Source organism: Sinohyriopsis cumingii, unplaced genomic scaffold (genome assembly GCF_028554795.1).
Source record: "Sinohyriopsis cumingii isolate HCF-2022 unplaced genomic scaffold, ASM2855479v2 utg002078l, whole genome shotgun sequence".
Taxonomy (NCBI): Eukaryota; Metazoa; Mollusca; class Bivalvia; order Unionida; family Unionidae; genus Sinohyriopsis; species Sinohyriopsis cumingii.
The window spans coordinates 395,083-467,171 of NW_028316125.1; the positions used below are offsets into that span (position 1 = coordinate 395,083).

At 36.9% G+C, this 72,089-nt stretch overlaps 1 protein-coding gene and 1 pseudogene across 2 annotated transcripts in view; both read right to left on the bottom strand.

The window, feature by feature from the left end:
* Window positions 1-15,054: 15,054 nt before the first annotated feature.
* Window positions 15,055-33,404, bottom strand: LOC149771176 (uncharacterized). Its single transcript, XM_089948773.1, has 4 exons — window positions 33,148-33,404; window positions 30,766-32,387; window positions 28,211-28,243; window positions 15,055-19,899 (listed from the first exon to the last, which is right to left on the bottom strand). Exons 2-4 carry the CDS (start codon window positions 31,121-31,123, stop codon window positions 16,871-16,873), a joined length of 3,420 nt encoding a protein of 1,139 aa, XP_089804899.1. The 5' UTR covers window positions 31,124-32,387; window positions 33,148-33,404; the 3' UTR covers window positions 15,055-16,870.
* Window positions 33,405-67,017: 33,613 nt separating this feature from the next.
* The window catches only part of LOC149771177 (uncharacterized), a 24,019-nt pseudogene continuing 18,947 nt past the window's right edge, over window positions 67,018-72,089 (bottom strand). The window contains exons 5-6 of the transcript XR_016418400.1: window positions 69,389-72,089; window positions 67,018-68,049 (exon numbers count right to left, since the gene is read on the bottom strand). The exon at window positions 69,389-72,089 is cut by the window's right edge and continues 1,362 nt beyond it. The product of XR_016418400.1 is annotated as an uncharacterized LOC149771177 (transcript). The remainder of the gene's footprint in view (window positions 68,050-69,388) is intronic.

Sequence of the window (72,089 nt, forward strand, 5' to 3'; positions counted from 1 at the left end):
ACCCTTTGCTAGCTAAGCAGGTGGGGTGTGCATGGCCACAGGCCTTGCTGTGCCCACACTTGCCCACACCTTGCAAAATCAAAAAACTTGAAAGATAAAATTTCTCACAAAACAATCCAGAACCAAAAATGGGTAGACAATATCCCCCCCCCCCCCCCCCCGCAGAACAATGAAAGGGATATACAGTTTAAGGAAGCATCACTTGATAAGCAAGTTGCATAAACAATTACAAGAAAAGAACTAAACAAAATGCAAGCACTGAGAAGAGACTCAGTTGATACAAAATGGTAGATGAAATGTCACCCACCCCCAACATTTAAAGATGAAAATGGAGGCAATTTTTTCCATACATGGTATCCAGGGAAAAACGGTGGTATTCCATGTCTTGCATGTGACTAAGAAGTCAACGTGGGATCTTGTTTATTTAGGCTGAATACTAATTGAATGTGGGAATATTTACCCTGGGCTGAAGACTAAGAGTTCTGGAAAATGAAAAACAATGTAATTGTTGTAGCTAATGTATTGCTATTATAATTCAATCAGCACTGACACATTCCACATTACACACAGCATGTGTATTTCATACCTAATTCCATTTTCTCTCCTGATACTTGATCGTTCGCTCGAAATGTGCTTGCCCTTATCTGCTGGATTTCTTTATCAAATTTACTTAACTGTTCATTCATATTTTCTAGACCTGAAGAAACGCGTTAGCCATTTGATACTTCAGAACTGATTGTCTTCTTGGATTTTATCCTCAAGTTCACTTAACTGCTGCTGCACTGCTTTCAAATCTGAAGAAACTGGTTTGGACAACATGGTCACTGATCAATCAGTCTTTTGATATTTTGCATCCAGATCTACAACTCTGCCTTCAGTTTCCTTGGCAATAACATTAAACTGAACTTTGAGTACTCTGAATTCATATTTCAAAGCTTTCAATGTTACTTCTTTGTCTTTCTGATGAGTCCCAGCTCTCGACTAGAACCATTTATACACTCCTTCAAAACATTCATCTCAAGGTCAAGGTTAAAGCAGACATCAAGAGAATCATCATTTACTTGAAGTAAAACAACGTGTCATATTATGCCATTAAATTTTTATTCTATTTTAATATGTTTCATAATACAGTTGCATAAAGGAACATGAGAACACAGATTACTTGGAGGGATTAGGCAATAATGCATTAAAAAGGATCAAAAGGTTGAACATGATGTCTGAGATACTGACAGTCATGTTCACTTTTTATATGATCACATGCAGATACCAACATCCATCTAAACTGACGAAAGGTTCTTTGATCGATTTAAGTCCTTTCTTCTCTTTACTTCATGACATAGAACTAATGGCAAAATCCACAAAAATATTTTGAGAAAAATATTTAAGGACTTACATTTCATAAACATTTTCTATTCAAATGCTTATGAATTGTTTTAAATGCTATGTAAAATTTGTCAAACAATGTGAAGGGATGTAACTGATCTAATAGTATGAATTATGTCCCTTTTTATATCTTGACTTCCCTTTCAAAATAAAGAAGCTAGAAGAACTAACTATATAAAAGATCCATATTATTATAAACAAACTATTTTTCTAAACAAAGAATAGGAAGTATGCCATGGACTTTGAAAAAAATAAATCAAATCATATCAAAAATTACCAACTCCTTCTAGAGATATGATTTTTGATGATCGAAAACGACACGCAAATAATGATTGTTCTTTTAAAATAAAAATGTGCAAAAAATGGGCTTAATATTTCTCAAGCACCTGCTTTGCATGTCTTAATAGCCAAAATGCAGTTGGCCAAGGAGGAAGTATAATATTTCAACAAGATCATTTACTTTTATGCATGGGAATGAAGGACGTTGTATTGATATAATTTATGTATATGAAGTTGCTATTAACAGTATAATTGGAAACAAGTTGAATTATAAAAGAAATTTGGATCATTACGCTTCTGATGTACATATAAAAACCAAATGTCAGACGAGGTGGGGAAATGGGGTTTTGAAATTAAATTATCAGATGCTAGGGGAAGGATAATATAAAAAATGATGGAAGATATGTTAGCGGAATTTTTAAAAGAACAGCATTATGATGTAATAGACCATTGGGAGGAAATAAAACAAAAGATAAAGACAGTGACGAATACATTTTTTAAAGTACGAAGGGAAAAAAATGGAAAAATAATTTAATGCTTTTGATTAACTGACAAGCGACGAGTGACGAAGCAATGCAGAGTATATATAATCAAGAGAATATAGATACAAAATGAAGAAATTAGGGGACTAAAAATAAGCGTATGGAAATTTGAGAAAGTATATATTCGGGCTGGGGAACATTATAAGAGAGAGGAAATAAAGAAAGCAGCCAAGACAATTCGAAAGGAACTTAAGATAGATGATATTATTTATGCGGATAAGGCTAACGTTTTAGAACAAGTAAGGATGTACTACGGAGAACTATGTACATTGCAACCTATACCAGATGGACAATGTAAAGAATATTTAGAGGGAGTGGTTGGCTTTACTTTAAATCAATAGTACAAGTAAATCCATTTGTGACAAAGAAATTAAAGGTAAACAAATTGAAGATGCAATTCAAAAATTAAAATATAGAAAAGTTCTAGGATCAGATGGATTAATTTCGAATTTCTATAACATATTTAGTCAAAGGTTAGTGCCTGTTTAGGAGCTACTGTATAACAATATAAAATTAAAAGGGGAAATGCCTACCACAATGAGGGAGGGAGTAATAGCGTTATTATAAAAGATAAAGAGAGAACAAACACACCTTAATAACTGAAGATCAATATCACATTTAAATACAGATTATAAAAGTTTGAGTCGCATTTTGGTGGGAAAGGTAAAAAATAATTGTTTGGGCCAGATTATAAATACCAGTCAGAGCTAAAGAGTTGGAGGGTGTCACCGCTGTAGGAGAAGTTCCTGGAGACATGGGGAAGAATAGGTGTCAAATTAGGTTTGACTGGCATCACTAGCAACAGGGAAGTGGAAGAACCTGAGTATACTGGAGACGCGGCCACCGTTGCTACAGGTCGTGGTTTGGGGATGTAAGGTTGCGCACTGGCCGAAGTGCGTCTCTTGCGAGAAGCTGTTTCATGTGATCTTTTCTGGGGAATTTTTGTTTTTCTGGGGATGTGACTTGGTCTTTACACCACTGATCTTTTTCTTTTGGGTACATTTGGGTCAGGGAGTTGTTTTTTTATCTTCTTGGAGATGACTTTGGGAGCATTGGGATCTCATTTTAAGAGGGAACAAATGACGACACCTCCTAGAGAACCGCTACCTCCAGGCTTCAAAATGACTTGCTTTTTGGTTTGAGTGTTGATGCGGGTATCTGCCAGTTGCGTCAAGGTTACTTTGGTTCTATCAAACGTTTGGTCTGATGTGGAATGTGAATGATGCCTTGCAGTAACTGACGTGCTGTCACCGTAAACCATAGTGAGACTTTCATGAGACTGGCTTCTAAGACACGTGCAAGTATGTATGGATCTTTTTCGCGACTGATGCCGTACAAGGCTCTAATCAGTTTGACTGGAAGATGAGACTGAAGCGACGTCATGTTGACCATGTGTGAGACAGACCAAAAGTGGGAGAGGTTTTTATATATTTTATTTAGTCGACGGGGACATGTAAATGACAGTCCCTCTGGGTAGGAACTCGCAAATAATCGGGGTGGGGTTGGTTGTAAATCCACGAGTAAATAGGAGTGAGTGGTTTGAGTGGCATCTTCGTACGCATGTGTCAGCCAGAGTTCCTAACTGTTTGGCTGACACTTGCACTTGCGATCTATCTCTTGGGTTTTTAAACAAGACCATATAATGAGCATTGAGACTGGTGGATCGATGGGCTTTACTTTATTGAAACAAATTTTGGGTGACTGGCATTATGATGATGCCGTTTGCGCGTTAACCACAGCTTAATATTTTCTTTGTCTTCTCCTAACATGTCGAAGACGACTAGATGGGTTTGACTGGGGTCAAACATTATCCTGTCGTATTCACCAGGAATGCCTTCCACAAACACAACTGAATTGCCTTAACTTTTTCGGAGTAGGATATACGCCAATCGCCACACTTTGTAACACCACACGATACGTTGAGGTGGACGATCGATCAAATGATGTTTTGGTAGATCACACGTTTGACAAATTCGGTTTTGCCTGAACTACTCGGCCCAGTAATTAACATGTTAAATGGATGGCGATGATAGAAGGATTCCCAACTGGCACGATCTAAGTTTTAGTCAATGACTTTGAAAGTGGTGGAAAGGGGAGCTGAGACAGCAGAGGTAGCCATAGTGCAGGGAATGTCACGTTTGAAACAAAGACAGACAAGACAAGAGTTTGAGTTTTTATTCTTTTTTTTCAGGACACGCTTATATCAAAATATTTTTCAAATGGAACACCAAAGACAAAAATATATAAGAGCTAAATGGTTAAGAACATCGGTAAAATACGCATCAAAAATATCAAAGTGGAATATAGACAAGTCACTGTACAATAATTTTGGTGACGAAGGAAACGTGGTGTCCTGAGGGCAGTTTGTAATGTTTATTAGAGGCACTACGCATGGCACAGTCACACAGGGGGCCTTCCGTAATGGTCTTTCCGGGATAAATGGAGTGGTTTTCCTCGGTGTCTGGTTCTTCTGGCATTGTGGCTAACTCCCATTGTCGCCAGAGTGCAAACTACCAAATTTAACATTAAGGTCCCATTATAGCTAGGGTATCCCCATTCACTACTAACATCATGTCAAAAAATATTGTAACGTTTCTTTTTATACAGAACTTTCTCGATATATATATATATATATATATATATATATATATATATATATATATATATATATATATATATATATATATGTGTGTGTGTGTGTGTGTGTGTGTGTGTGTGTGTATTCGTAGTATTTGTTAGGAGTGAAAGTGTCTTGTAAAGAATAAATACACACACAAACTTGTAGTGACTTCGTTCAGGAGTCAGTCCCAAGTCGTATATGACAGAATTTCGAGTGAGTAAGAAAGAATGATACCTTTGATTTGTGTTTATAGAAGTTCGTAGTAGCATTTGCATATAAGGCAGCTTTATGTTTACATTTTAGATTAAACTCTGTGTTCCAAAGAGTGTCCTTTCAGATCGAGTTAGTCGCAAGTTTGATGAGATAAACTAAATCACACCACTTTATCATATCTGTTTTCAAGTGGTATCCATCAGATTTTCATGTCTATCAAATTAATTTTAACGTATTTCTCCGATAAAATATTCATGCGTCATAGCTCTTTGTTTATGGGACATTCTACGAGCAATTATAAAGAGGAATAATCTTAAGTGATGCTCAACATATGTTGTTCCTGATGAAATGATGGAAATGCTTAAGGCCTGTTATTACTTATGTGATGAAATGATGGTAATGCTCAGTCTATAATTACTTATATGATGGAAATGCTTAAGGCCTGTTATTACTTGCATGACGAAATGGTGGTAATGTTCAAAATCTATTATTACTTATATTATGAAATGCTTAAGGCCTGTTATTACTAATATAATGAAATGATGATGATGCTCTGTCTATTATTACTTATATGAGAAATGATGGTAATGCTTAAGGCCTGTTATTATATGATGAAATGATGGTAATGCTCATTGTATTATTACTTATATGATGAAATGATGGTAATGCTTAAGGCACGTTATTACTTATGTGATGGAAATGCTTAAGGCCTGTTATTACTTATGTGATGAAATGATGGTAATCCTCATTATATTATTACTTATATGATGAAATGATGGTAGTGCTTAAGGCATGTTATTACTTATATGATGAAATGATGGAAATGCTTAAGACGTTATTACTTATATGATGAAATGATGGTAACGCTCAGTATATTATTACTTATATGATGAAATGATGGAAATGCTTAAGGTCTGTTATTAATTATATGACGAAATGGTGGTGATGTTCAAAGTCTATTTTTACTTGTATCATGAAATGCTTAAGGCTTGTTATTACTAATATGATGAAATGATGGTAATGCTCAGTCTATTATTACTTATATGATGAAATGATGGTAATGCTCAGTCTATTATTACGTATATGATGAAATGATGGAAATGCTTAAGGTCTGTTATAATTTATATGACGAAATGATGGTAATGCTCAGTCTATTATTACTTATATGATGGAAATGCTTAAGGCCTGTTATTACGTATATGATGAAATGAATGAAATTCTTAAGGTCTGTTATCACTTATATGACGAAATGATGGTATTGCTCAGTCTATTATTACTTATATGATGAAATGATGGAAATGCTTAAGGCCTGTTATTACTTATATGACGAAATGATGGTAATGCTCAGTCTATTATTACTTATATGATGAAATGATGGTAATGCTCATACTCTTTTTCCTTTTGAGCATAATTGATGATAGTCCTCAGTCTGTTGTTACTTACATTATGAAACGATGGTAATGCGCAAAGTCTGTTATTGCTTATATAAAAAATGATGGTAAAGCTCAAAGTCTGTTAGTCTTTATATAAAACAATGACAGTAAACGACTGTTATTCATTATGTAATAAAATGATTTCAATGTTCTGAATCAATGTGATGTAAGCAAATGGGGCCAGAACCGTATCTTCCACGTCGTTTTAAGGCACACTGTTTTGAAAAGTGGGAGTTCTTCAAGTCGAAAAATGACATCAGGCAACACGTTGAATTTGTTCAACAATGAGGTATATAGATCTTTGCAATAGCGCGAGAGCAAACGTAAAATAAAGCTTCCTCTAAAATCCCCACCATATTACCATAAATTTACGGCCTGTATTAGAAACATGCTTTTCTTGAGTCTCGCTTGTTTGTGCTCTGTGAAGGACAATTCTGACAATTCCTGACAAATTTCCAAATTAAATAGGAAAAGACAAGAAAATGAAAATTTAACAGCTTCTGATTCGTTTCGTTAGGGCCACACTGGTTGTACGTGATCTTTAACAAGTACATAATTTCTACGAGGTTATGGAACATGATAATGTGACCACCTTTAAGTAATTTTGGAAAACAATAAAACCTTTGTTTTGGAGAGATATTCTCAGTAGTAGCTGGGGTATTACACTGGAGTAACTGTTGTGCCGCTTGGAGTTATTTCAAATTTCTTGGATTTAAAAGGATTGATTCTTTTTTCCTGGAAAAGATGTGTGCTCATATAAAATTGTCGAAGAAGGACAGCTGTTATAAAAAATGTATTTGGATTTCCAAAACCGGAGTGATATTTTTTGATTCTACAAGGAACTGTAGACTTCAACATCACAGATTACAGCATACGTCATCGTCTTCCATCTTGGATTCTTCATCGGGACTCGAACTTGAAATCATTAGAGCATTTTATTATTAGGACTACTAAAATTTAATTTGTGGATTATTCTTTGATTATTTTTGGATTTGATTTTTAAAACTTGTAAGTTCATATTATTTCATTTTCACAGAATTTTTCCAGGGAAATAAATTATTGTATTATTTTTAAAGCTTGCTGTTTTCACTCTTTCTTATGTTACTGTTTATTCTAGCCTAAACACCATTTTCCATGAGAGATATTTAATTTGAATTTTGGCTGACTGGGTTACCAGATTTCATGACAATTTCATGATAAATGCATTTCCAATTACCGGGTGGTGAATGAAGTGTTGGTGTTTTCTGTTACTTTGCAAATAAATCGGTAAGAGAACCAGCGGAGTTATGCACAAAATCGCCTTTAATAAAACGAGTGGATTCGTACATTTGGAAATGATTTGAGAAGTCATCTGTACTTATGTGTAAATTTAAACAAGAAATGAAGTTATGGACTTGAATGTTCACGTCAGGAAACTCTTTTTATAATGATGCGATATTATTCTTCAACCTGTTGATATGTCAATTTATCTGTCAAATTTTTCATTTACAAAATATAATTTAGCTTTAAAAAATCTACCTTTAGACAAAGACACCTATTCTTTTTGATGCACCTATTCTATGGTCAAGGTCACAGAGATCGAAAATATAAAATTCTTGTCGCACAATAACTTGACTTGTACACAGCATGGTTTAGCCAAATTCTCAAAAAACCTGTTGGGTAAATAGGTCAAATATCAGGGTCACAGTGGCCAAGATCTGCATCACAAGCTTGGTACACTGCATTTGTTTGGACATAGAACCCAATTAATTTTACTATATGTTCTCTACATTTGTTTCTCAATGCTGACCTTTCCACAGTGTGACAATCAATGCAAATCATATGTTAATCTAAAATACCTTCAAAGATGACTTCACGGTGAAGTTCTTGTCAAAGGTTGACCTGCATTTGTTTGAGAGGCTGGACTGTCAACAGTCTAGCAGCATGTAAACAGAACACATATTTCACTTCTGGATTATTACCAAGGCCTTATTACTCAGTGTGCACCTTTAAATCCCTACAAAAAATGCATAAATATAACTCTTCTATCACCACCAAAATGCGTGAGGAAAAAATGTTCGAAAAAAAATAGACTAGAACTACATTTGTGGGTACATCTATTTATTTTGGGCCCAATCGGTAGAAGCTCAAGGTCATGGTGACTGAACAAAATAGATTCCTTGGGGTGGGAGAGAGATTATTTCTCCAAGTTTGCGGTACTTTTCTTTTCCAAAGAGAAAATAGGAAGGCGACGCTTGCTAAGGGCTCAGTTTTGTCCATTGTAAACTATATATTAATGCGATATAAAGAACATTTACATATGAGGCATTGTATATATTTCTATCAAATTATTATGGTAAAATCCATACAATTCCAACACTTAAAGCTAAATATTTTTTTTTTTTATTCTTGAACTTTTGTACTTAACCCTTTCTGATTAAGTTTTGGTTTTCAATTATTTTGGCTATCAGAAATAACTGGTACTAGAATATTTAACAATTGAAGGATAGAAAAGCAAGGGGTTAATTTTATTTTTAACTGTTCCTTTTATTAATTGATTCTAGTAGTTTGATGATACTCATTGTTACTTTCATTTCTCCATAATCTTAATAGTCATTGTCATCTGTGCAGTTTTACCTTTACGTAGACATCATATAACTTGAGCAATAAATTATATATGCTGCACTTGAAGGCTAATTCAGATCCTGTTACTCTTTACTGATTTGACAAGTCTATCGATACACCACGCATATGTTTTTACTTTCTGCATACAAAACGTTTTGATATATATCACATTTGTAGCAAGTTCTCCCGTCAAATTAAAAAAAGTGGAAACGGCATTGGCTAAACTTTTGAACAAACACTTTACACATTAACATCGATTGACGCCGTTAGCATCAGTTACAGAAATGTGATGTTGTTCAACTATCTGATAACATTTACCTAAAGCTTAACAACATCACACATTATACACCTGCCCAACACTAAATAGTCCTCTACGTAGACATATTTTTGTGTAGAAACAATTTTTCTTCTTTCTGACATTATTACATTGACCTTTAGTTTTTGTACCCTAAAATCAATATGATACTTCCTTGCCTTAAGTGCAAAACATCTACAACCTTGGGCTAGCTATGGATAGGATAGTATGCATACAATATGCCAAAATAGGATAGTATGCATACAATATGCCAAAATAGGATATTATGCATACAATATGCCAAAAACACTAGTGTGGTCATGAGCTAAATTAAAATCTTAACCAAAGCCAGTAAAACTTTAGATGTAGGTCACGATGCACCTTATTTTTTGGAAGAGCATTGCAGTAACAGAGATGGGTATCATCGTCAGTTTCCTGATTATACCTTGAACAGTACCTGTGATGGTTCAATAAAATAACCCGACTCAATGAAGAGTAAAATATGATTGATATTGACTTATCACTGAGTGTGTAGCGTTCATAAAGATAAATCCCATGTTTCATGATTTCATAAAGGAAAGTATGCATAAAGCATGTTAAACCTATAAGTAGCCATGGGTTAAATGCAACAGCTCTTCCTAAAATGTAAAATATAGGTAACAATGACCTTTTATGTTATTGTTTAGTACTGTAGGAGAGTTATATACAATCATCTAATTTAGTGACTAAAGAAGAAACAGCAAAAACATTCAAATTGAACTAAGTCAGAGAAACATAAAATATGGGACACAGTGACATAATTTTCAGATAATGGTGCAATACCAAGATACATCCTCTCAAGATTCAGGATTCCAGATATAGCAGTATTATACAGTAGATAAGTCATGAGTTAAATGCAAGAAAAACAAAAGCCAGTAAAATGATGAACGTATGTCAAAATGACCTTTTGCTAAAATAATGCGGTACTAATTGGGATGTATACAATCATCTAGTCTAATGATTCTGGCAGAGAGAGTGTTTAAAATTAAGCCCAAGTTGATGAAACATGAAGTATCGATCACAGTGACTTACTTTTTCACCTCACCAAGGTGAAACAACCATTAGGTTATGAGGTTGACACAGATGCTTAAAATGAGCTAATAAAATGTGTAATGTAGGTCAAAGGGAATTGTTTTTCCTTGATATGAGGGTACAGTACTAGCAGACATTCATACAATCACCAATCATGATGATTCTAGCATTATTTCACAGAGCTTGACAAACAGACATAAAAAAAACAATTTAACAAGGTCTGTGAAATGTGAAATACAGATCACAGTGACATACTTCTGTGAGGGTGCAGTGCTTATCAAGATGCAATCCCCTAATCAACTTTCAGTATATATATATATATATATATATATATATATATATATATATATACATACATACACATACATACACACACACATATATATATACACATACACACATGTATATAAACATAGTGTTAAAATCCTGTCTGACCATAAGCTTATCATAAACATTTAAGCTAAGCCAGTATTATTTCAAATATATCTCACAGTGACCTTCCTTTGTGGTAAGGGTGGGTTTAACTAATAATGATACATACAATCATAGAGTCTGACAATTCTATTATAAACAGAGCTTGGGAAATCACAAAATTTAATCGAAGCCAGTGAAGCATGAAATACATGAAATATTGAGTTACTTCTGTAATGAGGGTGTAGAACTTATAGAAAACAGTGAGTTACTTTTGTAACGAGGGTGTAGAACTTATAGAAAACAGTGAGTTACTTTTGTAATGAGGGTGTAGAACTTATAGAAAACAGTGAGATACTTTTGTAACGAGGGTGTAGAACTTACAGAAAAAAGTGAGTTACTTTTGTAACGAGGGTGTAGAACTTATAGAAAACAGTGAGTTACTTTTGTAATGAGGGTGTAGAACTTCTCAAGATCCTTCACATCACATGGTTCTAGGCATAATATTATTAATATTATATTATTAATTATTAATATTCACACAGTGTGCAAAATATATGAGCTAAAGGCAAAGCTTACATAAGGTATATGCAAATTTTAAGCTCTCTCAACTATTCCCTGGCGAGAGGTGCTTTAAAACCTACTCCATCATACTGTTTGCCAGGACTGAGGAAAATCCAATGGTTGATATTAAGTGACAATATACATCTGAATTAGCTCCACAGGGGTTGACTCCAATGCTGGGGGAGGCCCCGAGTGGCCAAGTGGTCTAAAGCGCTCTTCGTTACGGATCACTGCCATCTCACCTCTGTCTGCGGCGGTTCGAGTCTAAGATTCAGCCAATGTGGGCATGTGAGAAAGCTTGCCAGTAGCTTCTCGTGGGTCGGTGGTTCTTTCGGGGGTTTTCCGGGTTCTTCCTCCACCATTAATACTGGCCGCCATGTATAGCCTATCGTGCTGAAAAATGGCGTTAAACCCCACAACAACAACAACAACCAATGCTGGGATAATACAATATTACTTGAAGTAGTTGAGTTTATAATAATACAAATATTGATACTTGAAATTCTGACAGAAGTTTTAAAATTGGCTGCAGTCAAACATTGCATAATTATTTTTATAATGTCAGACTTGTAAATCTCTCAGACCTAAGACATAATCGCCATCATTCAAAAATGGAGACCTCATTAGATCCAACTTTGTAGGAGGCCAGCTGGTTTCCATGGGTTAATTGAAGTCAGTCTTTTTTTCCTAGACATAAATCTGAGACATCCAATATCAAATCTTTATCCAATGACTTCTTGCTTACATTTATTAGTGATGTGATGTGATTTTTATTTTTAACGTAGCTTTAACATTTACATTTAAGGATAACCATGTTAACATCAGATAATCTATCAATATTTTAAAATTCAATTCCTCAGCATCTCATCATTGTAAAATTCATAAACCTTTTCATAGCACTCTGTTAACAAACTTATGGCTTTCTTAGCACTGTTAACAAGCTTATAGTTTCTATCACTCTGTTACCAAGCTTATGGTTTTCTAGCACTCTGTTGGCAAGTTATGGTTTTCTAGCACTGACTGTTACCAAGCTTATGGTTTTCTAGCACTCTGTTACCAAGCTTATGGTTTTCTAGCACTCTGTTACCAAGCTTATGGTTTTCTAGCACTCTGTTACCAAGATTATGGTTTTCTAGCACTCTGTTACCATTAAACTTATGGTTTTCTAGCACTCTGTTACCAAGCTTATGGTTTTCTAGCACTGACTGTTACCAAGCTTATGGTTTCTATCACTCTGTTACCAAGCTTATGGTTTTCTAGCACTCTGTTACCAAGCTTATGGTTTCTATCACTCTGTTACCAAGCTTATGGTTTTCTAGCACTCTGTTACCAAGCTTATGGTTTTCTATCACTCTGTTACCAAGCTTATGGTTTTCTAGCACTCTGTTACCAAGCTTATGGTTTCTATCACTATGTTACCAAGCTTATGGTTTTCTAGCACTCTGTTACAAAGCTTATGGTTTTCTAGCACTCTGTTACCAAGCTTATGGTTTTCTAGCACTCTGTTACCAAGCTTATGGTTTTCTAGCACTCTGTTACCAAGCTTATGGTTTTCTAGCACTCTGTTACCAAGCTTATGGTTTTCTAGCACTCTGTTACCAAGCTTATGGTTTTCTAGCACTCTGTTACAAAGCTTATGGTTTTCTAGCACTCTGTTACCAAGCTTATGGTTTTCTAGCACTCTGTTACCAAGCTTATGGTTTTCTAGCACTCTGTTACCAAGCTTATGGTTTTCTAGCACTCTGTTACCAAGCTTATGGTTTTCTAGCACTCTGTTACCAAGCTTATGGTTTTCTAGCACTCTGTTACCAAGCTTATGGTTTTCTAGCACTCTGTTACCAAGCTTATGGTTTTCTAGCACTCTGTTACAAAGCTTATGGTTTTCTAGCACTCTGTTACCAAGCTTATGGTTTTCTAGCACTCTGTTACCAAGCTTATGGTTTTCTAGCACTCTGTTACCAAGCTTATGGTTTTCTAGCACTCTGTTACCAAGCTTATGGTTTCTATCACTATGTTACCAAGCTTATGGTTTTCTAGCACTCTGTTACCAAGCTTATGGTTTCTATCACTCTGTTACCAAGCTTATGGTTTTCTAGCACTCTGTTACAAAGCTTATGGTTTTCTAGCACTCTGTTACCAAGCTTATGGTTTTCTAGCACTCTGTTACCAAGCTTATGGTTTTCTAGCACTCTGTTACCAAGATTATGGTTTTCTAGCACTCTGTTACCATTAAACTTATGGTTTTCTAGCACTCTGTTACCAAGCTTATGGTTTCTATCACTCTGTTACCAAGCTTATGGTTTTCTAGCACTCTGTTACAAAGCTTATGGTTTTCTAGCACTCTGTTACCAAGCTTATGGTTTTCTAGCACTCTGTTACCAAGCTTATGGTTTTCTAGCACTCTGTTACCAAGATTATGGTTTTCTAGCACTCTGTTACCATTAAACTTATGGTTTTCTAGCACTCTGTTACAAAGCTTATGGTTTTCTAGCACTCTGTTACCAAGCTTATGGTTTTCTAGCACTCTGTTACCAAGATTATGGTTTTCTAGCACTCTGTTACCAAGCTTATGGTTTTCTAGCACTCTGTTACCAAGATTATGGTTTTCTAGCACTCTGTTACCATTAAACTTATGGTTTTCTAGCACTCTGTTACAAAGCTTATGGTTTTCTAGCACTCTGTTACCAAGCTTATGGTTTTCTAGCACTCTGTTACAAAGCTTATGGTTTTCTAGCACTCTGTTACCAAGCTTATGGTTTTCTAGCACTCTGTTACCAAGCTTATGGTTTTCTAGCACTCTGTTACCAAGATTATGGTTTTCTAGCACTCTGTTACCATTAAACTTATGGTTTTCTAGCACTCTGTTACAAAGCTTATGGTTTTCTAGCACTCTGTTACCAAGCTTATGGTTTTCTAGCACTCTGTTACCAAGCTTTATATTTTTTCTAAAACTCTGTTACCAAGCTGTGTGGTTTTCTAAAACTCTGTTACCAAGCTTATGGTTTTCTAACACTCTGTTACCAAGCTTATGGTTTTCTAAAACTCTGTTACCAAGCTTATGGTTTTCTAGCACTCTGTTATGCATCAGGCCGACAAGGAATATGATGATATTTTCATTCTGCTGCCCATCTTTTACATCTACCACTGAGGAAATAGTTTGCTAATTTGTCTGGACTGAGAATAAAGCAGAGAGCTGTGAAGACCTCTACCATTGTTTTTGTAGGAAACTCATGCTAGTTCTTCTCTCGAGACATGACATAAAATCTGTGACTGAAAATATACACAGGTACAAGGCTACATCCTTTTTCTTCTTCCATATTCAGTAATGTTACCTCTTCAAGCACCAGTTTTATTGTGGAATGCAGAGAAAACAAACGGTGAGCAACTTCGCAAAATGAAAGCAGAAACTCTTCTCTAAAATTCACTAACTGAGATGATTTTGATATTTTAGTAGATAATGGATACTGGTTATCACCACGTGTAAAGTTCATTTGGCTGTTTGGGATTTTTCTTGTTCTAAATTTCTTTAATTTGATTTACCACCAAATTTCAAGGGAAAGAATATAGAGCAAATAAATCTTACTTACTGAAGTAAGACATACTTGTCACAGTGACCCAATTGACATGAGGATGACTTATCCATCAAGGTGCCAGTCAAATATGAAATGTAGGTCAGTATGACCATCTTATGATGTATTGGTTGTTGTACTCTACATGTATTATAGATGCATACATTAATTATCTAATTTAATGATTCTAGCATGTAAGAGTTTGACAAATAAACTTGAAATGCAAAATGTAACCAGTCACAAATGTGTGAAATGCTACTTTTATGAAGGAGTTTGAGCAATCACTATGCTGTCTCACCATTTTCATGATTCCTGTTACAGTCATCAGCAAAAATACGTATGTATATACAAAATGATAGGTGCCATGAAACCCACTCCAAACTGTTGCCTTCAACCAAGGAAGAACACATTTGAAATTCAGAAAGGCTTTACACATCTATGATTTTTTTCTGTGCAGACAAAATATATAACCTTTATCTACATATCTCCTTACAAAACAACACAAAGATAGCACATCATATATATGTGTTAAAAATATAATGTACAAGTCTCAAAAAACATGTCTGAAAATACTGAATTATCAATGCTGAAACTATTGAATTAACAAGTCAGAAAAAATAAAATGTACAAATATGAAAATATTTACAAAGTTATTAAAAGAAGATAAAATATTTTTAATGAAAATATTCACAAGCAGCAAGATACGATCTATCTGTCTGTCTGTCTGTCCTCGGGAAATAGTTAATAATTATTACATAAGAACATTGCTAATGCCACCTCCCCCCTTTCCTATGAACACAACTTACACAGAGTGTGCACATTTGCACACATGCTATTTACATACATGTATCAAAAGATTTAATGTGTTTACACAAGTTTTAAAACAGGTATCCAAATTATTTCATCTTAGGTATAAAGGTCATGGCTTCTTTTCTGGTTTTTAAATTGCAGGCATCTTAGAAAGAGAGGAAACAATATTAATTGCTGCTGTTGTGGCCATATTGGTATCAGATTGGCAATATTTTCATTTAGGATTCACTAGATATCATATTTAGTTTTCTTCAGAGTGGCCACAGGTATCAGTGCATGCAAGTTGGAAAATCATCAAACAATCTATCTTACCCATGGTAAACATTTTCCCCTGGCTCCAATTTAAACAAGTCAATTCATTAAGATTTTTTCCTCCACATAATACGGTGAGGTTTACAATAATGAAATCTATTATCTATAAGACAGAACTGTAAAGTTACTTAGCAGACACAGAAAGCAACCAAGTTTCATTTCCCTATCTCAGTGGGCGTCATAAAGAAAGTGCAGAAAAGGAGTGAAATGAACGGTAAGATTGAAGATAACAAACACATATGGGTTGTGATCAAATTGAGATGCATAAATGTATTACGATTTAATTATGTACCAAACTAATATGAAGCACGAACAATACAAATCTTAAACTATTGACCTTTGACCTAAGTCTAGAGTATAAGACCTCACACATGCAATGTAACACATTTTCTATTGACGATCAATGCAATATGTTATCTTTAAAAATCTGTTAAATTAGCAAGCAAAAGAGTAATGACATTAAAAAATAAAATATCAACCTGTGACTTAGTACAGTGTGTCTCGAACCTTCCGCATCCGAGGCAGACACTCTAACCACTAGGCCACTGGAGTGTGTTAGGGTACTGCCAAATGCATCAAAACAACTACTGGACAGTGCTGCCCATCATATTAGAAAGATCTAACAGACAGTTGTAAAGATCTATTTTGCATATAATTACTGGTAGTTTATTCAGCTTAGTATAGCGTGTTAGTGTACCTTCTAATACATCACAACACCTAATGGAAAGTGCTACCTCGTACATACATCTATAGATGAAACATACCTAGTTCTGTTCTTTTTTATAGTGATCTATCGGAGTTCCACAGTTGAGGATGTCTTTGCTGCTTATCCTCATCTTCTTCAGCTTAGTACAGCATGACAGCGTATGGCAAAATATGTGACAAGAACTATGGGACAATGTAATCCCTGATATATTCAAGACTGTTAGTTCTGTCATATTAGAGAAATCTAAGACACAGTTGTGGAGGTCCATGTTGCTTATACTAAGTAACTCCAGCTTAGTACAATGTGTCAGTGACCTGCCTAAAACATCACAACACCCACTGGACAGTGTTACCCCTAACATATCCAGCTCTGTTAGTTCGATCATGTTAGAGAGATCTAAGAGACAGTTGTGGAGATTTGTCTTGTGTATCTTGAGCTTCTTCAGCTTAGAACAGTGTATCAGTGTACTGCCTAATACATCACAACCATTACTTGACATTGTAACCCCTAACATATCCAGACTTTTTAATTCTGTAATATTAGAAAGATCTAACAAACTGTTGTGGAGGTCTGTGTTGTATATCGTGAGCTTCTTCAGCTTAGTACAGTGTATCAGTGTCCTGCCTAATACATCACAACACCCACTGGACAGTTTTACCTCTGACATATCCAGCTCTGTTAATTCTGTCATATTAGAGAGATTTAACAGAAAGTTGTGCAAATTTGTCTTGCAAATCCTAAGTTTTTCCAGCTTAGTGCAGTGTATCAGTGTAGTGCCAAATTTATCACAATTTATGGACAGTGTTACCTCTGACATATCCAGGTCTGTTAGTACTGTCATTTTAGAAATTTTCAACAGACAATTGTGGAGATCTACCTTGTATATACTAAGTCTCTCCAGCTTAGTACAGTGTGTCAGGGTACTGCCTAATACATCACAACCACTACTAGACAACGTAACCCTTGACATAACCAGGACTGTAAGTTCTGTCATATTAGAGAGATCTAACAGACAGTTGTGTAGGTCTGTCTTGTGAATAATAAGGCTCCCTAGCTTAGTACAGTGTGTCAGTGTACTGCCTAATACATCACAACAACTACTGGACAGTGTTACCTCTGACATATACAAGCGTGTTAGTTCTGTCATTTTAGACAGATCTAATAGATAGTTGTGGAGGTCTGTCTTACATATCCAAAGTCTCTTCAACTTTGTACAGTGTGTCAGTGTACTGCCTAATACATTAGAACCACTACTGGACAGTGTTACATTTTCTAAAATTAAGACAGACAGAGAACATGACTCAGGCAGATGTAACTCACAGTTTAAATAACGCAGAGCAAGGTATGTCAGACCTGTAAGTCCTCTCAGATCTGCCCTGTCATCTGGAAATTGAATCCTTATCAGATCCAAGATTTGTAGGAAGGCCGGATTCCAACAGTGTAAGTCAAAGTTTTGTCGTTCTAGACAAAAACATGCTATATTTAATAGTACATTTTCTCCAATGACTTCTTCCTTGCATCTAAGGTAAATTGAGTAAGTATCAAATAATCTGGTTCTATTAATTGACAATAAAAATTCATTGTCCAGTTCCTCTTCATTCTCCATATCCAGCTCCTCTCCACTCCTCAACTTCTCCATTTCCAGTTCCTCATCATTCCTCAACCCATCCCACCTATCTCTGTACAATTCATTCAAATTTTCTAGCACATGGTTACCAAGCTCAGGCATGAGGCCAACAAGGAATACAATGATATTTTCATTCTGCTGCACGTCACTTAAATCTCCTATTGAAGAAATAAAGTTAGCTAGTTTGTCTGGACTGAAAATGAAGTACACTGCTGTGAGGAACTCTTGCACTGTTTTATGTAGGAAACTCACACTAAGTTTTCTATTAAGATATGACACTGAATCGGTGACTGACAATAAACCCAGCTTCAAGGACACATCCAGTATTTCCTCTCCCCTATCACCAAGGGCATTCAGCAATTTTGTCTCTTCAAATACCAGTGAGTTTTCCTTTTGATTGCTGAGCAAGAAGTGATGCGCAGCTCCACAAAGTGAAAGCAGAAACCCTTCTCCAAAATTCACAACCAGGGAAGTTTCAGATAATTTCCTTGGAAATGAAGAATGAGTATCGCCCAGTTTAAACCTCATCTGGCTGTGATTAGGATCTTTCTTGTACTTTTCCTTCAGTCGATCTGCCATCATATTTAGAAAAGAAATATAGAGTTCATGAAGCTTTCTTGGTAATGACCTTTTCTCATACCAGCAATGAGTCAAAAACACAAGGAGAAGGGGCACATGAATTAACTGTTTAGCTAAGTTGTTTTTTTCAATATCCTTTTCAAACTGTTGAATGACATTCTCATTTCTGTAACAATTTCTAAAAATATTCTCTGCAAATCTTATGGCATTTATCTCACTAAAGCCTTGAAGATCCAGCAGCAGGTCAATTTCAGTCTCCACTTGTAACTCCATGTGGGAAATTTTCCACGGCCTAGAAGAAATCAGAAAACAGCAATCTGGGTAGTCTCTATGAATGACAACATTTTCGATGAATCCAGCTTGTACAATCATCTCATCTAGGCCATCAAGAATGAACAATATTTTATCTCCATTCAGCCTCAACAAGGTTTCCAGGATACTTTTCATGGGTAAAAGACAACGCAGTTTATCACATATGGTCTCAATCAAATCTTTATCAACTGAAACCTCTCGAAGATTTATATAAAACAGAAGGTCAAACATCTTAAATATGGCTTCATCCCGAAAGGGACCATCTTGGGCAACTACTCTTCCCTCATGAGCACTGCACCATGAATGGAGAACTTTCCTACAGAAAGTGGTTTTTCCTAAACCTCCTTTTCCACGTAAATAAACTCGTTTCAACTTTGAACCTCTCCCATCCAGGAATATTTGTTTATAACTGGTGACCTTGACTTTGCTGTCTTGTTTCGTTTCAATGACTAAATCAACATAGACATTATCCATTTCAGGACATCTCATCATTTCATATATTGGGGACACCTGCACACACCTTAAATGTTTGTACAGTTTAATTAAATCCCCTCGAAGCCTGTTGATGTCTGCAAAGAGAATGAAATATCGTAAGGTTTTAAAATGTAAATATGCTCCTAGTTCCCATACTGTATTAAACTTTGTACATTTATTAGAGAAGGTAACATAAAACCTAAAATAAAGCAAAAGCAACATCACAACCACTCACTATGCTTAATAATGATGGTCATGTTAGATGGAAGATTGGCATCATCAGACTCAGTCAAACGACCTTTCATGCAAAGATCCTTTCTGTCACATTATCTTAAATTAACTATAGCAAACAGCAATTTAAGAGACATTACCTTTTTTTTAGTTTTTTGTTTTGAGTAATGGCAGCCATTTTGAGATCAGATTGGCATTATTTGTAAGCAACTAAAAGATGTTCAAGCAAAATTCTCCTTGTCAAGTTTGTCTGAAATTAATCCAGCAGTTTTTGAGTTAAATCAGTAACAACAAAACAGACAATGGATAATGTATGATGAATGCTTGGCCAAACCATACAGTCTGCATGCTTGCCTGGTATAAAATCCATATTAGTCCACAAGAGGCCACAGTGGGTCTGATAGTACTCACCTGGCTTAAATAATTGAACAGTTGACCATTTCACCAAGCTGACTTATGTAATATTCTAAGAACACAATCTATGTAAGCTATTTCCTACAGTTTATAACATTTACTTTTTCCAAAGATAGAGGCATAAGTAATAGGCATGGTCTCATGCTTCAATGAGTTGTCAAACATCTTGATAATATCAACCTATTTACTTTATTAATTCTTGATAACAAATACAATTCCCAGATCTAGAGAGGTAACAGACACAGCCCATATGATGCACATTCACTTCCTTGATAGATGTTGATCTCACTTACTGCAGAACCTGTTTAGACAATGAGAATAAAAATGAGCTTATCCCAATTTGGTCTTCAGAGTGGTGCAGGTAACACACCAATCATACAGAACCCAGACAATATATTGCCCTATTTACAATGTTTGATTCAAATTATTGAAATAAACAGTACATGCATATACTGCCTGAAAAGACTTTCTAAGAATTATAGATAAGACCATTTCTGATTCTTTTTAACTGCTGACTCCTAAAATCATTGCTCTCAAAAAAATACCAACAAAAAAAGACTTGCAAAGCAGCCACTGTGACAGTCATATTAAGATTAGAATGACTTGCAAAGCAGCCACTGTGACAGTCATATTAAAATTAGAATGACTTACAAATTAGCCACTGTGACAGTTATATTAAAATTAGAATGACTTACAAATTAGCCACTGTGACAGTCATATTAAATTTAGCATGACTTGCAAAGCAGCCACTGTGACAGTCGTATTAAAATTAGAATGACTTGCAATTAAGTAGCCACTGTGACAGTCATATTAAAATTAGAATGACTTGCAAAACAGCCACTGTGACAGTCATATTAAAATTAGCACTATTTATTTTAGGATCAACAAAATACTGTCAGACATCATTCAGCAAAAATCCCAAGTGAATACCAATGTCCATTCAGGGGTAGCAAAATTAAGATTAATTTTAAAGGATGTAACCTGTGGCCATATTACATGATAGATCAACATGATTTTCATTTAGGAACATGAAAGCATCATCATCATACACCATGTTGATACGATCATTCATAAAGGAGGAATCGCAACAGCTAGCTGTTCAGAATGACCACCATGGCAGTAATATATTTGATTCCTTTGAGACATCATTTACATAGTCTACATTCAACTAAGTCATAATGACAGAACCTTCCAATAAGAAGTAACACACACATTTTCAGATGGCTGTCATATGGCGTTTTCAATTAATAAGCACCATTTCAATTATTTACAGATACACATACCAATGATAATATCACCACATCAAAGATAGTTGTTAGAAGCAATTTGTATGTAGGGAAAAGCTGCTGGTATAGAAAACCTGATCCTAGATAATCATGCAACAAGTTCATTGACCACATGACTTTAGTAGCAGTCCAAAGTTATCTTCAGACCTATTAAAGAACTGTTCAAGTTCCATTTATATTTCCATTATTATTCATCATGCTGCATTTGTGTTCAACACTGCCATAAACATTTAACTAATCATTTCAATCATGTTCATTTCATTGTCTTGTTTGTGCTAATTCTACAGGTATATGCATTCATTCTAATTATGCTTAGAGTCCATTTTTATTTCACAGTTTCCGGGTCTATAACAATCTTAATCAATGACATGCAAGATCACTTCATTAACATACATTGCCTTTGCGAAATCCTGATGATGTTAGCCCATATTCCAAGTCAAATCAAAATCAGATGAGATGTATGACATTTAAGGTGGTAGAAAGCTCAGCCAATCAAACATAAGATCACTTCATTAGTATATGCATACAGCTTGCTCATTATCAAACTCATTAGATCCATGATGACATTAAGTAGATATTGCAAATCTGATCACAACTTGGTCAGAAGTATGGCCTTCCAACGTGGTCACCCCAACATACATAATGCTACATATCCCTATATTTTACTGCCTCTCCACCCCTCTATGTGTAGGAATATGTATTACACGAAAAGTTCTAGTGATAACCCCATAATACTAGCATCCAATCAAATGGAGTAGCATTAAAAGGATTATCAAATGATTTCAGCATCATGAAGTCAGATTGGCACTATTTTAGACATCTGACTCTCATTAAAGAAGGAGACACAATGACAAGGTTGTCAAACTGGCCATCATGGTATAAACTTAATTTTGTTAGATCAGCTTCATCTTCATTTAGCAACAAAAATATATTCCTCTGGGGAACTAGCCGTAAGAACATATGACTGCCAAAGGATCAACTCTCCTACCATTTTCATTCTGGACCTACTACAAATAGAAAAAGATGTTTTAGTGAAAACTCTATGCCCATTCAACCAGCTGTTCAAGAGGAGTGCTGATCAAAAAATATTTTCAAGATGGCTACCATGGCAGCCTAGTTGAAGGCCAGATTGGCACCGGTCTTATTTAGGACCAAATACAATACAACATGTAGGTTCATTATCTTACACTTATATTAGAAGTGAAGTTAAGTGTAGTTCAATGACATATACCAATGTAATTCTGGTATTAAGTGTAGTTCAGTTACGTATACCACTTTAATTCTGGCATCTCTTGTACCTCACAGATTGGGTGCCAACTCCACTATACAGACCCAAATTGACATCTACTTGCAACTTAGTGAATTACACATTCTAGCACAAATGAAATGGTCAATATACTGTGTATTGTTGTTGTTGTAGGGTTTAACTCTATTTTTCAGTACAAGATAGGCTATACATGGTGACCAGTATCAATGGTGGAGGAAGAACCAGGGAAATCCCCAAAAGAACTACTGACCCATGAGAAGCTATTGGCAAGCTTTCTCACATGAGATGGCAGTGATCCATAATGGTGAATACTTTAGATCACTCTTCACTCAGGGCCCAGGGGCCCTGAGTGGCCGACTGGTCTAAAGCACTCTCCGTTATGGATCACTGTCATTTCACCTCTGTCTGTGTGGGTTCGAGTCTAGGATTTGGCCAATGTGGGTATGTGAGAAAGTTTGCCAGTAGCTTAATCTCATGGGTTGGTGGTTCTTTCCAGGGTTTTCCCTGGTTCTTCCTCCACAATTAATACTGGCCGCCTATCGTATGCTGAGAAATGGCGTTAAACCCAACAACAACAACAACAGCACTCAGGGCCCCTATACTGTGTGTTATGTATGTAAGAAATCATTAGGTACAAATGCCACTTTAATAAGACCATTCATTTGTAAGGAGTAGCAATTAAAAGATTTTCAAGATGATCATAGATATGGCCATTTTTGGAAAACAGTTCAGCACTATATTCATTCAGAACTTACTTTATTTTAATGAAAACCCAGTGTCAGTACAGCTAATAATTCAAAAGTAAAGATAACCAATTTTTAAGATAGCCACTGTTTCCACCATTGCAAGTTTTATCAGGATGATTCAATTAGAACCAACTAGATATCTGAATAAGTCTTTTGGTGAAAATCACATGACAGTATGACCATCCATTCAAAAGATGAAGCAATAACAAGAGTTTCAAAATGGATATTGTAGTGTCTATACTGCATGTCCATCAGAAATCATGTTCATTGGGATCAACCCGACCTCAAGATAAAACTGTTCACCAAGTTTCATGACCTTCTTATTAGTCATTAAAGAAAGCTGTCAACCAGCAACTATTGGATGCTGTATGACAGACAATGATGGACACAGGTTGGATGCTGTATGACAGATAATGATGGACACAGGTTGGATGCTGTATGACAGACAATGATGGACACAGGTTGGATGCTGTATGACAGACAATGATGGATACAGGTTGGATGCTGTATGACAGACAATGATGGACACAGGTTGGATGCTGTATGACAGACAATGATGGACACAGGTTGGATGCTGTATGACAGACAATGTTGGACACAGGTAGGATGCTGTATGACAGACAATGATGGACACAGGTTGGAGCTGTATGACAGACAATGTTGGACACAGGTAGGATGCTGTATGACAGACAATGATGGACACAGGTTGGATGCTGTATGACAGACAATGATGGACACAGGTTGGATGCTGTATGACCGACAATGATGGACACAGGTTGGTTGCTGTATGACAGACAATGTTGGACACATGTTGGAAGCTGTATGACAGACAATGATGGACACAGGTTGGATGCTGTATGACACAATGATGGACACAGGTTGGATTCTGTATGACAGACAATGATGGACACAGGTTGGATGCTGTATGACAGACAATGATGGACACAGGTTGGATGCTGTATGACAGACAATGATGGACACAGGTTGGATGCTGTATGACAGACAATGATGGACACAGGTTGGATGCTGTATGACAGACAATGTTGGACACAGGTAGGATGCTGTATGACAGACAATGATGGACACAGGTTGGAGCTGTATGACAGACAATGTTGGACACAGGTTGGATGCTGTATGACAGACAATGATGGACACAGGTTAGATGCTGTATGACAGACAATGATGGACACAGGTTGGATGCTGTATGACAGACAATGTTGGACACAGGTTGGATGCTGTATGACAGACAATGTTGGACACAGGTAGGATGCTGTATGACAAACAATGATGGACACAGGTTGGAGCTGTATGACAGACAATGTTGGACACATGTTGGAATCTGTATGACAGACAATGATGGACACAGGTTGGATGCTGTATGACAGACAATGATGGACACAGGTTGGATGCTGTATGACAGACAATGTTGGACACATGTTGGAAGCTGTATGACAGACAATGATGGACACAGGTTGGAAGCTGTATGACAGACAATGATGGACACAGGTTGGATGCTGTATGACAGACAATGATGGACACAGGTTGGATGCTGTATGACAGACAATGATGGACACAGATTGGATGCTGTATGACAGACAATGTTGGACACAGGTTGGATGCTGTATGACAGACAATGATGGACACAGGTTGGATGCTGTATGACAGACAATGATGGACACAGATTTGATGCTGTATGACAGACAATGTTGGACACAGATTTGATGCTGTATGACAGACAATGATGGACACAGATTGGATGCTGTATGACAGACAATGATGGGCACAGGTTGGATGCTGTATGACAAACAATGCTGGACACAGATTTGATGCTGTATGACAGACAATGATGGACACAGGTTAGATGCTGTATGACAGACAATGTTGGACACATGTTGGATGCTGTATGACAGACAATGTTGGACACAGATTTGATGCAGTATGAAAGACAATGAGGACACATATTGGATGCTGTATGACAGACAATGATGGACACATGTTGGATGCTGTATGACAGACAATGTTGGACACAGATTTGATGCAGTATGAAAGACAATGACGGACATATATTGGATGCTGTATGACAGACAATGATGGACAAATATTGGATGCTGTATGACAGACAATGATGGTTCATTGCATAAGCTCTTTCAATCAATAGAAAACAAGTATGCAGTAAAACTTTAAAAATTAGCAAAAACACATGTTCACATTTTCATCAGTTTCAAGTATTCTGATGTTAAATGGAGATAAAAAAGTCAAAATCAAAACTGTGCTGTTATTTGTGTTATGTCAAGTATCTGAATTGATGTTTCATGTTATAAAAATGTTTCAACTTTTACTATCCTCACTTTTGCCGGATTATAACAAGACTGATTTAAATTTTTCAATGAATTCTTATGCAATATATGCAGTGAAAAGCAATGCAAATAACTTTGTCCTAAATATTTGCTTAGATATTGTGGTTTTATTTTTTTATTTTTGTTTTTTTTTCAATTTGCGATGGCTTTGTACAAAGCAAACAACATATTTTCATGGGTACTCAAATACTTAAATTCATGGATTTGCTTCCATGAAAGTTAGTATATTTCCAGGTAATTTATTTCACGTATTATCCTCTAAAAAATACCCACACACCCCAGAATACAAAAATAGCAAAAATCCATGCCAATTAAAGTGTGGTTGCAAGAACTATTAAAAAGACTATTAAGAAGAATACCATTGCCAAATCATAAACATGACAAAATTAGTCCCTCAGAATATGATTTTGCTCAAGTGTGCAATATCAAATGCAACTGACTCATCTATAACAAAGCCAAATGATGATTGTTTACTTGAACCACTGTACGTAGAGCTGCCCATTGGTATTATATTCATACACCATGGTGTTAACATAGGCTATAACAAAGCCAAATGATGATTGTTTACTTGAACCACTGTACATAAAGTTGCACATTGGTACATTCGTACACCATTTTGTTAACACAGGCTAACAAATGGTAAATTTCAAGGCATCTGGATATGATATTTAATATGTAATCCAAGACCAACAGACCTTTGTCTACTGTAATCAACAGACAGTGGAATATATCTTCATGTGTCAGCAAAACTCTTTAAAGTGTGAAGATGCTATCTAAACTGAACAACAATGAAATCATTAATTTGTGCTTGCCCAATGTAAAAACAAGCTTCAGCCATTTGAGTCAGGAATGAACCAACTAACATAAAGAATGAAAATCCTAATTCCTTAACAGCCAACTAGAGATCATAAAGTCTTCTGATGAAATACCAATAGTGATCTGACTTTCCATTCAACATGAGAAACAATAACGTGACTTTCAAGTGGGTTATTAATGTGGCCATATTGGATTACAGATTGACACTTATATGTGAGGTGATGGAGACCATATGAAGGAAGAATCATCTGCTACTGGGGAAGACACTAATGTCAACACTCACGCTGACTCATGCTACATAGTTTATTGCAGCTTACAAGAAAATGTCAGAAGTTGGACCTAATTATCCATGGTTCTGAGAAAGCCAAACTTGCATACATGCAATTTTGCAATTTTCGGATTATTTATGTGAGAAACCATGTGTGTACCATGAGACTTTATTAACAAAATGTTTATCCAATGGTTTTGTCCAAAAGCTGGTAAAGTGTAAACCTTTTTACTGTGCTGTGATTAATGTATATACAATGCATACAGTTTAATTAACATTTCCGATTCAAACAATGACTTCTAGGATTTTACAGTCTTGTTGTTCCTTGTGATTAAATAAGTTTAGATAAAATGAGATGTGTTTTCAGGAAGAATAAATTACTATGATTATACATTTAGATGGATTGCAATTGTAGTTCAGTTTTATATCACAATGAATTGCAGGGATTACTGTGTAATCTTTTTATAAAAATATTTTTGTGAGCAGTTTCACAAAATAAACATTAATTATATTTTTATTGATGGCCATATTGGATGCCAGACTGGCACCATTTCTTTAGATTCAACTAGACATATTGAAAAGTCTCTTGGTGAAACTGCATCTTGATATGACTATCCAATCTGGAGGAATTAGCAAAGAGATTTTCAAGATGGCTGTGTTAATTATAATGTTTGAAATCCAATCTGCACACATTTTGTTATTACCCACTAGTCCTTGGGATGAATGGAAATCCTCCAATTAGTTTAGGAGGAGTAACAATAAGAAACTTGTGATAGCAGACAGACTGACAATGGATAATGGATGACAGGCCATCCCATTAAATCTTCTGGTCCATACAGACCAGCAGGTTACAAACACATGTGAGAGATATATTATATATCACAGTATTAAAGATGAATTATCAAATGACTTCACTTGAATATGTTGCTGCATAAATATATCTTTGATTTAATTTTCAGCATCAAAGCAATTATTAACATATTTTCAAGACACCGAAACATATAGAAAAAATAAAAAATACCTTCTAGTTTGATTGATGACACAGTCACAGGTTCTGAAATCATAATTTATGAGTGTATTATTTAAGTGTCTTACTTTAGTACATGTACAATAGGATGGTATGAAGTTTATTATGAAGACGATGTACCTTATGACTTCACAATTGGAGATTTCCTATTTGGAGACAATGTTACTGTTATCTGTAATAGTAATCATTAGATATATTTAGTGTCCCAAACTGTAATATGCCCATTTTGTTTTGAATCTTTTTCACTACAAATAAGCAAACTGTTCAAGTATCACAATCAATATAGTATGAGGGTTCTCTATAGGATTTTGAAAGTTGCAGTCCAGGATTCCTTCTGTGAAAAACGTTGCAGTCCCAACCATAAAGATAGCATTCCAAATACCATTTTTTCCATTTTAATAATTCAGAGCATTATGTGTGTCTAGTTGGGTTACCAATATATATGTCATCAAACTGTTCATGCTGATTCATTGTGAGATACTTAATATTATAGATTGAAAAACTATGGCAACTGAGAATAGTGATAAGCATGATTGTGATTTTACATGTAGAACTATAAAAATGGATGTTACATGTAGAACTATAAAAATGCTCAATTGCTTAATATCTTGCTGTTCTTTATTTTTTGGTGCATAGAGAAGAAATTCAGGAAGAGATTACATTACATTATCTTATTCATTTATTTTATTGATTTACATCCATTTCAATACAATAATTTTGCAAAGACACAAAAAGAAATCAAAATGTCTTAATTTCATTCACTTTTTTCATTGCAACTTCAAGCAGCACCACACACCATACATGTTTCAGTTTTTCCTTAAACACACTTCAAGGCTTGTGTCCACTGCCATTCACAGTCATTACACCATATATTTTGGCCATATGACTTCACATGAGCATAGTACAAATTATACATTGTAATTAAATAGGAGTACCTAGATTACAGTATTGTAATTACAAATATGTATAAATGTTAATCAACTGTCACTAGAATTAGCATTTATTTTTTTAGTTTTCAAAATCTCACCAAACATTAACTACGTCCAATAGTTCCATAGTTTCTTTGGAATTAACCCCAAAACATGCAGTTGTAAACTTAGCTTTTTACTCATCCACAACATCCGTAGTCTTTGTCATTTATTTACGTGAACACTGTAGTGCTAAGACACCTGTGCATGTATTTCTTGTACATGTACAGGGGTTTGTGTGAAAGATGTTTGAAATGTTTGACTTCATTCTCTGGTGAAATTTGGAAATCTAAATTAAATTCTTGTTTAAGTGGCAGTCGATTAATTAATTTATATTGTGACCTATATATAATTACTATACAGTCTGGAACAAGTCTGAATGCATAAAGCTAACAATGTTTCATTGTTTTCTTATTTTACAAAAATGGGAATGTCCTATTAATTCCAAGGATCTCTGTCTTTATGAAAGAAAGCCCATTGACATTTGCAATATCGCACTAGACTTCAGAGAAAGTATGTAAAGTTACCACCAGAAAAGTACACGTATTATTATCTGAAAGTATAACTGTCCTTGACAAAGAAAAACAGCTACCTTATGGCAATGAACAAAGGTCTTATTCTTCTAACAAACAAAATAAGTCCCAAAATTGTTCCAAATACTGTATACAATAAAAATGAAAGTGTTAAAAACATGGTAGAAGGATTTAAAATAAAAAAGATGCAAAGTGTGCTGAGTGATGCTTATCAAAGTGGGGTGTCATTGCACAAGCGCATGTAATTATTCTTTCAAACAAATAATGACTAAGCATCAGCAATCAATTAACAGGTCCGTCAATCTATTTGCTATTAATTAACATATGCCACTTCACATAAATACCATTACAATCACTTGAACATTGTTTGATAACCTGCACAATATACGACTAATCAATGCTTTAAAAAAAAGGATGAAATAGATGTTCATGGATAAAATATACCTGAATACCAAAAAGTCTTCTTTTAGAATTTTCATGCATCCAAATATTAAAAGTATGCCTACTTTTTCACAGATTTGGCATTCCCGAGAACCCTGAATACAATATATCCATCTTGTTGTTTATATTTCATTTAATATAGTTTCCTTTCAGCTTATATTAAATGTACTTTTCTTAGTTTCTATTTCATGACTAAAGCCCATTAATTTCCTGTGCAAAAGTTATTCTTCTTGTCTAAAGCCACACTAATACCCATTAATTCTCTGCACAAAAGTTATTTTTCATGTCTAATGCCAAACCAAAGCCCATTAATTCTCTGTTAAGTTATTCTTCTTGTTTAAAGCCAAACCAATGCCCATTTATTCTCTGTACAAAAGTTATTATTTCTATCTAAAGCCAAACCCATGCTATTGAATTTCTTGTACAACAGTTACCCTTCTTGTCTAAAGCCACACCCATATCCATGAATTTTCTGTGGAAAAATTTGCTGTTCTCTCTCTTGCGACATAAATACTTGGTTGTTTGATGTATTATGATTGCTAATGGATGAGAGAGAGAGAGAGAGAGAGAGAGAGAGAGAGAGAGAAAGGGAGACAGAGAGAGCTACCAATGTTATATGATTGGTCCGTCTTGGGATCATCATTGAATCTGCTTTTTCTCATTTGTTCAGTTATGAATTCTTTTGCTTTCTTTAAATGATCCAATACAACTATATATTGACTAATTTCCAGCGCCTTCTCCAGATGTTGATATTTTCCAACTCCCAGGACTCCTCTCTCCTCCATCAAATTAAAGACATCTATAGGATCTTGCTTTACCCTAGATAGCCTTCCCAAAGGAAGCGTGTCACACACCAAGCAACGGATGAAATTTTTGTACGTTGAATCACTGGGGTCCATCATATCACTCAAGTCCATCAGAAGAGAGTTGTGTAGTAGTTGCACATCACTAGAGACTGACGCCATTCTTACATCAGATAATACAACTTACTTCCATGAGATGACTTAGCAAGTTTCATAACACATGAAAAATAATAGCTACACAACATAGTAATTTAACCCTCCAATATGCAAAATAAACTTCTCCATTCCTAAGTGTTTTTTGTTTTTTTCAAGCATTACATCTGAATTGTTCTTTAAATATGGATCATATGTTCTACCCAATATATTCTGCCACTTGAACACTTTCTGCAATTTCATAGCAGTAACTTATATTACATTGTCCTCACTCATTTCTATTTTTATTGAGGCTGTAATAATTTCTATTGTTATTGAGAATGTATTAATTTATATTCTTATTGAGAATGTACTAATTTATATTGTCATTGAGAATGTACTAACTTCTATGGTTATTGAAAATGTACTAATTTCTATGGCTATTGAGAATGTATTAATTTATATTCTTATTGAGAATGTACTAATTTATATTGTCGCTGAGAATATTAATTTCTATTGTTATTGAGGCTGTACTAATTTCTACTGTTATTAAGGTTGTACTAATTTCTATTGTTATTGAGAATATTAATTTCTATTGTTATTGAGGCTGTACTAATTTCTATTGTTATTGAAAATATTAATTTCTATTGTTATTGAGGCTGTACTAATTTCTATTGTTATTGAGGTTGTACTAATTTCTACTGTTATTAAGGTTGTACTAATTTATATTGTTATTAAGGTTGTACTAATTTCTATTGTTATTGAGACTGTACTAAAAGGAAATGAGCAGGATCAATCAAGATACTCGTGTGCTTGCATGATCCAATGCAGATTATGTTCCTCTTGTGAATATGTATACAACATCTATTCATGATCAACACAGTGAGTCAAGCAGCTTCAAATATGATTTCCATTTTTGGTTCCATGGCAAAAATCACCACAAATATATCTGGTTCTTTGACATATGGCAAATCACCATATATGTATCTTGTAAATATAGCAATCATGTCTTCAAATGAAACTAATGTACTAAGTCAAATGACTTTTCGTGAAAGGATTTTCCAGTTCTACCTCCTATGTAACTCCACTATTCCAAGCACGATTCATCTATTAGAGTTATGTATCTTTAACCAATATGGAGTCTTCATCCATCACAGACAGGTATGGTGAACCAGCCTGGAGTCTTTATCCTTCACAAACACAAATTATGAACCAGCCTGGAATATTCATATCATTCACAGATAGGTATGGTGATCCAGCCTGGACTTTTCATTAGTGGTGCCTCTCTTAAGTACTGCAAATGAATAATAAATGTGATGACTGTTAAATTCCTTATTCCAGCATGCAGCTGGGGGGAGGGGAACACTCGAGGCTAATAGCTCATTATATCTAAATATCAATGGTGTGCCCACAAATAAAAAATAACATTCCCCTAGAATAAAGATATCTGCAATTAAGTATGCAAACTATTGAGATATATGTCGTTTCGGACTCTGTCAATAATTTCTGAGCTAATGGTAATTGAAGATGTTCGTTACCTTATGTACAAAGAATTTCTAATTGCTTTAGGAATTTAACGTTATTTCATTTTGACCCAAAACTTAACTTTGCAATGAATTTTTAAAAAAATGTATTAGTAAACGCATCACGTGCTTGTTTCTGGACAGTATTTAAGAGTATTTGGGCAGTATTTGGGTAGCATTTGGGTGTAGTTGGGTAAATCGTGCCACCCGGTACATCACAGGAGTCTGACATTTTATCAATAAAGTACGATGAAATCTCTAACACGAAATTACCTTATCAGTACTATAAATGTATAGTGCCGATAAGGTGATTTCGTGTTGTCAGTGATTTCATCGTACTTTATTAATAAAATGTCAGACTCCTGTGGATTCATGCAATTCTATTATAGTCCAATACAAGTACCTGTGCATTAAACCCATGTACGAGATACGGTAAGTGAATAATAATTATAAACTATTGTAAATAAATACAAAAACATAAAATAAATAAATAAATAAAAAGAAATAAAGAAATAAATACAAAACTGTTACCCATCCTAAGTGCCTCAAGCAGTAACATAATACGGCATAATCGTGAACCGTGGAGGGAGAAATCGAAAGTAGAAAAGTTAACGACGTATTCGTGCTGAGAAATCTGCTAACAAGCACAGTTTTACTTTTTTTGATAATATTTCGTCTAATTAGTTTCTCTCAATTAAGACCGAGTCAATATTAATATTACAGTTTGACGTATTTCGCTAATTTAACTCATTTACACGCCCAAAGACCTCTATGTACACGATGATCGGATGTTGATAATCTTAGATTAAGAAAACATGCTGGATTTTATAACCGGTCGAAATATTTACCGGAACAACGTGGAACAAACAAAACATTCCGGAACATCCGAAAATACCGGAACAAAAATAGATCAATAGTCCAAAAATACTCAGTATTCTATTGTTTTCTCACATATATGTTAATTACAATTAGTCTCAAAGTAATTTGGCGTAATGTTTTATGATTTATTCGAAACATTTATACGTGTATAATAAAACTGTCCAAAAGTTCGCTAGATTTTTTTTCTCAAGGAAAATATAATTTTATATATTAAACTATTGAGCATTAATTTATAAATGAAACGGGGTAAATTAGCCCTGTAACAATTCCATGCAAGTGGTCCTTTTTAGATATTGTGAAAGAAACACATGCCATAAATCTGCTTGAGCAACATTATGTACACAGAAGTTTTGTAGGTTTGTCTATTTTATGTATCACACGAAATGACGACAAGATTCATCTAAATCATCTACATATTCTCTATCAGTTTCTATTAACAGCTTTTTCCAAACTTCATGAGTTCTGGTGTTTTTTTTTATAAAACCGCTTACTTAGGTGGCAATGGACAGATTCGTAAATTGGCCACTGTCAAATTTCTTAACGTGAGGCTATGCTGTGACTTTTCTTTTCACACATTATTAATTGAAGATATGGATATACTTGTGAATTATATATTTTAGGCTTGTCTTGTTCTTGAAATTTATGTGAAGCATGTACACCTCCCACAGTTACTTTACAGTATGTAGACAGTAAAATACCAATAGTCGGCTAGGAAGAAGAGCTAGCCAGCCATAGCAGTATATAGGTGGGGTCACGGCAAGTAGAATATCTCAGAAACGGCATGGATGGCAACTACTCTGAATTCCATCAAGCCGTTTAGTATACAATGTTTCTCAGAATTATCACCTTGGAAAAGGGTGTGTGTTTGCATTGTGGGCATCACATGGTGTCAGAAATGATCTTCGGACGTGAAAAACGCAGGTAAAAATTTCGGGTTGGGATGCATACGATTATTTTGCCATAAACTCCCTTGACTTCTCTGGTCAAGTGAATAATATTCTTATGCTTTAATTTAATATAGATATCTAAATATATTGTTTGTTTTTTTTACCTCACCTGTGTATATTTTTTTAATGATTTTTTTCTTTATATATATACTAGGCTGATGAATCCTGCATTAAATTTGTTCATGAAAAATGCTCCTTGTATCTTTAGCGGCAATGGTGGATAGTGCAATTCTTTCTTCATGCAGGTCACCTCTTCTATTGCTCTTAGACAACACTATTTCGAGTTTAATCTGGTTCCCTGATTCGTATAATGATCCCTGTGTTGTACTCCGCTGTGGTGGTGCTCTACAGTTACCTATTTTGCATAGGGTTGAGTTTTGAAGAAAAAAATTCCTCGGTTTTTCTCACTCATTTTACTGGCTTTTTATAACCAAACCTTGTACTTGTAGGTATTTTAACATCCTTTATTTGGGGATGTGATTGGTTGGTTTAATATGGGTTATACAGTGTACATATTGTCCTTCAAATTTGCATCTATCAAAATCTGCTAAATCCGCTTCGTCATTTTCACCTCTAAGACTTCAGGGGTAAACTAAAAAAAAGAGCCAATAACTTTTTACATTTTATATATTAGGTAATTCACAACAGTGCATTTTTATAGGCTGATATTGTCTAGTCTGGTAAAATTCGTTTTTCATATTTTAATTACTGCCAAATATATTGTACATTGGACTAATTCAGACTGATATTTTAGCCGTCCACTCGACGTTGAAATACTGTACATCCTCTCCGTCTGTCTTCATATCACACCGAACATTCACGCCGTTCGAGTCATCATCAGGATATATTGTGTAAATTCCTGTAGTATTCTGTCCTGCGCACATAATTTCTTGACAGTTTATCGGCCTTTTGCCTGTCGGACATTAAAAGAGGATCTGCGAATTGAAAATGAATATTTGAAACGTTCTTTACATTGAACAAGATAAAGTCATGTCGTACAGAGCAACAACGGCATTGGTCCACCTAGGCGTGTACGGATCAATTCCAGTCGCAAAACACCATGATGTTAGCATATTCATAAATATAAATATCTCAGACACAAGCTCGTGTTTTACTCTTGATGCCTAACTTGACCTTATCTCTGACAGAAACTCAGCTGAGATGAAATTTACAGACTGCACATTTAATGTTTCATTAGTGTAAATGTGCACAAAAGTGGATCACTATTATGTCGGCACGTACAGTTTGCATAAAACATGGGGATTAAGATGGCTTTCAACCATTATACATTTTTTTCCTTCAATTTTCGGTTTATTTATTTTGGTGGCATTTTTGAAGAAGACATTTGGTCGCCATTAATGACCCACTTTAATTATCCCGGGCACAAATATTTTCCCACAAAAGCATCTGCCCACTCCATCAACAACTATTTCTGGTGTGTGTGTGTGTGTGTGTGTGTGTGTTTGCTCTTGTTGAACGTGATGCCTGGTACCTAACAGTTTAGTCATGCCTAATAAATGTATCAAACTTTTGTAATGAAAACATCAATTTATACATTTTCAATCAAAACATGATAGCAATATATTCATAGCGGTAACCAGATAGTATACACTTTAATCGTTGGGTATACTTGCACAGAACTAAACTTTAGCACCTGTTCGCCGTAAACAAGTAAGTAGTGAATGGGGACGATTCAGCGACAAAGGGACTTTAATGTTAAAATAGTGAGTTTGCCTTATGGCGACAATGGAAATTTAACATGGGGAGCACAGGATAGGCATTATAGCAACAAGGGGAATTTAACATGGGAGATACAGGACTGGCATTATAGCGACAAGGGGAATTTAACATGGGAAGCACATGATATGCATTATAGCGACAAGGGGATTTTAGTGTTAAAATGGGGGTTTGCCTTATAGCGACAATGGAAATTTAACAGGGGAAAATTGTGAATGTCTTATAGCGACAATGGGAATTAACATGGGAATATATATTGGGCCTATATAGCGACAAGGGGAATTGAACATGGGAATATATGGTGGGCCTATATAGCGACAAGGGGAATTGAACATGGGAATATATGGTGGGTCTATATAGCGACAAGGGAAATTTAACATGGTGGGTCTGTATAGCGTTATGGAACATGAGAGATTTATAGAACACAGATAATAGACAACAGACATATAAAAAAAAGAAATGTAGGCATGAAAGGGAATCTCTTTTCGAGGCATGGGAGTGGTCCTGAAAAGGGTCTTTGGTTTTATGTTAACATACCATACGTTAACACAGAGAGCACTGCTTAGGTCTTCTTCTTGTCCTTAAACTCTGTCTTACTTTGGGACCGTACATCATCACTCTCTTTAACCAAACTTGTCTTTCTACGTAGATTCTTCTTTTCCACACACAGGTATCCGTCGTCTTGACAAATGTCCACGTAGATCGGACGTACATCGGTAAGTCCGTTCTAAACATCATTGAAGACACAAGAGTAGAGGATTCCACGTCGGTCCACATCTTGGTGACGAGAACAGGTGAAGATATGTAGCGAACTGCGAGTATTTATAGGGAGAGGGAGGATCGAAATGGATTGAGTTGATTGACCAATCCAAACACGCGTTACAAAATTCAGTCACCATTCGTCCAATCGGAAAAGAGCAGTCCTTGACGTCACATTCCCTATATAGAGACACTAGCGTTTGTGCGCAGTCAATCCATGCGACACAGTGAGCATAAACACGACGGAAACTCAGAAGAAAATGAATTGGGGTGCACCGACCGTTGAGACTACCCAAGTGAACCCGGACTTACTTCCAGAAGAGGTGAATTGGGATTTTGTGGATTTTCTTTCGCAAGAATTTGTTCCTGAACCAGTACCTTCGTCACCTTCTCCTTCTTTACCACACGTGGAGAATTTTAAACAGAGACAGAAAGAAGAATTGGAGAAATTTATACAACAGCAAAAGGAAGCGGAACAAGCTTTTCTCCTACAACAGCAAGAAGAAGAGGTAAGAAAGAAACAACAAGAAGAAGCAGCCAAGAAACAAGAGGAGGAAAGTCAAACCGTCACGGTACTGTTAGAAATTTTAGCAGAGTTAAGAAGTCTGAAACAAATGTATCAGACTTCTTTATTACGACCGATGAGAAAAAGACCTTCCCGAGCTAAACAATCCAACCATGTGACAACACCTACCATACCACCCTTAATAATTTCTACCAAATCACCATCATCGACAGTACGCAGTCCAGAAGTAGGCCTTGGCCGTGGCAAAGGCTTAAGACAGTTAAAGTTGGTTGCTTCCTAAGTTTGTTGTTTAAAACCCACCAAGACCCAAAGGCCCTTTTCAGGGCCACCCATGTCTCTTGAAAAGAGATAGTATTTCAATAGCCAACATCAATTAAAACTCAAAACTCCCTTTCTTTACCCTTATAGTACGTGTGAATGATTGAGTGCGTGAGTGTAGATTCTTATTCTAAAAATCAAAACCAAGAGACACTTACGTTTTATAAACTGTTTATTCTGGTACAAATTTTACAATCTAATTCACAACACCACATAGCACTTTAAAAAGTTCATAGACTTCTTCTTTTTCTTTCTTCACCCTCTCTTTTTTTAAATATCTTCACTTTCACAGCTTTTTCCTCCTCTTCATTTTCACTTTCTTCCCTTCTTCTTTTTTCTCCTGTTTCTGTTTCTTCACCTGTCTGCTTTCATCCTCTTCTTCCTCTCCATCACTCCCCTCTTCTTCTTGCTCCTGTTGTTTCTTAGGGCAAACTGGAGACCAATGGACCAATGTCCTTTTTCTTGACAATGATAACAGGTATCTTGACTTTTGTCTCTTTTAACCCCTATTTTTTTGTGGGTTTTTTTGACGGTCTGGACACTTTGAAGACCAATGCCCTTTCTTCTGACAGATATAGCAAGTATCTTGACTTTTATCTCGAAAGAAGGGTGAGTAGTCCGTCGGCTGGTCTGAAGAAAATTTTCTGATGACCCCTCGCAAAGCTCTGATGAAAAGTTCGATTTGTGTAGCCTCGTCCATGTTCTGCTCGGTTTGAGAGTGAAATAAATAGTGGAAGGACAAGACACACACCCTTTATATACGCTGGTCTGTCATGGATATAAAGTACCCATGGTGTTTAAACTTTAGTCATTTGACCTTTCTGCAGTCAAGATGAAACGATCCAATTCAATAGAGAAGAACGGAGAAGAAGAACGTAAGAGAAAGAAACGTGATCTATCGCCTCGTACCATTGCTGAAGTCTTGGCACAAATTCATGCCAGTGATTTTGAAGAGGACATGAGTGAACCAGAATCCAAACCCAGAGAGTCTGCACCTAGCCCAAGTTCACCACCCTTAGTCAACCCTGAAAAGCACTATCACATTCGAGAGACGGAAAAGCGCACCTCTAGAAAATTTAGAACCACGGCTTACAAATACACGGTGAAGTTTAAAGATTTCAAGTCCGACGTACCACTGGAGAAAGCAGAAGAGTTCATCACCGAGATGTGGGATTCTTTGCTCACCACACTGAAGCGACAATGTCAACCCAAAGAAGACGATCGCTTATGACTTTCCATACAACACGACGGCTTGAAATCCCCTGTTTGGATCGAGTTTAGTAACCCTGCAGAATTGACCCTTTCCAAAGTCATGGACAAGATTCAACACGTGCAACAATCCAATGACAAGTTTGACATCACCGATCGAAAAGCCACACTGGACATGACCCACGTCTCTCCTCCTCAAGGGACCGGAAAACGCAGAAAGGTGTTATTGGTTAACGACCTTCGCAGCACCAAAAAGAGCCTCTTCCAAATTCACAACCCTCAAGACTACGTGTGTTTAGCCAGGGCTATTGTGGTGGGACGAACCAATGTCAACAAGAACGACACGGCAGAATGGAAAAGAGCCTGGAAAACTATTCAACAATCGGACCGAGCCAAACAACGAAGTGAAGCAGAACTCCTTTTACAACAAACCGGCCTGTCCAAAGACACACCCTGTGGCATTCCTGAAATGCAAAAATTGCAAGATGTCCTAGCTCCACGCTACCCCTTGAAAGTGCACCCTCAAGAAGCGCGCGGATCTCTGTTGTTTCGAGGGAAAGACTTTAAGGATGGAAAATACATTCATGTCTATCATCACGATGAACATTTCGATACCATTACCAGTATCACCGCATTCCTGGGATACGGTTATTACTGTGAGAAATTTGACTATGGCAATAACAATCAAGAGCAACACAAGCATTGTGGATCGAAATGCTCAGGATGTTTGGCCTCTCAACCCTGTCTGGACGAAGGACAAGAACGAGTGCATTGCCCTACTTGTCAGCGCACTTTTGTCAGTCCAGCCTGTTACCAACAACATCTGAAGATGCAAGGTTCACAGCAGAAAAGTGCATGTCAACTTCTGAGATTGTGCCCTACGTGTGGACAAGGCATACGTACCAATAGTGCCAAGTTTCACGTATGTCGAGGAAAGAAACGATGTCACATTTGTCACCAATTTGTGGACTTGGAACACGAATCCTACATGCAAAAATACCAACTTCAGCAAGAGGAAAATAAGGTCCACAAGAAGAAAGGGAATTTCATCTTTTTCGATTTTGAATGCATGCAAGAGACCGGCATTCACATTCCTAATTTCTGCGTGGCTCACCAAGCGTGTGAAAAGTGCATCCAAGAACCTATATTTAGTCATTGCCCTCACGGCAGTAAGATTCCTGGAGGGCGTGAAAAAATCTTTCGAGGACCGAACACGCTAGCCGATTTCGCTCGATGGATCTTAGACCCCATCGACGAAACATGGAGCCAAGAGGACATCGAACGTTACGGAGATTGTCATTGCCATGCCACAGTGATGGCCCACAATTTCTCGGGATACGATGGACAGTTTCTTCTCAGATACTATACGGAACAAGGTACCGAACGTCCTAAAGTCACTTTAAACGGAGCCAAAATCATTTTCATGCAAGTGGGACAAGTACAGTTTAAAGATTCAATGAGTTACTTGGCCACGCCTTTGAGTCGAATGCCTAAAACGTTTGGAATGACAGAAATGACTAAAGGGTATTTTCCTCACTTTTTCAATACCGAAGCCAATCATCATGCCGTTCTACCCCATTTGCCTGAGGCTCACTATTACGACCCCGACAACATGCGTACCGAACAACGAGAAGCCTTCTACGCTTGGTACCAGGCCCATGCCTCCGACCCTTTTTACTTTCAGGAAGAAATGTTAAAGTATTGTCGTTCCGACGTGGACATTTTACGACGTTGCTGTGGAAAATTTCGAGAACTGTTCATGGAACACGGAGGAGTCGATCCTTTGAAAGAAGCTTGCACCATTGCCAAGCATGTTCCTTAGTGTACCGACAACAATTCATGCCTAAAAACACCGTGGCTGTCATCAGTCCTCAAACGACCAAACTATGTCAAACGTCAATACTCTGTCAAAGCCCTGCGCTGGTTGCATTACTTGTGCGACAAGGAAGCAAAATGGATTCAGAATGGCCGCAACGGCGGGGGGCGAAAAAAAATCGGAACGCATTCGGTCGATGGCTGAGACTTAGAAAACCCCAAGATCGTGTACGAGTTTAACGGTTGCTTATTTCACGGATGTCCCGTCTGTTCCCCTGATCGTAACACTAAAAATCAGTTTTTACATCGAACCATGGAAGACTTGTACCAGGCCACTTGTCAGCGACGTCTAAAGTTAGAACAGGAAGGATACCAAGTGGTGGAAATGTGGGAACACGAGTACGATCACCGTTTGAAAACCGATCCCGAGTTTAAACGTCTTGTGGAAAGTTACCAGTTCATGGACCCCCTGAACCCGAGGGATAGTTTGTACGGAGGAAGAACCAATGCCACCTGTTTACTGTACCAAGCCGACGAAGAGAAAGGGGAAGAAATCAAATACTTGGACGTGTGTTCGCTGTATCCTTACGTGTGCAAATATTGTCGTTTTCCTGCAGGGCACCCACAATTGTTAAGGGAACACATCGACCTGAACTACATTCGACAATACGAAGGCTTAATCAAGTGCAAAGTTTTACCTCCCATGGACTTGTACCATCCCGTGTTACCTCACCATTGTCAAGGAAAACTGATGTTTCCTTTGTGCCGTACTTGTGCCGAAACGTACAACCAAGACCAGCCTTGTCAGCACACCCAGGAAAAACGCGCCTTGACGGGAACGTGGGTCAGCTTGGAATTGTTCAAAGCTCTGGACATGGGATACCAGCTGATAGAAGTGTACGAAATTTACCACTTTCCCAAGACACAACAATACCACAAGGGTGACCAAACTCAGAAAGGCATTTTCGCAGACTACGTGGATGCTTTTTTGAAACTGAAACAAGAAGCCAGTGGCTATCCTTCCTGGTGTCACACTCCCGAAGACCAAAAGGCATTCAAAGAGAAATGCTGGGCACAAGAAGGCATCACTTTAGACCACATCGAGAAAAACGAAGGCAGGTGATCGTTTGCCACAGTGATGTTAAATTGCTTGTGGGGTAAAGTGGCACAACGACCGTGTTTACCCAAGACGGAATATTTGACAGAACCTTCCCGCTACTTCCAGATGATTCACGACAAAACCAAATACATCAAACACGTGGACGTCGTTATCGATGATTTGATCTTAGTGAATTACGAAGAAGATCTGGACTTTGTAGAAGCCAACGCATTTGGAAATGTCATCATTGCGGCTTACGTGACAGCTCATGCTCGCTTAAAACTGTACGAAGCTTTAGAACTGTTAGAGGAACGTGTCGTGTACTTTGACACGGACAGTTGCATTTACATAGATCACCCGAGTCAACAGCACCCTGACATCGAAGGAGACCGTTGAGGAGCCTGCACAGACAAGCACTCCGACGAAAAATTTAAGTTTCGCATGTGGTGGTCCTAAAAATTACGGCTACGAATACCGGGACAATCAAGGAGAAGTGCACACGAAGTGTAAAGTGAAAGTATTTACTCTGAATTATCGCACAAGTCGAGCGGTGAACTTTGGCGCATTGAAAGAATCCTTGCAGTCTGGAAAAGATGAACACTTTAAAGTGACCACCTATCAGCCAAACAAGATTGTACGTTTACCCACTCACCACATCGTCAGTCGACTCTTGGAAAAAGTCTATCAAATCGTGTACCAGAAGCGAGTGCGACTTCCCAATCACTTTACGTTGCCGTATGGACATGTTGGTATTGGTCTGTATATAACAATGGACAATGTCCAAGATCGATAGTTCATTGTGACTACCAAGACCAAGCGAACAAGATGAATCCTTTGAAAGAGACAACATTCCAGTTTGGGGATTGTAAAAAAGTTGTATCTACCCCTACTGTGACTAAGACCCATGCATTGCGACGGAAAATGTCCGGAAGGAAACTGCAATTGTCCATGCGGTTACCATTGTAATTGCGTAACGGAGTTTGCAGACGAGTGCGATTGTGAGTCTTGAGATGTGAGCGATGCTCTACGTTGTGAACTTAGTGATGCCGTAAAGCATCATGGGAACTTTGTTCTCACTACCCCTATCATGGAAAGTGATGCTGTGAGTGTCAAACCTGAGGGATGCAAAATCGATGCCACTCGTCCTCTTGGACACTTTACTGGGTTTCATTTTAAATGTGGATGTCAACCTTCACGTCTACCACCCTACGGATGTCATCCAGCCCTGAGCAAACTCCTGTTCATGTCACCCTACCCTCATCAAGATCCTGTGAAAGACGAATATTCGTTTCCTGTGCGTTTGTCTGAATACTGCAACTTTGAAAATCGTTTTCAATCGTTCAAAGGAAAATGGCCCCAAATGGCGAACGGGATAAAGTCAAGTGCTTCAGTTGCGGTGTGTCACTTCACCACCGGGAACCGCAAGATTCAGCTTACCTGGAACATGCTCGATGGTCTCCCAGTTGTCACTATTTACCTATAGTAGGACAATATATTTAAATGGATACTTTACTAGAGAACATTCGTGTTTTGCCTGTGGAGTTGAGAGAACGCATTGACCGAGAACTGGTCAAAATACAAGTAAAACGTAAAGAACAGTTGCATCCGTTACGTCACCGGTGTTTGAACCACTGGTACCTGAATGCTGATTCAGTTGAAAGTGTTCCATTGGACAGACATTCATGAACGACCCCATTGTTTTAAAAAGGATTGGTTTGCTATTGATGATTCTATGTACTACATTGTAAACTTACTGCATCGAATTCCAGAGGAAGAGTTAAAGACTTACCAACATCTTTTACACACTGTCAACTTAGTGAAAGAGGAAACTTCTGAACGAATTGTAATGTGTAAATTAGTGACTCAACGATTTAAATTCGACATTGAAGTAAAACCATGTCTGTGCAAACGGTACATTTCTTGTTCAGACAAAAGAGGATTTAGTATGACCTATTCATGGATACTTTACAAGATAACATTCGTGGTTTGCCTGTGGAGTTGAGAGAACGCATTTACCGAGAACTGGTCAAAATACAAGTCAAACGTAAAGAACAATTGCATCCGTTACGTCACCAGATGTTTAACCACTGGTACCTGAATGCTATAAGAGAACTGATTCGTCAGAAATTGTTTCAGTGGTCAGACATTGTTCAACACTTTGAGGTCGCCAATGATCGACATGTTCATAATTTTGGTTACTTCGAGATTCACCTAGTGCAACGAATTGAGGAAGACAAGTTAAAGGATTGCCAACATATTTTACGTGGAATCTGCTTAGAGAAAGAGGAAACTTCTAAACGAACTCTGAAGTGTAGGTTACAGTATGCAACATTTAAATTTCCAACTGGAGAACGAAGATCTCTAGCTAGAAAGTACCTTTATTGCATCAAAAAAAAAAAGAGAATATAAAAACAGTCTGTCATGTCAAGGCTCTTATCACATGTGATTGAACATATTCCGTGGAAGGAACTCAATGACCATATTCAAACCGTGGATCATTACCATCAATTATTACAAGAACTGTATCCATTCAATTTGGGTCGACAAGTGGTGTGTGTCTTAGTGACTTGTTTTCTGGGATTTCGTTTACCAGCCGATTCCTTGTGGACTCTTTACGAACAGTACTTACCACCCAAATGGCCTTAAATTTTCACGAAAGACTCATTTTGCTCAAAGCCTTGCGTTTTCATTTGGATACTTCTCAACCTCTACGGGAAAAAAAGATTCGTCAACTTTTAGCTACCGAAGACGTGTATGACGATGTGTGTGTAGCTTGTGACTTAACACCCCCATTGGACAGATGTACGTGCCTGGAAAAAAGGGGGTTTTGAGGCTTGGACCCAAGAAGTGGCCCAGTATGCTCGAGAGTTGTGATCCTTCCTTTCAACGTCCAAAGAAAAAATTCACTTTTCAACCTGTGTTAGTGACAGTACCAGAAGAAGAACTCGTCACCCAGGACAGGACTGTCGTGGACAGGCCTGAAAGACCCTTTCGGGAGGACACTTGTGTAACCTTACCCCCTGGTGAACTGGTCAGAACATTACCCAAAACATGTTGTACAGAAACTTGTTTCTATTCCACTTTGATCGTTTTCATGTGCCTTTTATCGTTGTACTTAAGCCTTTGGCTTTTATGTATTTTTGTCTTTCGTGTTCATGTTTAAAACGTACAATAAACGTGTCCTGAAAAAGTATAAAAACTTTTGTCTTGTCTGTTTTCGTGTCACAAGTGACATTCCTGACACTATGGCTACCTCTGCTGTCTCTGTTCCCTCTTCCTCCACTGTCAAAGTCATCGACGAACACTTAGATCGTGCCAGTTGGGAGGCTTTGTATCTTCGCCATCCTTTTAACATGCTCATTGCTGGACCTAGCGGTTCAGGCAAAACCGAATTTGTCAAACGTTTGATCGAACATAAACATCATTTGATCGATCGTCCACCTCATCGCATCGTGTGGTGTTACAAAGAGTGTCAATCGGCGTACAGCCTCTTGCGAGAAAGTCAAGGCGATTCCATCGTGTTTGTGGAAGGCATTCCTAAAGAAGACGATGGAATCGTGTCTGACTCCCGTCAAACCCATTTGGTCATTTTCGACGACATGTTAGGAGAAGACGAAGAAGAAATTAAGCTTTGGTTTACACGAAAAGGGCATCATCGTAATGCCAGTGTCATTTACATCACTCAAAATTTGCTTCAACAAAGTAAAGTCCATCGCATCATCAGTCTCAATGCTCATTACGTGGTCTTGTTTAAAAGCCCTCGAGATAAATCGCAAGTGCAAGTCTTAGCCAAACAGTTAGGAACGCCTTGGCTGACTCAGGCGTACGACGATGCCACTCAAACTCCACTCGCCTATTTACACTTCGATTTGAAACCCACTACCCCTGATGATTTGCGATTTCGTACCCAAATGTTTCACCACTGGTGCCAAGACGGAGGGCCTGTCCTGTACACGTCTCCGTCCTCGACTTAACCCCACAAAAATCTATAAAAACCTTAGACAATTTTCGTCTGTCTCATACAGTCTCAACATGACGTCCCTTCAGTCGCATCTTCCCGTCAAATTGATTCGTGCCTTGTATGGCATCAGTCGCAAAAAAAATCCACAAATGCGAGCTCGTGTCTTAGAAGCGAGTCTCAAAGAAGTCTTACGATGGTTCACGGTGACAGCACGTCAATTACTACAAGGGATCATTCAGATTCCTCATCAAACCAAACGCTTTTTTGATCAAAACAAAGTCGCTTTGACCCAACTGGCCGATCCCCGCATCGACACTCAAACCAAAAATCAAATCATTTTGAAACCTGGAGGGAGAGGTACACTAGGCGGTGTCATCATTCGCTCTCTCTTAAGATTGGATCCTAATGCTCCCAAAGTTCTCCCCAAGAAAAAAGCGAAACGAAGCTCCAAGAAGAAAACGAGCCACGGTGTCAAGACCAGGTCCCCTAGGAGAGCTGTGTCTCCAAGAACTTCGCCAGTGGCGGGACCCTCCTCTTTTCGGTCACCACCCAGGAAAAAGAAAAGCCCACAGAAAAAAAGAAACAGAGAAGTCCTCCGAAAAAGAAAAGCCCACAGAAAACTAGTCGCAAGAGAGGCACTTCGGCCAGAACACAACCCTACACTTGGAAACCAGGACCTGCAAGGACAGTGGCCGCGTCTCCGGTAGCCTCAGGTTCATAAACTTCTCCGTTGATGACACCAAGAACTGAGAAGTACTTGGAGGCGTTGATAACACCAAGAACTTCTCCGTTGATAACACCAAGAACTTCTCCAGTGGCAGGACTCTTCTCTTTATCGGCAGTGGCCGCTGCTCACAAAGTACCTTCTCCCAAAATCAAAGTCCAAGAGAGATCGGGCATGTTACAGAGTTTACTGGATTTGTCCAAGCAAGAACTGGCTCGATTTAGTCCGTTACGTACCTCTGCACGACGTGTCATGCCTGTCCTAAAGTTAATACGACGTAAAGACAATCAGTGGCGAAGCATTCCAGTATAAAAAAGGACTGTGACAAAGTAGGGGTATCAGTGTTTTGGTGCTCCTGAAGACTCAAAGATGTCACCCTCCAGAAAACATCCCTCTTCTAAACCCCAAGGAAAGAAAAGGAAAGGACTGCCTCCTCGTTTAGTCAAACATGGGGACATGCTATCTCTCCTGCCCAAAGCTTCTCCACCCCTACGAAAAAAACTCATTCAAATAGCCTCCAAAGAGGTCATCGATACCGTGTGAGAATGTTGTTTGAACGTATTTGAAAGGCACGATCCCTTTGTCCAAACACCAGAAACAATGCTTAGGCGAACATCGTCACGTTCTTCGTCAAATGGTTCAAAAGAAAATCCCCCTTCGCCAAAAGAAGAAGATGCTGGTCCAACGTGGAGGAATTTTGCCACTCTTATTAGGCCCATTGCTGAAAGGAGTCTTGGGAACCATGTTGGGAGGACTCGTGGGAGGAAGATAAAAAGGACCTCTGAAGTCCCAAAATCTCAGACCTAACCCTTGACATTCAATGGAAGGACGAAAACTAGCTTTAGTGCCTTACAAACTATGGATGGAATACCATCGTTGGCAAGAACAACGGACTCCGCATTTACCTCCCAATCCCAATTTGAGCGAGATATCCCAGTTACAACACGAATTGCAGACCTTGATGAATCGCCAAGTACGGTCAACTCTTTCAACGACTGCAACTCTTTCACCAGAAAGCTTCAGACGAAACAGCTCTTCCCACTCTGAAAGATTTTAAGACTTTGATGAAAAGTCCAGCACCATCACCACTACCACCACCACTATCAGTGACCAAGACAGAAAAAGGAGAAGAAGAAGAAGAAGGGTTTCAAACTCCACCAGAAAAAGTATGCAAGTTAACAATACCACCTCCTCCAGAATTGGATGGATTAAAAAGATGATGACCACCCCTTCTTGATCAGAAGAGAAAAAGAAGGTGAACACAGAAGTAAAACAAGAACCGATATCCCCTATTCACATATCCTCCTCTTCGACACCTATCGCTGGTCGCACACGCAAAGCATTACAAACCAAGAAAATACCCCACGAGAAAAAGAGTAGCGTCCTCCAAGAGTGGGTGCCTTATTAACAAATAAAAAATGGAAAAAGTGTTAGCCAGCATTTACTACGACCCATCCCATCCTGCAGGTTACGCAGGAGTTCAAAAATTGTATCATGCTGCCAAAACTCGACTGAAAAGTCTCCGTTTACCTCAAGTGCAACGATGGTTACAAGAACAAGCTACATACACTTTACACAAACCCATTCGACGCAAGTTTTCCAGAAGTCGCACCCAAGTGTAAGGCATCGATCATCAATGGCAAGCCGATTTAGCCGATGTCTCTCATTTGGCCAGCTACAATCGTGGCTACAAATATTTGTTTTGTGTCATCGACGTCTTTTCCAAATTTGCCTGGGTCGTACCCTTGACTTCCAAATCGAGCCACGAGTTAGTGCGAGCCCTGCAACAGGTGTTGAAACAAAGTGGTTGTCGCCCTCTTCGATGGCAAACGGACAAAGGTACCGAAATGTCTGAACCAAGCTTTCCAAAAAGAATTAAAGAAACGTGACATTCATTTTTGTACCACAGAGAATCCTGAAACTAAAGCTAGCATCGTGGAACGTTTTCAACGCACTTTGAAAGAACGCATGTGGAAATATTTTACGCATCACCACACTCTGAAGTACATCGACATCTTACCTCACCTGGTGCAAGCGTACAACCAATCTTACCATCGAAGCATTGGACGTGCCCCGCAAGAGGTGACTCCCGACAACGAAGTGCTAGTGTCTGATCGCCTGTTTGGTACGTCCCCAAGGAGGGCTGTCCCCAAGAAAAGTGGAGTGTTGGCCGTAGGAGATTAGGTGCGCATTGGCAAAACCAAACGCACTTTCGACAAAGGTTACTTACCTAACTGAACAACCGAATTGTTTCGTGTCACTGGACGAGTGCATGGCCGTCATCCTGCCGTCTATAAATTGGAAGACATGAACGGAGAAGTGCTCAAAGGAACGTTTTATTTGCCCGAGTTACAACGTGTGACCAAAAAAGAAGACGACGTGTACGACATCGAAAGCATTCTCGAACGCAGAACCCGTAAAGCGGGCAAACGACGTGTCAAAGAAGTCAAAGTACGTTGGAAAGGATATCCACCCAGTTTTGATTCTTGGATCGACGCTTCGCAAGTCATCGACTAAAAATGAAGTGACCATCATGCCCTTTCACACCTACTCAGCTACGGCGACCACTCCTTCACCCAGTTCTTCTCTGCAAGATTTACAGAAACAACACTTGTGGGTGTGGTGTGGAGAACGTGTGCCTAAAACGCAAATCGTCTTTTTCTGTCAAATCTTTGTGGTGTATCGTGTCATCGGTGCAGCCATTGCCAATTTGAGTTTGCAACAAGGAGACAAACAATTGTGGACCATTTTATTAAGCAGTTGCATCGGTTACCTGCTTCCCAATCCCTCTCTGAAATTCATCTCGAACGGGAACAACGGGAACCTTGTGTCCAGTGCCAGTGCCAGTCACATTCCAACAACAATAACCCCATTTTGGGCGGAGACACTCCTCCGACTTCCAGTAACCCCTCGAACAGTCACAGAACTCTGGAATTATGAGTCACACTAACCAGTTTTACTTAACATTACTCAGTGACAGTTTCATGGAGGTGTTTCCCAACAACACGTTGTGCTGTTACACGGCCAAATTACCTCAGACCATCCAATTAGATCACGAAGCCCATTTGGGAAGTGACTTTGGCGTGTACCGAGGCGTTGCTCGACAGCGAGGACACGGTTTAGGAGATATGTTAAAATCGGCCTTTCGTTCGGTGGCCCCCGTGTTGAATCCGATGGTGACACGAGGATTGCACGCCTTGAAAGATGCGGCATTGACACACGGTAAAGAATTTCTCCAAAATGTCATCATCGACAAACAAAACCCTAAAGAAGCCTTCTTGAGGGCAGGCAAAAATGTCTTGCTGCAAACGGGCAAAGACCTTTTGGGCCGACGAGAAACACCTATAAATACCCTGCACGCTGCCAAGTCAGACATTCCTACTTCCCTGACGCCACAGCAAGGACAAGACAGAAAGAGACGACGAAGAAAACACCCTTTCACCAGGATTTCACACTTCTAAAGCTAGAAAGACAAAGAAAAGAAGACCCGTTCGAGACGTAGACGTTTTCGATTATTAAAATATTGAGAAACCGAAAAAATAATGTACCAAGAGTCTTGCACCTGTTCCAAGTCGGAACTGGATCTGTTTGCCATGCCACCCACCATGATGACCATGTAAGAATCCCAATGGGTGGAATTTCATCCCGTCTCCTCTTTGACGGATTCAGCTCCCATCAAGTTTGAAATCAAAGGAAAACCCGAAGATTACATCGATCTGAACAACAGTTACTTGTACTTGAAAGTCAAAGTTCTAGATAAGACTGGAGATCCTATAGACACTGAAGCAGTAGCTCCCGTCAACAATTTCATGCATTCCTTGTTCAGTGGAGTGGACTTGTACTTGAATAACAAACTAGTCAGTAGCAGCATGGATACTTACCCTTACCGTGCCTACCGTGGAAAATCTCTTGACATACGGAATAGACGCCAAGAACACCCATCTCAATGTCTGTGTGGTATGGGAACCTGACGATGCGGGCGAGTTTGAAAAATTGGAAATTGATACAAAGAAAGAAAACAATGAGGGATTTGTAGAACGAAGAGACAAAATCAAAAATGGACAGAGTTTAAAACTGATGGATCGCTTGCATTTGGACATGTGGTTGCAAGAGAAATATTTGCTGAACGGTGTGGATGTTCGCCTGAGACTGAATCGTAGCAGTACCGCTTTTCATTTAATGGCTGATAGTGCCGATTACAAAACCAAAATCCAAGAAGCCAGACTCTACGTACGCCGTGTGGAAGTGTTACCTAAAGTGGGAAACGACATTAGTCACACGTTGAATACAACGACCGCCAAGTATCCGATACGACGCGTGGAAGTGAAAACGTTCACCATTTCCAAGGGTCAGCGATCCATGATCGAAGATCATCTGTTCCAAGGACAGTTACCCAAACGTTTGATCGTTGGTATCGTCGAGAATACAGCGATCAATGGAGCTGTTGATAAAAATCCTTTCTACTTTCATCACTTTGGCGTGTCCAAGGTTGAAGTCAGTCGCGATGGCAAGACCTTGTGTACCCGATCTTTCGAGCCTGATTTTGACAAGGAGAATTATTTGAGATCGTACTTGTCACTGTACGAAGCCACCGGACAGTTAGGAACCAACACCAGTCCCGGTATTATATACAAAGATTATGCAGGAGGCTATGCTTTGTGGGCTTTTGATTTCACTCCCGACCAAGGCAGCGACGAGGGACATTTCCACCCTATAAAATCTGGCCAGATTCGTGTGGAAATTCAGTTTGCAAACCGAGACCCTGATGAAACGGTGAACGTCATCCTGTATGCAGAATTTGATAATACGATAGAAATCAACAGTTTGAGAGTAGTCATTCTAGATTATTAGAAACCATGGAAGGCTGTTATCCCGCTTTACCTAGTGGAGAAACTTTGGACATGGAATGTGAGGAGACCATGGAAGAAGAATCCCAAGACAAAGACGACGAAGTTATGATGAAGTCCCGATGGCCAGAACATGAAGCCCATTTAGTCTCCTGTTTTGCTACAGTCCTTGGAGATAAAATGAAGGAATTGATCAAGAAAGATTGTTATGGATGTCAAAACGATCATCCCAATCAAATTCAACACGATAAATGTCTGATGCTGAGTCAAGAAGAAAAATTGGATGAGTATCTGGAAAAAGCTTGGAGTCTCATCGAGATAGAATTCGTGTTTGATCAGTGGTATAAAGGCTTGCGTGAATATTCTTCTCCTCCATTAACGGCTCTGGAGATCCGTCGCATCGAAACTCTCGTGAACCAGGGTCCGAAGTTGGAGCTCGTACCCCTTTACGTGACAGACATTTTCCAAGAGAAAATCAGGATCGAATTGATCACTTATTATCACCTGTGAAGAAAAACAACCCCACAAATAAATGAATATCTGGGAACTTTATTACCTTTTTTACCACAGTTCGTATACTGCTTCTTGGAATCCTGTCGTATGTGCTAAAGATGAACTCCTTCATCGCAAACCTCAAGACCATCAAGCTTATGTGATCAACACGGACGACAGTCATCTCCCAGGAACCCACTGGGTAACCCTCTACTTTCCTCAAGAAGGATGTGTGGAATATTTTGATTCGTATGGATTGCCTCCTCTGGAAGACGATATCATTGACTTTATGAGAAGAAATGCTCAGACCACACGATTCAATAATGTGAAATTACAAGGCACAGATTCCTTGCTGTGTGGACAATATTGTGTGTATTTTCTGCATCATCGCAGCCTGGGCTATCCCTTAGAACATTTAGTGACTTATTTTGATCGTCATTCTTCTAGAAACGATGTGAAAGTAGATTGATGGTTTTGTGACCATTATACTTATCTTTTGTCTTTAGCTAGGAAACATGGTGTCCATCAATGGTCTAATGACTTCCAAAAGTGGAAATGACAATTTCATTCACAACGTTGTCAACCCTGTCCAAAATAGAGTGTTAGTTGAAGAAAAAAAAATGTTTGTTATTTAAATTGGATTGTTAATGTTAAAATGTTATAGTTACTTGTTAGTGTTAAGTGATTTTGAATATAAATGTTGTTTTGAAGAAAAAATGTCTTTGTGGTTTGTTTTGCTATGGGTATCGTGATTCATGCTCTTTGACTTCTTACTATCCCTCCCATGAAACTCATTGAACGTTCCGACTTGAAAACCGTGTAGGGATGTTTTCCTTCAGGTCCGCGCTTTGACAATAAAACCGGGGCAGTCTCCAGTCTAACCATCCATTGTCGACTCATCCTCCTACGAAGATCTGCTCCAGACTAGCTAAGCTAAACGAAGACTACGTGAATTTACATAGGGTCAGACAAAGTCTGATACCGAAGCCTGAAGAGATAGAGAATGTTAGAATGTTCAAAGTCACTGAAGACCTGATAGAAGAGCTCTTCAGAGAAGAAATTAACAGGGAGAAAGAGGAATGGACAGAGAAGTACAGACTTCAGAAACAGTAGAGAGAGAGAGAGAGAGAGAGAGAGAGCAGCAACAGCAACAACAACAGCAACAGCAGAAGCAGCAACCTGAACCTGACAGAGGCTTTGTCGACTGTCGTATCGACACCAAAGAGTTCTTCTTCTCTTTTCGAAGAAGCAGACCTTATCCTTGGAGAAAGCCTGTCGTCAGAGGAGGCCGCCATCTTAGAACCTAAAAGATTGCCCTAGCTTCAAGTTCACACAAAAAACAGCCCTTTTCAGGGCTACCCCACCCTCTAGAAAAGAAATAACAATCGATTGCCTATAATAAGTTTAAAAAATAGAAGTGTGTGTATAAGCACATGAATTATTTATCTTGCTTGGAAAGTGTGTGTGTGTGTGTGTGTGTGTGTGTGTGTAAGTATTTTATTTAAGTGGCTTGTCAAATTTTTTTAGAATAGTGATAGGTAGTATAAAAAAGTGAGTGAGTGTTTCTTTTAGGTCGGCGCGTTGTTTGGTCATGATCTAGGTAATATAAGTTTTGTGTCTTAGGGGGATGTTTTCCTTGTCCGCGCTTTTCGTATAAATACAAAACTAGTCGGCAGTCTGGCTACCCATCGTTGACCTGTTAACAGTAAGACAATGAACACAAGACTAGCTAAACTGTTAGAACTCCAGATGCACCTGGAATATGCCAGGTGCCTACTGAATGAACTGGCCGCGGAGGCCATTGTGGAAGAGGAAAGAATAAATGGAGGAGGTGGAGAGAATACAGAAGGAAGAGGAGGAAAAAAGAGAGAGATCAGGTGTCACCCTATGATGAACCCTATGTGTGCAAGGTGACACCTGAGGCAAGGACACCTCCCCAGCCTGTATCTACACCGCAGCCACAACCACAACAGGAGGTAAGGATGCCAGTTCATCCTAGAATTAGAAATAGAAGAAGAGAAAGGGAAGTCTTCACTATTCCAGAGACAGAAGATTGGAATAGTGAAGCCACTCAACCCGCCTCTGCGCTTCCAGCGACAAGAGTGAATGGCAAGGAGACTGGAGTTGGAGATGCGTGTGCGGTGCCAGACCAGGAAGCTGCCAGCATTAGATCCGTGCATCTGGAGTTCAAACAAACAGCCCTTTTCAGGGCTACTCAATACTCTAGAAAAGAAATAGTAAGATATTTGCCTATGTGTGAATGTGGAGTAGAGTGAAAATAAACACTGACTCCTTTTTCCTGGTGTGATTGTATGTGTTTATGTGTGTGTGTCTGTGTGTGTGTTTTTGTGTGTGTGTGTGTGTGTATAATTGTAAGCGCTGACGTATGTATGTGGGGATGGTAGATTATGGTTATGTTTTTTGCTGCTTCAGGTGTGTCGATAGTAGATTATTGGATTTTGTAAGTGCTATAGTAAGTTTGTGTGAATAGTAGATTATGGTTATGTTTTTGCTGCTTCACGTGTGTGAGTAGTAGATTTGGGTTTGATTTTGCTGCTTGGCGTGTGTGGATAGTATATTTGGGGTTTGATTTTGCTGCTTAACGTGTGTGGATAGTAGATTATAGTTACGTTTTTGCTGTCTCATTACGTTAGGGAAAAGTATGTGCTTTTTATATAAGAACCCACAACGTTCGTCGTTCGCACCATTCTACAAAGAATAAAAAAGAAGATGGCTTCGAACCACCTTGACAAAATGAAACAATTACAAGACATCCTTGACAATTTGTGCATGATTGAACAAATGTTAGTTAACCTAAACGAGGATCACTAATCTTATGGTCCCCATTGAGTGAAGATGGAGATCAACAACATCAAAAAGCTAAAGGAAACAATAAGTGATCTGTTGAAAAAAATAAAGGAGGAGAAGGAGGATGAAGAGGGAAGGACAAGGATGAGAGCTTGGAATGAAAAAAATTAAAAGGAAGAAGAAAATGAGAAGAGGAAGAAAGAGGAGGAGGAGAAGCAGAAAGAGAAAAAAAAAGGAGGAAGAAAGACAAGAAAAGAAGAGAAAAAGTGTAGGAGAGAAAATAAGAAGCTGGTGGAGGAATAGAAGAAATTAGAAGAAGAAGAAGAAGAAAACCAAAGGCCCTTTTCAGGGCCACTCCAATGCCTCGAAAAGAGATTCCCTTTCATGCCTACATTTCTTTTTTTTATATGTCTGTTGTCTATTATCTGTGTTCTATAAATCTCTCATGTTCCATAACGCTATACAGACCCACCATGTTAAATTTCCCTTGTCGCTATATAGACCCACCATATATTCCCATGTTCAATTCCCCTTGTCGCTATATAGGCCCACCATATATTCCCATGTTCAATTCCCCTTGTCGCTATATAGGCCCAATATATATTCCCATGTTAATTCCCATTGTCGCTATAAGACATTCACAATTTTCCCCTGTTAAATTTCCATTGTCGCTATAAGGCAAACCCCCATTTTAACACTAAAATCCCCTTGTCGCTATAATGCATATCATGTGCTTCCCATGTTAAATTCCCCTTGTCGCTATAATGCCAGTCCTGTATCTCCCATGTTAAATTCCCCTTGTTGCTATAATGCCTATCCTGTGCTCCCCATGTTAAATTTCCATTGTCGCCATAAGGCAAACTCACTATTTTAACATTAAAGTCCCCTTGTCGCTGAATCGTCCCCATTCACTACTCAAGTATTACCTTATGGCCGAGTAAAATGAAACTTTTCATCTTCAACAGCAACAAATGGAAAACAATGTGAACAATCTTCATCATATTAATGATACAAATGTGGTAAAATTTAACTATTTCTAGACAATTTTAAAGAACACCTCAAAGAAAATAACAATTGGCAAGAATCAATACCTGCGTGACAGACCGTGTAGCCAATAAATCTCAGCTATATCATGAATTCTAATTTTTAAATGCTTTTTTTAAAAACACTTATTGAAATTTTGTAAACTTTCCTCTTCAACTTCAGGCAACCATCTCTTCATTGTCATCTCCTAATTACTACACCTGATCGAACCATGATACTACGTCATTTATAGCTAATATATTGGTTCCATTAAATTGACGATATACGGCGCAGTATTATGTATTCGTTCTTTCATTGACATTATCGCAGCAATACCCCCAACCACCCACCCCCGTCTGAAAAGACCAGCTTTGCCTGACAATACATCATTAGGTCATAAATTGTAAAACGTTGAACAGATTTATGTTAACTAAAATTACTATAAATAATGTAAAATATACGGCTTTTCTTCTTAAAATAATAAATCGAGTGTTCATTCACATAAATGTTTCAGAAGCAGATATTACCAATCACCTTTTCCCGGGCTAGTGATAATATTCTTCATACCAAACCTATTACACAAAAATAACTTAAGAAGAAAAGATTTAAAAGAAATCTGGAGCAAGTATGAAACTCTTGTCGCGTAGTATGTATGAGTAGTGTGATGAAGGTATGTTTGGTTTTGCCATGGCATATGCAAGGGAGAACATTCAACTCTGCATTTATTCATATAGGGACTAAAGATCATCAAACGAGGACAAGATCATCAATCAAAAGAGAACAATATTATTCATAAGATAAAGACAATATCAATGTAATATTTTTACAACAAAAATCAACAAAAGACATTAGTTTTAGGGAATTATATATCAATTGCGGAAACCGTTCATTAGCTTGCGAATAATATTAAAAATTTATTTCAAATGAGGACAAGATCATCATTTCAAATAATAATAAGAACAAAGTTACCTTTCCTTCAAACATGGACAAGATATCGATCAAAGGAGGACATGAACAAAGTCCAATTTCTTGTATGTAAAGTTGATGAGTTCCCACACCTAATAATACGGTAGTTTACTACACATATTGTCAAGTGCCAAGTGTCTAGACGTTCTCTTGATTCTTAACATCGATGATCTTCGGGATTTGGTTGGCAACCTAATATGCTTTTACAATTCAAGGGTTCTTATAAATGTTTATTCCATCACATGAAATCTATTAACCAAATAAGCATTTACGATTCAAGGGTTTAAAAAAAAAGTTTATTCCATCACATGAAATTTGTCATGAACCTAATATGCATTTAAAAGTCAAGGGCTTGAACAAAGGTTTATTCTGTCACGTGAAATCTATCATAAACCTAATATGCATCTAGAATACAATTGCTCTACAAAAATAATATTCAGTCTCAAGAACTCTGTCATAAACCTAATATGCATTTACAATTCGAGGGCTCTAGAAAAAGTTTACTCAGTCTTAAGAATTCTGTCATATTAACCTAATATGCATTTACAATTCGAGTGCTCTAGAAAAAGCTTAATCAGTCTCAAGAACTCTGTCATAAACCTAATATGCATCTACAGGTCGAGTGTTCTACAAAAAGCTTATTCAGTCTCAAGAATTCTGTCATAAACCTAATATGCATTACAATACAAGGGCTCCCCAAAACAATCTATTCAGTCTTTTGAAATTGTCATTACCTAATATGCATTTACAATTCAGTGGGTTTAATAAAATTGTATTGTCACATGAAATTTTAATAAACCTAATATGCATTTAAAATTCAAGGACTCTAGTAAAAGTTTATTAAATCTGATAAACTATAAACTATGTCATAAACATTTTAAAATATACTTTGAAAAATATCTGAAATGCTGTATTTAATGTGTTTAAATATATTATGTAATGAATTGTATGAAGCATCTGTAAATATTTGTATTTACAGCAGCTTATATATTATCATCTATAGCTTGTGTAATTTATGCAAAGAATTTATAAACATTAACAATTTATCTATAAGTACGTAATTTCAAGATAAATGATATAAATGAGAAGTTTATGTCCAGACCTTGTTAAAGATTACTCATAAGTTTAATACGATACGTCATACATTTAAAAGTACTTTATATACCGTACTCAGATATCTACAAATTAACAGCTTATATATATATATATATATATATATATATATATATATATATATATATATATATATATATATATATATATATATATATATATATATATATATATATATATATATATATGTGTGTGTGTGTGTGTGTGTGTGTGTGTGTGTGTGTGTGTGTGAAGAATGACTTGTTTCTAATGTATACATGCCAAAACCCATCCCGGTGCAAATGAAAGAAAACTATCAAACCCCTAAAATTGTATACGTTTTCGTTGATAGATAGATATATAGAAAGATAGACAAACATGCATCCATCCATCCATCCATCCATCCATACATACATATATGCATACATACATACATACCGCATTTGAGATTGTACTTGTTTCTCGGCTACAGCTATATAATGTGAATTCTGGAAGAAACGTGTCAGAGAAAAACCTTTATTCATGATGATAATCGCCAACGTCTTTCAAAGGTTTCAGCTTAATAGAACAGATACTTAAGGCTAATATTTAAAATAAACATTTAGCATATTTTCGGGTTTTCGTAAAAGCTATATGAATAACAATGCTCAAAGCATTAACAGTTTTCACAAAATTACGATACTTTACCCATGATGTTCATTTGCTAACGTCAAAGTGTTTCTTTACGTACGTCTATATGCCCTTATTAGATGGTCAAACTAACGTTAGTTTTGGTTATCTGTTTTGTTAGCATGGTCATTCCTTTAATTTTCCAACATACGAATTACATCATTTTCTTGTAATGTCATTAAACATACATTTTACAAACTGTATACATTGTATGTTATTACAATAAAAGCAGTTATTATTTGAAAAAAGTGGTATCCCTCTAACAGTACAAACACTGAATCTCAACCGTCTAAGAACAAAAAAGAGCACGTAACATTTCCGTTGGCAAAATCTGGCCTCGTGACTTCTTTGTTGTCAGCATATTTTCACATGCAAGTTTATAATAAAACGTGTATTTTAATTGAAAAAAAACACTTTAAATTAATTTATTCCACATGAGGTAGGTAATTTGCGTGGTATGAGAACTGTAAAAATGTCAAAATGTTTTTGTATTTAGCGGCTTTAGCTTACGATATTTGAGATGGAAACTTTGATGCTAAAGCTCAGCTAGCTTTATCACCGGCACTTTACTATAGGATTACCGAAACGAAAACAAATCATCCAAGAAAAACGCAAACGGAAAGGAAAATAATGTAAAAGAAGTCATTGGAAATAGTTTCTAGACCTTATTTAGCGATTGCAAACGCAACAGAACGTTCGGCGTGAATCACTCTGCCAGACATGTAGAGTCTATAGCATAAAACGAAGTCTGACGATTTGAAGTGTTTGAGCTATGTTAGGATAACATAGAAAATCGGCTTCATTGTTGATTGAGTTATTTCAAATTCTATTTGTTACGAGATATTCGAGGATGGCATTCACATACAAAACTTAAATTGTAAGGATGTATTTTGAGAAATGCCACCAATAGATGATCTGATAATAGATAGGTTGCCACTCTATATATAGTATATTAAAATGACTGTATATAAATAAAAAAAGTTTAAACCGACAAATGCAGTATAATCATGTCTAACGCAAGTCTTTTGAACATTTCTTTGAAATATAATAGTATGCAGCTATGGATTTAAACTAAGTGATATAAAAGAATCAAAACCAACAGGTCTTGTAAAATTCAACAACTACTTTTTTTGCTTAGAATAGAAAGTGAAAACTTACAATGATTTTACAGTAATGAGATTAAGTCCCAACATTCCAGAAAGTTATATCACCAATCCTAATGATCAAAGTTCTAATTAAATTCCATTAGTGTTCGAAATACGATCCTTTAGTTGCCTGTTAAATGAAGATGTGCCAACAGTCTGTTGATGAATGACAATAATATAATCCAAAACTGTCTTTGTCTGGATTAACTATAATTCATTCTTAATGTTTCTGTCCAAGAATATTATTGATGAGCTTTTTGTATTTCCAGTGAATAAAAATTTGAATAATAACTCCACCGAAATCAAAATCTGAACACAACAATACAAATGATTCTGCTAAAGATTTTAAATGCAAGAATGAGTAATTTCTCAAGTAAAGAAGATTATATACAAAAAAAAACTAAGACAAACAAGAAGAGCCGGAATGTAGGTCCTAAGTACATTTCTGGAAAATTCTTAGTCGTATACGGAAAAAATATGTTATAAAAATTATAGTAAAGTATGTGGTAAACATCAAGTACAACAGGTTATTCCATGGGAAATACCAATATCCTAGACCCAGACCCAAATTAACATGTTTACCTCTGTTGATACTTATCCTAATATTTAATCCACACTCTTACAAAAAATATTATTTATGTAATATTTGTTTACAAAAATAAAAGTCAATGGTCAGGTAGACAATGCACTTGAATTTGAACAAGGCAAGTCCAGAATATAATTACACATAGCATACAATCATGGGGGGAAAAGGTAACAAATACAATTCAAATATACGTAAAAATATTGTGTCTACACCCAGGATAAACATAATTTTATTTCAAGCATTGTGTTCTTCTTAGCTTTCTAATTATGTGATTCCGAGTGACGTTTCTATAAGATTCTTCTCCAATGAAAAATACATAATTAGAGTATCATGACTTTGTAAGAAATCCGATGATAAAGAGTTCCAGTAGATTACATTAATCCAATCAACTACAATGTGTGCGGCTCTGCATGAATTGTGAACACGATTTGTCGATGGGAAAAATGGAAAATCAATTAGCAATATCATAAACAAATTATGAAATCCAAAATGAAGTTTGTTCAATGAACAATACACTATAGGATGAAAGGTAAAATATCAAATGTCGAAGATAGTCTTTTACCTTATATAACATTTTCAACCGTTATTGTAATGGATCCGATAACTTATTGTTTGATTATCAAAAGTATTACAGAAATGGCCAATTCATATTGAATACTGTGAGATGATTGTTATTGTCTAACAATTTTAATTTTCGTAATCTTCGTCGAAGGAAGTACTATGCTACAAAGAAAGAATAACGTTGACATCTGTTAGGCAACTCGGGAAGAAAAATTTAACTGAAGGGAGAGCAATAGCCTTTTACATGGAGATGGAGACAGACATACAAAACTACTTATCTCTATTGTCTTACAATTTTTATGACGAAAAACCTGAATCAAGGTAGACACGAAGGGATCATATCCAGCGGGATCAAAGACAAAAGTAAAAATATAAAAATCGCCCAAAATATCGCAAGTATTAAGTATACATTTAGTATTTAATTTCCTGCATGCACTGTGAGATGCATATTGTTTGATAGCTTTATTTATCAGCATGGGTTTTAAACGATTTCTGTACACTCAGATATCCAACGACAAGGTCAGTTTGTTCAGCCCTGGTATTTCTTGAGTATACATGAAGTAGTTAATGATTGTGGACACGCTGCTGTAACACCTTCATTCAACAAAATGTGGATATATATATTGCTTTCCACGAATTGCGAACGTTGTCAATCGGGAAAATGGAAAATCAGTTTACAATATCATAAACAAATAATGAAATCCAAAACAAAGATTTCTCGATGTAAAACTCACTATAGGTTCAAAGGTAAAATATCAAACGGTGAAGCTAGCATTTCATCTTATATTACATTCATGTCAGCTTTAAGTGCAGTCAGCCCCTCGAGACGTTGGTAATATAAATATTGTATGTAATAATACAATGAAACCGTCATTTTAATAGGTCCAATAACGAACTGGTTCAATGTCAAACATATTACAGAATTTGTCGATTCATACTTCCATGTTCATCATATGTGCACTAATATACATGGCAGCATCAAAACTATGATAAACACATTTACATGTATACTTAGGAAATTGCATCTTTTTTATTTTATGACTGAACCCGAGAACAATATTCCTAGGAAAATATGTTAGGCAACTCGAGAAGAAGAAAAATAATAATCTAAAATGGAGATATAGGCAGACAAAACTATTCATCACTATTGTCTTACATTTTGTCATGACAAGAAACATGAACCAAGGTAAACACAAAGAGACGGTATCTAGTGGGATGAAAGACAAAAGTCAAATTATAATTTCACCCAAATGTCGCAAATATACATTTATATTAATTTTCTACATACACTGTAATGCATATTTTAGTATTCATCGTGAACCAACCTTTTTGAGCTGCGAATAATTTTTCAGCATATTCAAACAGCTGACAAAATAATGCTCATGATAATAGAAATATATTATACTGTGTGTCTAGCATCTTCAATTAACCCCTTCACAACAGTCACTTCCCACTCTGAAGGTTCTTCCAGAACATGGGGCATCTTCCATGAATTTTTGACCACTATCAAACGATAGAACCTCAAAGCTGGTATAGGTTTGTTCCTGACTAAAAAAAAAAAAAAAATCTGCAGAAGGAAGGAAATGGAAATATGCACAGTTCTCTTCATGGAATTCCAAAGAATAAATGCGCTCCTAACATTTGCCGAATATAGTTCAAACAAATTAAAAACAGATTTTATATTCTTCTTTGTAATTAACTGATAGTTTTATTGATAAATTGTGCGTATCCGTGTCTGAACTCTGCTAGGTGAGAAACATTCTGATAAAATCCTGAAATACACAATGGTGAAGCAGTTGCTCATTAATAACCACCAGATAACGCGCACACACACACACACACACACAAACATGCATGCATCCTGGACATATAAAAAAGGATTTTCGGACAATGGGTTCACCTCCTTACATATGTATTCAGGAACTTGTCCACAAAAAGGTCACATACTATCCATTATGCCAATTTGAAGTAAAATTATTCTGAGTAGAATCTGTTTCTGAAACCACCTTATTTTTGATGTGATATATTGCAAAATCGAGCTGGAAATGCTTGCTGACATTGACCACCACATGATTATTGAATGATGACTTCGTGGCAGCATTTCATGTTAACAACACAAACGTGGACTGATATGACCCCTCTGTGCCTAACAGTTTCACCATGTATCTATATACCAATAACTTCTAAGAAATAGCAATGATGCGGCCATTGCTGTTTATGGAATTTCAGTGGATTGATCCAACGGAAACTTTGCTTCTCAAATACATAAATAATTGCAACATCAACAGTGACCACGGATACTTCTTTAAAGTTTATCTCAAATATCATGAACAGCTGCATAATGCACAATGCGATTATCCGCTGAGCTATGTGCAGTCATTCTTTGTTGAAGCTTTGCATGCAATTCCAGGAAGCAAAGCTTCCTCATCTCCAACACCGCAGGCACAAATGATTTAAAATAAAAGAATGCTTAATATTTTACAAAATGTATATTAACAGTTATGGACGTTAATCAGCTCCACGATATGGTACTGATGTGGATCTAAGCAGTTTTGCCACCATAGCGGATTTGTCTGACTTGAGCAACCGGATTGTTATTGTTGATCCGGAAGACCTTGTGACTTTTGAGATCCAACTAGTAAACTGTTAACGTCTAATGTTGCTATTCAAGATGTTATTCTCAAGTTGAAAGGCGCTGTCGTGCAGAACTTTGCCAAGGTCACTGAAAACGGCAGAATCAGAGACAGTGTCGTGTCGGTTGCATTTATTAAAGACTATGTTGATGATACTAACGCTGCAACAACAAAAAATTCATGGATTAACAGATCGCAGTTATGCCTACACCACCACGTGTATTAACTTCATTAATCCAAATTCAATGAATGTTAAATGAAAACGATGAACATTTGACTAGCTCGTAGTACATAGTCGGCTTAATTTAGGTCCTCTCGATGAAAATGGTTTTGATATACATAAACAACACCGTTTATAGGTGCATGAGTCTGGATCATATTCGTTTATCATATCTGAACTAAAGTTGAGTCAGTTACAATGGTAAGTTTGAAAAATGATGAATTATTGCATGTGCCCGTGAAAACACTCAAACACTGACTGACAGGTGTGAAAACAGAGGCGAATTGGTATTCACTGCTCTGTCCACCCGGGTTGCGCTCATCAATGAACATTTTACACCAGTATTGACTTGCCTGAGTAAAGAAAGATCTCGGTTGTTATTAAAAATGCACTGTTCATGTAAAAGTTATTGGGCAAAGACGATAGTTAGATGCAAAAAGGTGCATTACACACTCTTTTATCTTTCTCTGGTAGTTTGCTTTTCTTATACATACATACATATATATATATATATATATATATATATATATATATATATATATATATATATATATATATATATATATTATAATTGAAATAAAAGTGCTAATAACTTTTAGTATTATTGCTTATTTACTGGCTTCAAATGAATGTAGGTAAACAGCGGATGTTGACCGTGGCAGTAAACTTGTCAAGAAGATGGTTGCAAAAATATAGCACTAACAAATTTATAGTCAATGTTACATGCTTGATAAATTTAATAGTTTAAAATTTTTGTGCTTTCGCAAAGCCCGAATGCAGCCAATATGTGCAAAATGTTGTATGTGTCAAGTCACCTGAATATGAGAAGACCTTCTTCGGCGAGCTAAAGGAAAGACAATTATTTCAGGGTGGTCAGAAGGTCAGGCCTCAAGGATTACATGATGTTATCCTTCACACAGGATAGCGCCATCTGGCGGAATCTCAGTCATACTGCCATACTGAGCCACGGGCTTTGAATGTATGATATCTGCAGAGGCATTGACTAAGAGCTAGCAACATAAATCTCTGAACCGCAGTACGTCCAGGGTTGATGAAACAAACCAAAGCTCCATCACACATCAGAAGACAATTCATGAACCAAACTGACCTGATCAGCGATTCACATATACACAGAAAACTAAAAAAAAAGTGACGTCCTGAGACTTCATCTCCAGAGTGAAGAAAGTACAACAATATCATACATGTATGCATACAAAAATTTTGCTCAATATATTTGTAAGCATGCAAGCCATATCTGAGAATCTTTCAAAAACAGTAATGGCAATTTAATACTGTTTTATCTTCAATTACTTTGTCAGTTTTAACATCGGTTTTAAAATGTTATTACTTAGGAAAATACTTACGGTCAACATACCACTAATAGGGAAGTCATTATATGTGTAACAATTTGCTGTACCACAGTTGCAGCATTTATCTGAGTAGTGATATTTGGTCATGTATCTGCTTGCATGCAGTAATAATGGGTGTTTCAGCAAAAGATATAAGAACACTCAAGTGCTTTTACTTTTTGCAGCTGTAAACCTGTGTTTAAGTAGTAAGGGAAGTGTTCCTGTCTTTTATAGTCAGAATTTGGACGTCTGGTGGGGGAAGAGAAGGTAATGAATTAATAGATTAGAATAAATTTGAAGTTCTAATCTGCAGTCTTTCGGATATCATCTTATTCTTTCTCAGAGTCGTAAAATCAGTTTATGTTTTCAGTTAGTTTATATGATATTGGGCACAGCAATGTCCCTAACGCTGCCTGATCGTGCTGTTATTACTATATTGTCAGGTCCAATCACTCAGGCAGTTATCCACATCCATAGAATTCTGCAGCTAAAATCCACATTAGCCAGTTAAAACAATGGCTTATTTATGCATTAATTCGCATGGTGATATTATGGACATTAGATACACTCATAACAATACATTAAAATATATTTTATGAAATAAGACGTACATTACTCCTCCTGGTGGCATTTGACTGCTGTAACTTTATGGTTCTCTAATGTTTTATTTTGCCCTACATTCTGAACCTAAACAGCGCCTTGTAAAGAAACTGTGCATACCAACCAGCTACCCACCCATATATATATATATATATATATATATATATATATATATATATATATATATATATATATATATATATATATATATATATATATATATAGATAGATAGATAGATAGATAGATAGATAGATAGATACACACAATCAGAGATCGACAGATGATTCATTAATGAGGTAAATGTAATCTTAAAGTAAAATAATAATTGACTGAGTGGTGGGCAAACATAAATGTTACTTTTATTTTTTATATTTTTTTTACAGCATTTGTATATTAGTAAATGTCGATAGAAAAACCATTATACAATCTATCATAAAAAAGACATAGGAAAATATTTCTGATTAGATTTAAAATACATGTATATATTGTATCAATATAATGTGATTAAGTGTACAAGGAGGTGAGAACACTGATATTTACAAAATTGCTTTGTAGAAACTTATTTAAATTCTGCAAAATGTGCATTGCAATAAATTGAAAACGAGTCACTATGTCTGTAAACAAACATGAAAAACATATAGCCTAAATTTGTATATCCTCTAACAAGAAGACCGCACTTTAAGCAGCCACATCATAGATGATCATCAATTACATTTACAATCCTGAAAATGTTTATGAAATAACTGATAGAACAGAGTAGCCACATATGTTCTGCAAAATATATTTACTTTCATCTTCAGTTTTGGAAAACAATCCACATTTTAAGGGACACTGGTGAATGTAGCATCCTTAAAATCAAAGTACCTATTAGCTAGGAATTCCCATTATTCGCTCCTCATGATGAAATTTATTCAATTGTCTTCAATAAATTTTGATAAAGGGATTAAAGATATGTATAAATATGACAGATATGGCATGTTGAGCAATGTCATTTGATCATAACAAAATTCTACTCTTTTGTAATAGCCATCTACATCAATAATCTCAAGAAATGTCAGAAAAAGGTCCAAAATTCCTCAAATGTGTGGTCAGCCTACGAGATAGATATCTTGAATGAGAGTGTTAACATTCAAAAATATATAACCTACCATCAGGAATTTATTTAATAATTACAACTCATGAACACATGCTATCTAATCCTTCCACATGCACAAAAATTACACCCATCTAGGTTGAAATTCACAACATATGTAATAATGTAATGCACTCACGTGCATTTTAAGATGCAAAGATCCGGTTTTTAAAAAAAAATTGCAATCATTGTGCTCTAAGGAGGCAGGATATGTAGAGGAGAAGAGCAATTAGTAGAAGTAATAGTAGTAGTAGTAGCAGTAGTAGTAGTATAGTAGTGGTATACCAGTGAGAACAATAAACATATAACAATTTAACTATATTTTCCAACAATATTTGAAGACACAATACTGCATTTACACAATAACAGACAGATACATTTTTCCGTATTATTGTCTTTCTTCAGTCTCAGAATTAATTAAACAATGCACATAAATGCAAAGACAGGGATATGTAAAGCCATAAAAAATTAATTGGACAGCCAAAGTTTTACCACACAAATATGTAAATGCTTAATGTTTGTCATTTATAAGCTGGGCAGAGATCGAAAAAGCTTTGCCATTTTCCATGTTGTGATTTATCACACAATAGTCTGCTGAGGGTGTAATTTGTTACTGCAGTCAGTCCATCTGCCTTTACATCCAACATGCCTGTACACTTTCACCCAGGTCGATGCATCCTTCCTTACATCCAGTATGCTCAACTACATGCATGTGTCACTAAGTACAGTATGCTCAACTCCATGCATGTGTCACTACATACAGTATGCTCAACTCCATGCATGTGTCACTACGTACAGTGAGTATGCTGAACTCAATGCATGTCTCTTGGTCCAATATGCTCAACTCCCTATGGCTGAACTTACATGCAATACATACTTAAGTCTATCTATCCGCCAACAGAAATTAAGTTTGCTTTCATTATTTGAAAGCACTCCAGCTAAATAGAGTTTCTTGGATGAATTCAGTGTCAGACTGGGAACCACAATTTTGTGAGTTCTGTCATATTTGTGAGATCCAACTGTGAAGGTCTGTGTTGCATATATTATAGGTAGTTAGATTCATAAAGTGTATTCGTGTACTGCCTAATATACACATCAACTTGTCAAGATTGTTCCCTGTGATGTATATAGGGTTATTAGTTGTCTCATTTTGAAGAGATTATTAGACAACTGTGGAAGTCGGTGTTATAGGGGTATATAAATTCCAAACACCAAATATGTCTTTTTAAGGCTAAACTAATTCATTAGGCAAGCTGCATTCACAATTTGTTCAGGATTTGCACCTTTGAACAATCTACACCAATCCTGAAGTTTGTAAGTTGGTGAATATGTTTCCTATACAGGGATGGTCCTGGCTTTTAAAAAGCTGTCGCCAAAAAAATCGCCAACCTCAATATTTTGTCGCCAATTTTCAAAAAGTGTCGCCAAAAAAAGTAGTGTACATTTTTCCAAGTGTTAATTTAGTCTATTAATGTAACAGGCAATGAAAATTACAAAAGATGGATTAGTTAATACTTTAATTACAACAAGCATTAACAAAATGTTACAAAGTGTTACATGAAGATCCGTCGCGATTTTAGGGCTGCCCACTTGTTGAATGCAGTTTCAAAGTCTAATTTTTCACATCTGTACATGCTAATTCTCATTAAATTCTCGAGAGATGAGATGCAGAGCTTATTTCTGATGTCAGTTTTTATGAGGTTCATCTTACTGAATCCACGTTCACAGTCCTCAGTGCTGACATGTGACACCAGTAGCCTCTCAGCAGCCCCCCCCCCCCCTTTTATGGCTAGCTTCACAAAGCTTGTAGCGAATTGCTTCCTAAATCCCAAGAATGATCACTGAATGCTGTATAAATTTTCTCGACAAGAAAAAAAGGATCTCCATTCCCACGAATGAAACTTACACGAGTCAACACCTGGCAATATTGGACCGTTTATATAAGCGTAAATTCACACCCAATTTAGGGATTCTTTCACTCCTGTATTTTGAGAAATAAATAATTATTATTAATTATGCAAAACTGTTTTTTTTTTTTTGCTATTTCTTGTTGCGGAGTTTAAGTCTCTGCAGCCGTAACACGGGACTGATGGCAAAAGGAAAAGATCAATGAGTAAAATGCTGCACTGGCGACAGATGTAATTGTGATTGAGATTTTTTCCATTTGCTTTGTATTTATACACAGTAGTCGGTACTTCAAAGGTTATCAGTTTTCTATGAAGGTTCAGCAAAACTATTGTATTGGTATATGTATAAAAAAAACAGAAGGATTAGCCATACAATTAATTGTATCTGTTCTATCCACGTCTTCAGAAGTCGGTCAGTTGTAGGTATAGTGCGGTAGCATGATTGACTGTATCGCAGCATACAGTACTCAGCCCAGATGTCAGCATAAGCAGATTATGATGTAACAATGCACTGTAAAGATAGGGTTGTCAATAAGAACAAAGGATCGTTTGTGTAACAGATTGATTCCAATGCATTGCTTAGTCAAGTTTGTGGCTTCCTTTCGTTCTGGCTTTAAATTTATTCAGTCCAAATCCATGATTGTATGTACAAATTAAATAACCAAAAAGTATGTCGCCAAAAAAATCGCCAGATGGGATATTTTTGTCGCCAATAAGGAAAAAAAATCGCAATTTGCGACATTGGCGAAGCCCAGGACGATCCCTGCCTATATAAAAAAGCTGTATATTAAATCCATGAGATGCCAGTAGAGTAATATTGTCCGACTGTATCCTTTTTTTGATCAGCTGTCCTTCCTTAGCAGTTATCTGCACAGTCTTTTTTCCCTACTAGCAGACTACTTATGACTTTATTTTTGTACGTGTCAGATGCGTTAAGTATTTTGTAAAATTAATTTTATTCAGGAATCATGTACAGCCATTAACTTTTCCTTTGGAACATGTATTATGGTTCCAGCCAAATCTCAATCTATGATAATTTGTTATCATACATGTCTTGACAAGATATGTTATAATAACATACATGTCTTGACAAGATATGTTATAATAACATACATGTCTTGACAAGATATGTTATAATAACATACATGTCTTGACAAGATATGTTATAATAACATACATGTCTTGACAAGATATGTTATAATAACATACATGTCTTGACAAGATATGTTATAATAACATACATGTCTTGACAAGATATGTTATAATAACATACATGTCTTGACAAGATATGTTATAATAACATACATGTCTTGACAAGATATGTTATAATAACATACATGTCTTGACAAGATATGTTATAATAACATAAATGAGATGCTTTGTGATTTGTGTGCATTCTTATGTAATCCACTCTATATTCGATGATTATCCATTTACAATTTCAGGTCTGCCAATTTCTCTGTTTCCTTCTTTATCAAAAATTCTATGGACTCAAAACGATCTCTGCAAGCATTCCAGGAACAAAAATACCCATTGACATGCATGTCAATTGTCTCCAGCTTAGTACAGTGTGTCAGCATACTGCATAATGCATCAAAGCAATTACTGGAAACTTTTACCTTCCACAGCATAAGATATCTCAGTTCTGTCAAAGTAGAGAGATCAAACCAACGACTGTGGAGGTCTGTGGTGCATATTCTAAGTGTCTTCAGCTTAGTACAGCATGTCAGTGTCCTGCCTAATACATCACAGCAACTACTGGACAGTGTTACCTTTGATAGTTCCATACTTGTTAGTTCTGTCATATTAGAGAGATCTAACATGCAGTTGTGAAGGTTTGTGTTGCGTATCGTAAGTGTCTCCAGCTTAGTACAGTGTTTCAGTGTACTGCCAAATACATCACAGCAAATAATGGACAAGTTTACCCCTGACATATCCAAAACTGTTAGTTCTGTCATATTAGAGAAATCTAACAGAGAGTCCTGGAGGTCTGTGTGGTATATGCAAAGCCTCTCTAGCTTAGTACAGTGTGTCAAACTGCGGGACAGTATTACCCCTGACATATCCAGAATTGTAAGTTGTGTCATATTAGAGAGGTCTAACAAACAGCTGTGGTGGTCTGTGATGAATATACCAAGTCTCTCTAGCTTAGTACAGTGTGTCAAACCACTGGACAGTGTTACAGTCCTCAAATCCAGGTCTGTTAGCTCTGTCATATTGGAGAGATTGAACATAGAATTGTGGAGGTCTGTGTTACGTATCTCAAGTCTCTCCAGCTTAGTACAGTGTGTTAGGGTCCTACTAAATATATCACAACAACTGCTGGACAGTGTTACATTATGCAAAAGAAGAACTATTAGTTTTGTCATATTAGTAACATCCAACAGACAGTTATGGAGATGCATGCTGTGTATACTAAGTGTCTCCAGCTTAGTACAGTGTGTCAAGGTACTGCCTAATATATCACATGAAGTACTGGACAATGTTACCTCCTGCATATCTAGTTCGGTTAGTTCTGTCATATTAGAGAGATCGAGCAGACAGTTTTGGAGGTCTGTGTAGCTTATACTAAGTTTCTTCATCTTAATACAGCATGTCAGTGTACTGCTTAATCTACTACAAAAAGTATTAGACAGAGTAACCTTTGAAAGATCCAGGTCTCTTAGTTCTGTCATATTAGAGAGATCTAAAAGATCTGGAGATCTTCATCGAATATTTTAAGACTCTCCAACTGAATACACTCTGCCAGTGTACTGTATAGCACATTACAACAACTACTCGACAGCTTTACCTCCAAGGCTGTAAGTTTTGACATATTTGAGAGATCTAACAGACAGTTGTGGAGGTTTGTGCAGTGTAAGTTAAGTCTCTCCAGTTTTGTACATTGTCCCAGTGTCCGGCCTAATTCTTCACAACAACAAATGGACAATTTTACTCCTTTCAAAATTAAAACTGACAGAGAACCTGTCTCAGGCAGATACAAGTCACACTTTAAAGAATATAGTCTGAGATATACAAGTCCTTCAAGTCCTTTCAGATTTACTAATACATAATCCATATCACACATAGGTCCGGTCCGATTTAGATCCAAGCTTTGTAGGAAAGCTGGATTCAGTGAGTGTAGGTCAAAGTTCTTATGTCGTAGACACAACCCCGATACATTCAATTTCACATCCTCTCCAATAACTTCTTCCTGACATCTACAGTAAATGGCACTAATATCTAATAAACGGGACATTGCTGCATTTGCCACTATCTTGCTAACTTTCACTTTATTTCTATGTCTATAATGGCACATCTCTAAATCCACCAATTCTCCTTCTCCACTCCTCAATGTCTCCCAACAACCTCTGCACAATTCATTCACTTTTTCGAGCACTCTGTTACCAAGCTCAGGCATCAGGCCAACAAGGAATACAATGATATTTTCATTTTGCTGCACGTCATTTAAATCTTCTATTGAAGAAA

What these genes read in the sequence shown, in the direction of transcription:
- LOC149771176 (XM_089948773.1), bottom strand. Translation starts at nt 31,123, where the DNA reads ATGGCGTCAGTCTCTAGTGATGTGCAACTACTACACAACTCTCTTCTG. An exon ending in GGACCAATCATATAACATTG is followed by an intron (nt 28,244 to 30,765) that starts GTAGCTCTCTCT and finishes TTATGATTTCAG; the next exon opens with AACCTGTGACTGTGTCATCA. An exon ending in GTCATCAATCAAACTAGAAG is followed by an intron (nt 19,900 to 28,210) that starts GTATTTTTTATT and finishes TTCTCTTTGCAG; the next exon opens with ACATCAACAGGCTTCGAGGG.